The sequence below is a fragment of the Lutra lutra genome, chromosome 3 (genome assembly GCF_902655055.1).
Source record: "Lutra lutra chromosome 3, mLutLut1.2, whole genome shotgun sequence".
NCBI classification, from domain to species: domain Eukaryota; kingdom Metazoa; phylum Chordata; class Mammalia; order Carnivora; family Mustelidae; genus Lutra; species Lutra lutra.
The window spans coordinates 169542438-169614526 of NC_062280.1; the positions used below are offsets into that span (position 1 = coordinate 169542438).

General features: G+C 37.2%; 1 long non-coding RNA gene and 1 other non-coding gene across 2 annotated transcripts; both read right to left on the reverse strand.

The window, feature by feature from the left end:
- Positions 1-5666: 5666 nt before the first annotated feature.
- Positions 5667-5773, reverse strand: LOC125096569 (U6 spliceosomal RNA). The gene has a single exon (XR_007126251.1). It is a non-coding gene; the product is annotated as a U6 spliceosomal RNA (small nuclear RNA).
- A 1055-nt stretch (positions 5774-6828) lies between these two features.
- On the reverse strand, positions 6829-35564 carry LOC125095288 (uncharacterized). Its single transcript, XR_007125838.1, has 3 exons — positions 35506-35564; positions 20439-20514; positions 6829-6883 (listed from the first exon to the last, which is right to left on the reverse strand). It is a non-coding gene; the product is annotated as an uncharacterized LOC125095288 (long non-coding RNA).
- Positions 35565-72089: the final 36525 nt, after the last annotated feature.

Genomic DNA, 72089 nt, shown 5'->3' on the forward strand with positions numbered 1-72089 from the left:
TAAAGGTCAGTGATTCTTTTTTTTTTTTTTTTTTAAGTTTTATTTATTTGACAGAGATCACAAGTAGGCAGAGAGGCTGGCAGAGAGAGAGGAGGAAGCAGGCTCCCCACTGAGCAGAGAGCCTGATGTGGGGCTCTATCCCAGGACCCTGGAATCATGATCTGAGCTGAAGGCAGAGGCTTTAACCCACTGAGCCACCCAGGCGCCCCAAGATCAGTGATTCTTAACACTGACTGTAGAATAGAATTGCCTGGAAACTTAACTGATGGTCTGGTTGGAAGTGCAGAATCATTCAATCAGAACCAATGGCAGAGGAAGCATGGACCGAGGAAGCATGGACCAAAATGTTTTCAAAACTTCCCAGGGAGGCTTCCTATTGTGTAGACAGGATTAAGAAACTGGGGAGTGGCTCCTTTCCAGGTAGCAAGAGGAGAATTGAGCCATTGATTTTACCTGCTCTATGGGAAAGGTTAGGTTACAGAGGCTTCAACGTGATACTACTGTTTCTTTCATTAGCTACAAGGTTTTCAAAATGGTCAGGGGACTGGTAGCCTCAGCATCTGGGAACTAGTTAGAGTTGCAAATTTTCAGCCCCAACACTAGACCTGCTAAAACAAAAACCCTGAAGAAAGGAGCACAGAACCCAGTGTTTAAAAAGTCTTTCAGTTGGGGGCCCCTGGGTGGCTCAGTGAGTTAAAGCCTCTGCTTTCGGCTCAGGTCATGATCCCAGAGTCCTGGGATCGAGCTCCACATCGGGCTCTCTGCTCAGCAGGGAGCCTGCTTCCTCCTCTCTCTCTGCCTGCCTCTTTGCCTGCTTGTGCTGTCTGTCAAATAAATAAATAAAAATCTTTAAAAAAAAGTCTTTCAGTTGATTCTAATGTATCTTAAAGTTTGAGAACCATCATTTTCAGTGAAGTCTTGGCTAACAGATATTTGGAGGTCAACATTTAAAGATCTCTTTATTCATCACCCAGTTAGAGTTCAGTTAACTTGATCAATCCATCATATACACATCTTATCTGGATGAAGAAACAACTTTATCACCAGAATAAAGTAGTTGAAGTAGATGACATTTTATTTTTTTGAAAGACTTATTTATTTATTTATTTATTTTAGAGGGAGAGAGAGAACACGAGCCTGAGTAGGGGGAGAGGCAGAGAGAGAGCAAATCTCAAGCAGACTCCTTGTTAAGTGAGACGCAGGTCTAAATCCCAGACCCTGATCTCATGACCTGAGCCCAAATCAGGAGTCAGATGCTTAACTGACTGAGCCACCCAGGTACTCCTGGCATTTTATTATTATAAGAGCCTTCCAAGAGTAATGAGTGACATGGCATAAAGGTTCACATTCAAAACATACATTCAAAACTCACTTTCAAAACTGCTCTTCCAAAGAATATGATCTGAATATTTCTATACCTTTGTTAGTACAGTTCCTGAAGCAAAATGGCTTCTCCCAAATTTTGAATATATTTACATAACAAATCACTTCTTTGGTGGTTGAAATTAGATTCAGAGTAATAGATTCCCAAGTTGTTTCTTTTCCCATATGAAGAACAAAATTGATGTTAAGGCAAGAAAATCTATTTTCTACTCTGCTGATGAGTTAAGTCCTCTAAGAGTTGTAAGGATAATTGGAGCTTCACTCTCTCCCAACTATTTTATTTATTTAAGGACAGTATCATCTATATTTTCTATCTGGCCTATCATCTATATTTTCTATCTGGTCTATCATCTATCATCTATGATCTATATTTTCTCTCTGGTCTAGAAGTTTCTAATAGTCTAGTATTCTTTCACTGTCACTCTCACATATGTTTTACTTTTTGACACACACAGTTTTTCTACTTTTGGCTTTGAATCTCCACACAGTGCATGGCGCCCTCCCTTTTCTATTACATGTTTCTTTTTGATAAGCTATGCCTCTTTCACGGTTGCACATGAGTCTTATCTCATCAAGTTTCAGTAATATCTCTCTGTTCATGTGTACCTCTTTGAATTAAAGTTGAGATAGAAATTTTAGCCCTGGATTTTGAATATTCAGATATAATCTTCTGGGTCTAAATATTAAAGAGTTAACTACTAGTTAAAATTCTCTTTCTGCATAGGGAATAAAGTCAGTGATATTGTAATAGCATTGTATGGTGGCAGATGGTAGCTACACTTGTGGCAAGTATAGCATAACAGAGATGTTGAATCACAATGTTGTACACCTGAAAGTAATGTAACATTGTGTGTCAGCTGTACTCGAAAAAATTTTTTTTGAATTCTCTTTCTGTTCATGGAATCACAAAAATGCAGGACAATAAGGAATTTTGGGTTTGCATAGTTCTGGAAACTGTTTTATGGTTTTTCTTTTCATGTAACAATCGTTCTTTTACGTAGTAATTACTGAGAAATTTTAAACTTGTTATTTTTATCTTTGCTGTAGTTTTTTTGTTTGTTTTTGTTTTTTATCTTAAACTGTAGTTTAAATTTGTTTCCATCTGGGCGCCTGGGTGGCTCAGTGGTTTAAAGCCTCTGCTTTCGGCTCAGATCATGATCCCAGGGTCCTGGGATTGAGCCCCACATCAGGCTCTCTGCTCAGCAGGGAGCCTGCTTTCCTTCCTCTCTCTCTGCCAGCCTCTCTGCCTACTTGTGATCTCTGTCTGTCAAATAAATTAAAAAAAATTTTTTTTTAAATTTGTTTCCATCTAGCTGCTAATTATCCTACCATGATTATATTTTGGTGATGTAGTATGGAATCTAAAAACCATGAGCCATGTTTGTCAATACAAACCATGCAGGCCTCTGTTCTCTATGTCTACTCTTATTTTCCAGAATCTTGACTGTGAAGTGGAATAATACTGTTATTATATTTCCATGTCTTTTTAGGTCTTGCTTTGGAAGCAGTTTTGTTTTTTTAAAACAGTAGTTCTCAAACTTTAGCGGTGCATCAGAATAACCTGAAGAGCATGTTGAAACACAGACTGCTGCTTATCCCAGAGTTCGTGATTCAGTAGGTCCATACAGTGGCTCAAGAAACTACATTTCTGACAAATTCCCAGCTGATGCTGTGGGTGCTGTAACCACATTTTGAATACCACTATTATGGTGCTCTGCCTTCATGAGATGAAAAACCAAGAGTCTTAGCATATCAAAATCTCCCTCGAATCCACCTACTACTCACCATATCCATTTTCTACCTCTTCTCCCTATAGTAAGTAGTCAGAGTAATTATCTTAAAATAAGAAGTAGCCTATATAGGATTTTTGAACTTGCTTCCTCTTCTGCCCAAAGCTCTTCAGATTCTTTCTATTGCCATCTAGGTAAAATCCACTTCTCTTCCATCCTCCAGCATCATTACAAGATTCAGCATGATCTACCAGCTTTTCTGGACTCATCTCAAGGCTCATTTTCCTTTCTAGTCCTCTTTCACTGCATTCTTCCCCATCTCAAGCCTAATACATTTGCTCAATCACCAGGAATGCTCTTGCATTGATTCTAACATCACCAACTCCTGTACTTTACTTATACCCCAGTATAAAAGTCAAGTTCTCAGAGAGGCTTTCTCTGACTCTACTCTATCAGGACTCCCCATTCTACTTCTGGGGTGAGTGAATCTCCTGGTTTGCCCAGAACCAAGTTGTTTTTTAGGAAGTGAGACTTCCAATGCTAAAACAAGGATAGCCCCAAACAAACTGGAAAGACTGGTCATGCTTCCTGCCTTCCCCAGTTACAAATTTTACTATTTCTTTATAGCTCCTACATAATTTATAATTTTAGTTATTATAATTATAATATATTTAATTAAATAAAATTATAATTTAATAAAATTTTATTATATTTATTATATATAATTATATATTATTATATTTAATTAAATAAAATTATAATTATAATTATAAATTATAAATTATAAATTATAATTATATAAATTTGTAATTATATAAATATATAATTTATCTGATTTATATATAATTTATATAATTATTTATATAATTATATAAATTTATAATTATATAATTTATAATTTATAGTTGTATATTTAGTTGGGTGATCTTATTTTAATCGTCTACCATCCTTATTAGATTATAACCCCATACGCAAACAGGTGATATGTTTCTTAATCTTTTTGTCTCCAGTGTCTAGCACTACAGTTAGCTACACTTACAAAATACCTGCTCAATAATTACTGCTTTTGAAAGAGACACATCTTATTGGTTACTCTGTTACAAAGGGAAATAGAGAATGCCAACATGTGTTATATACAACAACCTATATCCTTTGTCTCACTTACAAAACATTTCACCTGAACATTTTGAAAATAACCTACTTTCTTCCCATTGGTCCCTAGACATTGCTAATGTGTTTTAGTTGACTAGAGCCTATCAATCCCACTTAGGATATGGATTATGGATCTCCTCAGCTAAGAGAGCTGCAGCTAAAGAAACACCTATGTCACCAACCTAATAAATCGGTACACACAGAAATTTTTAAACTAGTAACAGTTAATAATAGTACTTAACATTGAGTTTTAGATAAATGCCAAGCTCTGGGTTAAGCACTGTGTATATTATCTCTTTAAAAATGTGTATGTTATGAGATAAATACTTTTTTATTTTCCTCATTTTCCCTATGGACACAGGGAGAATAAGCATTATACCCAAAGTCATATATATATATTAAGTGGTTGAGTCAGGGTTCTAACTTAGTTCTGTCTGACTCAAAGAAGCCCAGGATTTTATCTATTCCTTTGACAAAAAATAATAGGATAGATTTTTTTTTAATTTTTTTAAAAATTTTATTTATTTCTTTGACAGAGACAGATCACAAGTAGGCAGAGAGGCAGGCAGAGAGAGGAGGAAGCAGGCTCCCCGCTGAGCAGAGAGTCCGATCCCAGGACCCTGAGATCATGACCTGAGCCGAAGGCAAAGGCTTTAACCCACTGAGCCACCCAGGCGCCCCATAGGATAGATTTTTTTTCTTTTCTTTCTTTTTCCTAGAGAGGGAGGGGAGACAAAGGGAGCGGGAAAGAGGGAATCTTAAGTGTTCTCCATGCCCAGCACAGAACCTGATGTGGGGCTTGATCTCACAACCCTGAGATCATAACCTGAACCAAAATAAAGAGTTGGACACTTAAATGATTGAACCACTCAGGCACCCCAGATTGATTTTTTTTTAATTGAAGGGCAATTCATGTATTATATTAGTTTCAGGTATATATTTGTTTTAGGTGAATCACATAGTGATTCAACATTTATGTACATTACAAAATGCTCCACAAAAAGTGTAGTTACCACGTGTTACCTTACAAAGTCATACTATTACTAACTATATTCCTGATGGATTGACTCTTCTCAACAGGGATTTATTTGCCTGCATTAAAGAATCATCTTGTCTAGGCAATCTGCCTTTTGTTAATTCACTGAATGGTACCTATTCAATTATAGAATTATGTATACATATATATTTAAATCATATGTACTATGTGCACATTATATATATTATCATGTGCACAATAATATATATCATATATATTTACTAATGTTTTGCTAGTATATGAAAGCTAACATTTATGTAATGGTTACTGTGAGCCAAATTCTTAATTAAGTATTGTTAAAAGCAATGTTATCTCATTTAAACATCATACCTTATGAAGTAGATAGTGATATTTTCCACTTTTTAAAAAATGTAGAATGCTTCATGAATTTATATGTCATCCTTGTGCAGGGACCTTGCTAATCTTCTCTGGGTTGTTCCAATTTTAGTACATCTGCTTCTGAAGTGAGCACAATATTTTCCACTTATTATAGGTGACAAAACTGAGGTGCGAACAGAAGATAGGGACACTTTTCCTGAGCTCATATAGTTTATAAATGATGGAGCCAGGATTGGAAAACAAGACCATTTGATTCTTAAGATACATTTGTCATCTATGTCTTTTCAAATCTCTAAGCTGACCAGGGATTAAAAGCTTTTAGCAATATTTTTCAGGTGTCTTTTAATTATTTCTCTATTATTCACCACAGTTGGCTACTGGTATTTATGAAATGTTCTTTCTCATGAGAATGTAGGCACTTGAAAATGTACTTCATAACTACAGACCACCTCAGGGTATTAATTTTTATAAAGTAAAGTAATTCTGAACAATAACAAATAACAATAACAAAGCTAGAGGTATCATAATTCCAGATTTCAAGGTTTAATACAAGGCTGTGGTAATCAAACAGTATGGTACTTGCACAAAAAAAGACAAATCAATGGAATAAGAGAGAGAGTCCAGAAATAAACTCAAATTTATATGGAAAATTAATCTATGACAAAGGAGGCAAGAATATACAATGGGGAAGGTACTCTTTTCAATAAAAGGTGTTGGGAAAACTGAACAGCTACATACAAAAGAATGAAGCTGGACTACTTTATAACACCACACATAAAAACAAATTCAAAATGGAGGAAACACCTAAATGGGAGACCTGAAACCATAAAAATCCTAGAAGAGAACATAGGCAGTAATTTGACATCAGCTGTAAAAAAGTCTTTCTAGATTTTTCTCCTAAGGCAAGGGAAACAAAAGCAAAAATTAACTATTGGGAGTACATCAAAATAAAAACCTTCTGCACAGAAAAGGAAAACAATCAACAAAACTAAAAGACAACTTATTGAATAGGAGAAGATATTTGCAAATGGCAAGTCTAATAAAGTGTTAGTATCCAAAATACAACTGAACACCAAAAAATAAATGATCCACTTAAAAAATGGGCAGAAGACATGAACAGATTTCTCCAAAGGAGACATTCAGATGGGCAACGGACACATGAAAAGATATTCAACATCACTTACCATCAGGGAAATGCAAATCAGAACCACAGTGAGATATCCCCTCATACCTGTCAGAATGGCTAAAATGAAAAACAAAAGAAACAAGTGTTGGTGAGGAAGTGGAAAAAGTGGAAATCTTGCTCCCTTTTGGTAGTAATGCAGACTGGTGCAGCCACTGTGGAAGACAGTAGGCAGGTTTCTCAACACATTAAAAATAGACTTACCATATGATCTCATAATTATACTACTGGGTATTTATCCAAAGAATATGAAAACAGTAATTGGAAAGATATATACCCCTCTATGTTTATAGCCAAGATATGGAAGCAGCCCAAGTGTCCATCAATAGATGAATGAATAAGGAAGATACACACACACACACACACACACATATATGTGTATATATATATATAAGATATTCAGCCATTAAAAGAATGACATCTTGCCATTTGCAACAACATGGATGGACCTAGAGGGCATAATGCTGAGTGAAGTAAGTCAGAGAAAGACAAATATTCTATGACTTCACTCATATGTGGAATTTAAGAAAAAAACCCACAAAGGAACAAAGGGAAAAAGAGACAAACCAGAAAAACAAAACAAAGCCAAAGAAAACAAAAAACAGACTCTTAACTATAGAGAGCAAATTGACAATTACCAGATGGGAGGTGGGTGGTGAGATGAGTGAAAAATGTGAGGGGGATTAAGAGTATACTATTGTGATGAGCACTGAGTAATGTATAGAATTGTTGAATCACTATATTTTACAGCTGAAACTAATAAAGCACCATATGTTAACTATACTGGGATTAAAATAAAATAAAATAAAATAATAGCAGAGCATAAGAAATGCAGTCAGTGGTATTATAATAATGATGTAACAGGACAGTTGGTAGCTATACTTGTAGTGAACATAGGCAAAATGATAAGCTTGTCAAATCACTAGGGTGTACACCTGAAAGTAAGGTAAACTTGTGTGTCAACTATACTAAAAAAGTTATTTGGCAGTGTTTGCCAAAAAGAAATAGAAATTCTATTTCTAAAAAAAAAAAAAAAGAAACTCTTTTTTAACAGATGGAAGGAGTGATCGAATATGCATGAAAGGTAGAGACACAGAGACAACATCCACAGAAAATGAAAAGAAAATATGGGCTCAGATGCACTTTCACTGAAGCCAAGATTTCTTGCAAAGAGAGTGCTCTGAGATCTCAAATTTGTGGAAAAACTCTCCCTGGCAATTAGGTACTCTTAGTGGTTGGCAAGAGACTGAATAAACTTCTTCACAATGTGTCAAATGTCTTCAGTTTCATTCAACTGCCACACACACTACCCACACAACAGTAACTGGCTCTGGTTGGTTCAACAAAGATGCTCTTGTGATGGAATTAAGACTGAAATAAATTTCTTCCTCTTCTTAGTCCTGAAGAAGAGAAACAATAGTAAGACTTATAATCAAAATTAAGCCATTCAGAAAGAAGAATTTGCTTTCTCATCTTCTGATCTGGAACTTTCAGACAATACTTTTGGTAATACTCTTATTACTCTCAAGGGAAAATAAAGAGTAAACTCTTTAAGAGTGGAAACTGCACATTTTGCCGAGCATACACTACATGTTTGAGCAACAAACAAAAACATTTCTTTCAGTAGGAATGCCTTTTTGTTACTAGTTGGCAAAACTGCTTCCAGTTTTGATAGAAGTCATAATTAGCGACTTTCCATCAGAGTCTAACTAGAAATACCTAAAGTTGAAAAGGAAGACTCACAGATTAAAATGAGGCAAATTTGGGGCACCTGGGTGGCTCAGTGGCTCAGTGGGTTAGGCCACAGTCCCAGGGTCCTGAGATCGAGCCCCGCATCGGGCTCTCTGCTCGGAGGGGAGCCTGCTTCCCCCTCTCTCTCTCTGCCTGCCTCTCTGCCTATTTGTGATATCTCTCTGTCAAATAAATAAATTTTTAAAAAATGAGGCAGATTTACTTGGGTTTGTCCTTCATCTCCACAGAAAATTTAAAAATAAAGATATCAAACACAATAATCTGAGTTAGCTATTGATATGCTTGCTGCATTGGGATCTGTTGCAAGCAGGATTATTCATCCATATAGGCTATGAACTCAAGGAGTTAATGTATGATGGTGTAAGCTCAGATGGACGTTCGAGAGAAATTGTAACTTCTAGATAATCTTGGTGATGAGTCATATTAAGAAAATTGCCTATGGAAGCTTAAAGGTATTTGCTCAAACATAAAGCTATGTTCTCTGAGAGACCAAAAGCAATTGCTTCTGTTTGGAATAAAGATAGTATTGGGGATACTCCACGTCTAGTTCTTTTCTATTGTATATTAGAAATTAGTAATAAAAATGATATATTGGGGCACCTGGCAGGCTCAGTCCTTAGAGTATATGACTCTTGATCTTAGGGTTGTGAGTTCAAGCCCCATGTAGAGATTACTTAAAAATAAAATCTTTAAAAAATAAAAGGATATATTAATGAGTACATTTGTTTCCTTTGCCTGCATAATAAAGTAACAAGAACTGGGTGGCTTAAAATTACAGAAATTTATTGTCTCACAGTTCTGGATGTTAGAGGTTGAAAATGGGTAGCCTTGATTCCCTCTGAGAACTGTAAAGGGAAGTTTGTTCTGTGCTTCTCTCCCACCTTCTGGAGGATCACTGGCAATCTTTGGCTTATCGATGGGATATAGATTTATCTATAGAATATAGATATCATTCCTATCTCCTCCTATATGTCACATAGTCTCTTCTTCCCTCTCTTCATATTGTCTTTCCTTATGCATGTTTGTCTCTTTTATAAAGACATCAGTCATATTGGGTTAGACTGCATTTTGACTTGATGACTACATTTTATCTTAGTTATCTCTGCAGTGACCCTATTTTTAAATAAGGTTATATTCTGGGGCTCTGAGGGTTAGGATTTCGACATATCTTTTTTAGGAAATGCAATTCAGCTCAGAGCAATGTGTTACTAATAAAGCTCTTTTTTAAGGAAATGTGATTCCTACTGTTTTATGCAGATGCCGAAGTTGGTTCACAAATCTTATGCATGGAAACAGTGAAAATTCTGTAACTGGTGGAGGCTTTTTGAAATTATAGGTCCTGACACCTGAAACCTGCTGGAGTTATTGGAGGTATTGGAGGTATTGGAGATGCCCATCACTTTGTAGAGAGTGGAACAATAACATTTCATCAGAAGTGGCTTTTCTTAAAAAGAGGGAAGCCACAGAAGCTCCATTAATAGTGAAGAGAAAGTGGGCTTTCTCTTCTTTTAATTTGTCTAAATTCAAATGCAGCAGGAAAGGGACTCTTTGCTCCCCAGTGCTGTTCCCTGGATAGCATTGTTTTAGCACCATGAACAAACAACTACAACTACCTACCACAAGACTTCTCCTTTTGAAATTTATAGTCAAACTGTCTCTCCAATAGTTGGCTAGCCTCTATGGTCCATGCCCATGGACTCTAGTAATGGCCACCATTAGCTCACAGTTGTTCTTTCCACTCCTTTATTATTTCTGCTATTGTAACTAGTTTTACTAGAACCATCTGACTGAGGCAGAGGCCACTGAGTCCTTCTATTCACTCTGTTCTGTGAACACATAACACACACACACACACACACACACACACACACCAGGCCACCTCTCTACACCTGTAGAGATATAACTGCTCATACACATAGGACAACAGTCAGTGTTTAGCAAGAGTTTACTCCTTCACCCCAGATGATACTGTGGTGGTAGACTGGAGATATCTTTGAAAAGTTCTTGTACATTAACTAATGTTCTTCCTTTAATTCACTTAGTGCTATGAAGCCAAAAAGAGAGGTTTGGACCAAGTTATTAATTGAAATTTATAAATATTAATCTGGAAACAAGAAACTGAAAGAATGAGTAGAGGGGAAAAATGCTAAGTAGGCACCTTCCTGTTGTATCCATCCCTAAGTCCCCACTCTTCTCTCAGTGACTTGATTTTGATTTCAAGGTAACTTGCTCATGGACTCTCACCTTAACTTGTTTAAGAGATACTGTGACATTCTTACCTGGCTGACGACTTACAAAAATTCTAACTCCCGCTTTCCTAACAGCCAAGCTGTAACAATATTCCCAGCCATAAATATGACTCCAAGTGGATTTAAAAAAGAAAAAAAACTACCCACATTTGATAAAAAAAATTGCTTTAGAAGATTTTATACTATATTCAATTCAGTTTCACCAATGCCTATATTCAGAAAATATGGTCTTCTAGATCATTTCTAGATAATTTTACTTTTTTTTTTTTTTTTAAGGAGAATGATAGGAATTTCATCAGCCCTTATATAGGTAGACTTTGGAAAGAAAACAGGTAGATGATTTGACTTGGAGTATGAGGGAAGACAAACATGAAAGATATAAAACCCTGAACTTAGTATTGAATTCTGTAGCCAATTACTAGGTGTCGGAAAATTTCTTACAGTATGAGAAGTGACATGTAATTGTAAAGCCAAAGGGAGGAAAAAACTCGATTGGGCATGTGTTTGCATCATCTCAGGCACCTGGAGAAGCATGAGGTCTATTGTGCATATTTGAAAGCCCACATGTTCCCTACCCTGATTTAAATATACTCGGCAATCAGCAGCTGGGTTTTATCTTATTATTTATAATTTATGAGTATTCTTATGCCCTTGAAATACCCACAATTTTCATTACCCAATTTTTTTCTGGTTTGTCACAGATTCCACTGTGTTCTTGGCCATTCAGTTCCCTTTGTCATTCCTTGGTTTCCTCATTTGTAAGAATGGGGACATTACACTTGTCACTTCCTTCTCTCAGACTGCTGGGAAGATTAATGACATAATATGCTTAAAGACCTGTTGGACTCTTTGGAAACAAGGTGCTACATATGCACAGTATTTCATCCTTATTGATCTTCACTTTGAGGGAAAATTAAGTAAAATGAACACAGCTGGGGCTTAGGTTAGAGTAGGATGCAGGGGCTGAAACTATCATTTGGGAAAACAATTCCCGTTACTTTGGAACAGGTTTTCTTTTCAAGGACCTTGCAAATGAGATCCTGTGCATTTTTTTTCGTAATTGATTTTCTGTGTGATGATTCTCTCTGAAGCTCATTGTCATCTCATAATTTCCTTGTAGCATGTAAAGTTTGTGCTTTTCATGATAATTTATAGAAACCATGTTACAGAAAATAGAAGATTCTTAAAAATAAAAAGTGGCAAGTGAAAGTATGCAAGAAAGCATTTCTTTTTTTTTAAGATTTTATTTATTTGACAGAGATAGAAATCACAACTAGGCAGAGAGTCAGGCAGAGAGAGAGAGAGGGAAGCAGGCTCCCTGCTGAGCAGAGAGCCTGTTGCGGGGCTCAATCCCAGGACCCTGAGATCATGACCTGAGCCGAAGGCAGAGGCTTCAACCCACTGAGCCACCCAGGCGCCCCACAAGATAGCATTTCTATGAAAAAAATGGGAGAACAGTAGCTTCTACCATTATGTTCTTTCAAGAAATAAAGTTCAGATGTTAGAGTCTGGACTTTTGAAATTGTAGACATACCTAACAATATCAAAACAATTCCATTGCACAGAACAGAGACTAGGAAGCATTCTCACATGGATCATTGGTGTGAGGGGACACTTAGGATCCATAAGAGACCCCCTCAAACCTGTCATCTTTGATCCCATGTTCAGGGGTTACCTACAGCCAACTACAAAGTGCTAACGTTGCATTGAATTCCTGTAGTGTTCTTCACATTTTACACATCTTGTTTAGTCTTCACAACAGTTCCATTATTTTCCTCATTTGCAAAGTTAGGTGAAATAACTTGCCTTCGTTCACACAGCTAGAAAGTAGAAGAGCCTGGATTGAAAGTTATTTGGTGCAAGTCTGTGCCTACCATTGTTATAGTCTACTGTTTCTGAGAAGGAATTCAAAAGCTGATCCTGTATTCAGTGAGTGCTTTTGTTAAAACAAAAGCTGTTTTAACAGTTCCAAGTTCTGTGGAGGGCATTAAATGTGTCTTGTCCATCTTTGTGGGAAACCCGATCATAAGCCCAGCATCTATGCATAGGAAGGATTTCTGCAAAGGAGATGTTGTTATCTCCTTGATCTAGATAAGAAACTGAAGGCTTCCAGGCATTAAGCACTGTGCCCGTAATCCTGTAGCTGATAAGGAGCAAAGCCAGGACTGTGCTGCAGCACTTTGGACCCTGATCTGTGGTTCCTTCCATGATACTGCAGCTTCCTCCACTCTTTTTTTCTCTGTGTTCCCAGGTTTCTTAATTTAATAAAGTTCTTGATCACATCTTAAGCTCTGTAGGAAACTTAGGGAACATGCTATGTACACTGAAACAGTAGGTACTTTTAGTCTTCAAAAGACAGAGAGGGGAATAGGCATATATGGAGTTCCTGCAAGGTACCACGAATATGGCTAAATATATTAATAATCTCATTCAATTTCATTTTCTTAACTATTCCATGATGTAGTATTGACTATGGTCCCATTTTACAGATGAGGAAATTCAGGCCAATAGCAGTTAAATTACCTGTCCAAGGTCACATAGCCATTTCAACCCAGGTCAGCCTGACTCCAAACCCCAAAATCATTCATTCAGCTACACGAAAATGGTAACATAGTACAGTGTCTCTCAAAGTTTTATTTTAATCTAATTGTATAATGAATGACCAAGATTATTTCTATTTTCTTTACTGGAGAGGCAGATTTTATTGAATCTTTGTAGTTCATTGTCAAAATAATATTTTCACTGAATGTGAAGTTAATTTAATTTGAATTTCACATTAATTTGAATGTGATTACTACTCATTAATGAAGTGAACTGAAAAAACGATGGAAGTTTGTTTATTACAGGAACAGTTCCTTCTGAGAGAGCTAGAATTCTTTGCATGCTTTTGTCTACTGCCAGGCTGCTAGTCCGCCAGAAGTGCTGGCCTTCTCATCAACATCAGGTAATCACTGGTTTCCCCTTTCCACCCACCTCGCCTTCCTATCGCAAAACACTAACATTCTTGCTTTCAGTGAGAGCCAGTAACTCCAATCCCTTTATTCCCTCTGCTTCAGCTCCCTCTTCTTTTTATCTGTAGAGGTTTAATACCCACACTTAAAGAGAAACCTGCTGTCAGGATGCAGCAGATGCCACCTCTGCCTTTGCCACTGCTGGCCAAAAGCCTAGGCCAGTGACAGTTGGGCAGGAATGAGGAAAGGAGCATGTGGGGGACCAAAGAGTGATGATGATAAGATACTGGCGAAGCAAAGTGGAATAGCAGCTGGTATGTGGAAAGTGTCATTAATGTTCTAAAGAGGATCTAAAGTCATTCTTGGAAATGTAGGCTGTAAGATGAAACTTACAACCCAAGAATTTATTTTTATGGTTGTCTTGCTTCACAATAAAGAGATGAGATGCCATCTATCAGCCAGGTTGTGAACAATGTCAGAGATTTGAAACATTTGCTTCCTTGATTTGGATGTGGACAGTGGTATATCACATCCCATGCATGCGTCTGGGGTGTCTTAAAGAATCAGTCTTGTCTTCCGAAATGAATGCTCAAAGCTTCATGTCTCAGAGTCTAGGATCCCTACATGTTCAGCATGTTGAGCTGTGTGGTAGAGATGAGGTAATACTTCTAGCTTCTGCACCCCTTACTGACATAGCACTTCGAGTATAATTACTGAACCTGGAGAAGGGCATACCATCTCCCAGAGTTTAGCCAGGAATAGTGCCTACTTGCCAGATCTTCTGGCTGGGGAACTAGATTTGGGACTTTCCACAGGAAGTTTGATGGGACTTTTCTATTTGCTTGAGCTCATGGCCTCTGGGGTCGGGGTACAGCAGTAATCTATGCCCAAATTAAACTGGGGTCTTTTGTGTGGTTAGAGATCTTTCAGATCCTTCTTTCTAGTTAGGATGAAGATGTTTCTACTGAAACCAAGCATCATTATCTTGCCAAATCCGTATAACTGGGGCTTGACTCATCTCTTCTTATTTCCAGCTTGCATATGAAGGAGGTATTCTTTGTCCTAGCTATTCTTTTGCAAAGGGTAATTCTATTCACTAGTGCTTCACTCAGTCAAAAAATTGTATTCTAAGATGGCCAGGCTTGCACATATCCAGAGCTATTCTAACTTCCTAGCACCAGCAGCCCTCTCCAGAGAGCCAGTTTGCTAGAAGACTGGCTCCCAGCAGGAGTTGGTATCCAGTTGCCTTGTAAATGCAGAACATTTAGTGTAAAGTTGGGCCGGCTTTGGAGTCACAGTGGCTGGTTTCAAACCCTTCCTTTGTACCAGCTGTGTGACAGGCCAAGTTACTTAAACTCTGAACCTCATTTGAAAACAGAGACACTAATTTCTATCTGATAGACCATGGTAATGTAGAGTCTAAGGCTCTCAAGGTTACTGTAGATATGTAGCCCTCTCAATACAGCCCAGAAGTCTTGGCTGCCCCCTGCCAGGAGGGCACTGTCCACATAGCTGTGAACGTTGCCATCAACAGTGTTACTGCAATGAGCTGAGCAGACAGGAGCACATGGGTTCAGCATACATATTAACCAGAAGGATTTATAAAACCTTAGCTCTCTCTGTTCAGCCAACCAAACATCCCATTCCTGGAAATATTTGGAGAAATTTTAATTGCAGGTGAGATGTAATGCAAATGAGGATGAAGCCAAATAAATACTGTGTTTTGACTATTATTAATGTTAGCTATTATGCTTTATACACCCAGGGCTATTGTGGTCTATGCAACACCTGTTACATATTTATGTATCTGAGCCTTTCCTTAGTCATTTCATGTACAGCCACTGTCTTGGCCGTGGAGCTCATATAAGAAGGAAAGATGGGGTAATTAAGTCAAACCTTATGATTTCCTGAAATTAACAGTAGACTTTCCATTTTTTATTCCAATCTCTCCCTCTAGCATTTTCATTTTCACAGTTGAGATCGGTTCTTTCTGAAATTTAAGTAGAACGAAGAACAGGCAAACTCAAATAGAAAAATAAATCCAGGTCATCCAAACTGAAATTGTATTTTGGGTCATCTGTGAAATGTCTTTGACCTCCTTTTGTTTCCACAAATGGAAAAAGTACAGCCAATTCCATAATTTTAAGGGTTATGAACAAAGCACTAGAAAATACTTTTAAAATTAAAGTCATGCCCATCTTAATTTCCAGCTTTAAGCACAAAGTTGGCACAAAACAGGCAGTTAAATAGTCTGTTTCATGAGTAAAATAGTACTGTATGTGGTACATAGTTCTTTGTTTACCCAGGAAACTCTACTGTGGAGCAGAAAAAATACTTAATTAGGAGTCTGGAAACCTTGATTCTAGTCCCAGAATGACCTTGAATTAATAAGGTGACTTCCCTTCTTAGAACTTTATGTTCCTTATTTGCCACTTGAAGGAGCTGGTGCTCTCTGGTTTCTCCTTTCATTGCCAACACATTAATGATTTCATTTAATCAATAATGTAGAAGGATTATAGTATTAACAGTTCTCTTCTGAGATCTAGTAGAGGTCAAATGGTTTAGGAAGGTGGGGGAAGGGAGAAGAGGAGGAGGGAGAGGAAGATGTGGGAGAAGAGGAAGAAAAGGATAGGAAGAGGGAGAAAGAAAAGGACGATTGCTTTAGATGCCTTGGAACAGTACCAGCCCCACATGCTATTATGAAATAACTATGGTTTATCTTTGTAGTTCTCACCATTCTATATTCATTCAGTTCCCAGCTCCCATGCTCTCTCCAGATGTCCAGATGACAGTGTTCACTTGGTGATCTAATCTTCCCATTCTCCCTAGGTGTGTCCTACCAATAGTCCCTATACCTGAAAATCTCATCTTTCTTCTCCCAGTCTAACCAACCACACATCTAAATCCAGCTACAAGTTGGAAGATGCTTAATTAATGCCTAAATGAGAGTAATTTAATCTTTAACCCTCCTCCAGATACTTAATCAGTTATATATATTTTTTAAAAAGATGCCTGCAACTAGCCTGTTAGCAGAGAATGAAGTGAAGGGGAAATGCAACTGGCTGGGAGCAGAGTTGCATGGGTACCACCAGAGCCATGCAGGTCTTTTGGGCTTTTGCTCTTCACACTAGTTGCCTGGAAGTGCCTCCTGGTTCCTTAGCCTCTTCCCGTTCTTTTTGTCTGAACACAGAGATGCTAACAAGTGAGCTCTTATCACAGTAGCTCCCTTGGGGCATCATAAATTCTTCAAGAAATAAATTAGGATATAAATAAACAAACATAACCAAACAAATGAATAAATAACCCACAGCTTCCTTGGTGATGACATCCAGGCCTGTGACTGTGGGAGTGGAAAGAACCTGTGACTTCTAAGTGACAAATGCTTACGTCTTAACAGCATCAAAATAATAATGAAAGGCAATCGATGTTGACCTGGGATGAAGTAACTCAAGTGATTTCTTGGACTCTCTGCTTTCCCTCAAAAACCCATTTATTCCCACCCAGGTATTAAATAAACAAGGAACAAGGAACCAGAGTTTTCTGCATCATCCTTCCTTACTCTTTCCAAACCCAGTTCAGTAGATGTAGCTCAAGCCAGAGGTTCTGTTGCAGCTGCAACAAGAAGTAAGGACCCCAGCTACCAGATTAGATTAGAAGGATCAGTTGTCTCCCAACAAATGAAGAATGCCACAGTAGAGGAGGGCTGGAGTCTAAGGACTTACCAGCACACTAAGCTATGACCATAAGGCTTAACCTGAACCCCTGATCACAATGGCGAGTACTGGTACTTCCCTAATCATGTAGCTAAAAGCCAGCAACACGTGGACTGCATCTCACCTCGAGAGCCTGGACACACCTGCCTGCTGCTCCAGAATGCAGGGGCCAGTGGGAGACACCTACATTTTCTTGTCTGTATGATTGTCCCCAGGGATATTGTTCTAGAAGACTTTGTTTGTGTGCTGCCTGCTCATTGTCCCTTATTTGTACAACAGGATACCAAATAACTATTCATCATCTAGTTTTTTGCTTCCTAAGCTTTTTTACATTTCTGAGAAAAATGCCCATATACAGTCATAGAAGAATCTCACATACAATTCCTAGAGTTTTCTGGATGGGTTGAAGATCAATTGAGTGGACCCTAGGTCAAGAACCCTGATAGAAGGAGCCATCTTGCTCAGGAAAAGCAGTGCTAGAGATACTAGATATCTCTGATAGAGGTGTGTGTGGTATTGGAGCAGGCACAATCTAGAGGCATTATAAATACCATAAACTTTCTACATTTACTTTCTCTTCCCAGACACCCTATCTAAAATAGAACCTTTCCTTATGTTTCTCTATCTTTTCACTACTTCCTTCTTCTGCAGAAACACTTATTACCACCAGATAAAAAGGGTCTCCAAAAAGTTGGGAAGCATAGACTATGCTTATTTTTAAAATATATTAGTTATATTTTCAAATAATATACTCACTATGTTTTCCTTCAAATTTTAAATACCTTTTCAGGTGATGCAGTTCTGAATTTAAAGCGATGGTCTATTTCCTTATCTAAAAAAGTACAACGAAGGGTAGCTCAGTCCATTAAGCATCCAACTCTTGATTTTGGCTCAGGTCTTGATCTCAGGGTCCTGAGATTGAACTCTATACTGGGCTTCACACTGAGCATGGAGCCTGCTTGGGATTCTCCCTCTCCTCTGCCCCTCCCACCCCAGTCTCTCTCTCAAATAAATAAATAAATAAGTAAATAAGTACAATGACATATTTTCCTTAAATTTCTAGACTTTATGGGCAGTCTTAAGTATGTGTATTATACTGGTAGGTAGTCCTAAGAACATCTCAGTCAGAGGAAGGGGATTAAAAAGCACATTAGTATGGATGCATGTTTATTTGATTTCATCATTAACATTAGTTATTACCTCCACAATTATGATTGGAATATATAATCTCAAGTCCCATTAAGTCTTATTCTTCTAGTCTCAGCAGGCTCTTGTATCAACTAATTAACACAAAGGTCATTGTTCTCATTTTTAGAATACCAACAGATTGTAAAAACACAACACTGATTTGCTGCCAGGTTGGGAAACACACAGCATGAACAGAATCTTCTTCTGCAGCATGAGAAGGAATGGGCTTTTTCTCATCATGCCTCTGCATGGATAGAACTGATCCAAGATCAAGAGGAAAGTTGTGATCAAAATCTCTCTGGATTGGGAATATTGTTAGGAGTGTACATCCAGCTGTGGAATCCTAATGATTTTCTTGAACATGGTGGCCCTGGGTCTCTCCTCAGCTGAGAGATGATTCAGTCAGCAAATATTGATCATGTCCCTACTGCCAGTGGTGTGCTGGTGGCATAACACAATTGCTGGGAAGGGACTCCCACTCTTACAGTGGTTAACTGAAAGTGAACACAGCAAGCTACTTAATTGTTATATAAGGCAGAGGGTTACACATGCCAGAAAAAGGTGCAGATTGATTTCTCTTGCCCATAGAAAAGGGTCAGAGGAATGAAATATAACTTCTAGTTCGAAAGGAAACAGGATGAGCTTGACATAAGTGAAGCCAGTGAGGTAAACCTGGAGAATGAGAAGGATTTGGATATGCAATGATGAAGGAAAGTATATTCTAGCACCTTTGCAAAGGCATAATACAGAGGACCCCCAGAACTCTAGCATAGCATTCGTGTATTTTCTGTAAGTTGCAGGTCTTTTCTGGTGTCCTACCTCTGCTTCGCTCATCTGTCTTACTGATTAGCCTCAGTTTGGCAATGTCAGTAGGGACCAAGGGGGAATTCTTTAATGCAGGCTGATACTTCTATTTTGCTGATAAGTGCTGGAAAAAAACAAATTAATGAAGGCTCTATACTATCTTAGAAGCATAGCTAAGAATACAAATCAGTATAGCATCCATTTTGGAGGAAATCTTTAAAAATCTGAAGTTAAGTAGGGAAGTTTACCACAACTAAAGTTTTTCTGGCAGAGAACAAATAATAACTAGTCAGATAGAGAAAATAGCTCTTCTGAAAGACTCCTGTGATAGTTGAAAAAAATATAACAAACCAAAAACAGTTTTCTTCTATCAGAACTGAGATATAAAAGAGATGTCACAGGAATAGCTCATACATGAAACAAAACTGACATGTTCAGGGAGCTCAGTTTCCCAGGACTTGACTTTTGAACACCAGAAGAAACAGAAATAGTCTCTGGTGGGGTAATACATTGAAAGTTGAGTCCAGATTTTTCCTTCCCCTTCATTTTGTTTGAAATTCAGTACATACTCTTGCTAAATTTGCTTCTGCTTTTACCCAAATATGAAATGTAATTTCTTTATAAATATATCCCATGTGCATTACATTTACTTAATGTAAAACATTACGTGTATCCATAAGTGTAATTTTTGCACATGTGCTTTTTCAAGTGCGGTCCTTTGTCTCTCTTGTTCCCTTTATGTTGGCTCCAGGACGGCCCAGTCTTCCTTTCACCTACATAACCCTCTGCTCAATCTTTGTGAGCACCTAGGATGTGTAGAGCCTATTTGCTGCAAGCTCATACAATCATAATTTTCATATATACAAATATACCTGCATAGGGAGATTTTCAGTGGTTTTCTGTACACAAAAAACAGCATCACGCTCATCATATTTCTTGATCTTGTTTTTCCACTCACCATTTCTTCGTGGAAATCAGTCCAAGTCAAGTGCTTTACCTCTCATCCATTCTTGTTAATGATTGCATTGGGTTTCCTGGTGTGGATACCAAATTCAAGGTTATCATGACTTGCTTTGTTCTTGGGGTGAATAATTTTAAAAGCCACCAAAATAATTATTTCAAATGGCAACAAGCTAGACATATATAAGCATGTTTTTACATCAGCCGTCAATATTAAGAAGCTAATTAGATCTGTGCATATTACGGGGAGACACTGGAGACTTCCATTGTTCATACTCTTCCTCCTTTCATCTCACCCACCACCCTAGTAGTATTGGAAGCTTCACCAGCAGGCAGGAGAACAGACAGGTAAAGACTGTGTTTAAAGTATCATTTCAGGGGCGCCTGGGTGGCTCAGTGGGTTGAATCCTCTGCCTTCGGCTCGGGTCATGATCCCAGGGTCCTGGGATCGAGCCCCGCATCGGGCTCTCTGTTTGGCAGGGAGCCTGCTTCCTCTCCTCTCTCTCTCTGCCTGCCTCTCTGCCTACTTGTGATCTCTCTGTCAAATAAATAAATAAAATCTTTAAAAAAAAAATAAAGTATCATTTCAAGTGAAACTGGTATTAGGCTGGTTTCTATTGTATACTCATTCAGTAACAATGTCCTGCCTTCTTGGCATTATTCTCCTATATGGCAGTTTTTGGCTCCAGCCTAGTTCTGTCCACATCCTGTGTCACTTAGTCCATCTGCCATATTATCCAAGTGCAAACCTCTCCCTTGCCTTCTCTTCCTGTACTGTTCATATCTGTCCGGTTTCGTCATTCCTCCTTGCTGAGCTAACCTCTTTTTTGTTGTGCTCCGCTTCCTGAATGTTCATTGTTTCTCCACCTCAGTATCTCTGGCTCTACTCCTCATCACATGTCCACAAGAACCACCAAGGATTGTTTTTAAGTTTGAACTGCAGGAATAGCTCTTTACTTGCTTTCATCCTTCATGAGCTTACTGACCCCTCGAGTGCGCTGTCTGTATTGTCTTACCTATCTCATGGGCCCAGAACTCAGCACAGTTAAGAAGCAAATGCTCCAAGAAGCAAATGCTCAGGAGCCATTTGTTGTGCTGACTTTATAGCATTTGTACTTGTTACACAATCATTTAGGCTCCCAGAATCTGTTACTTCTCACCGTTGGCTCCATACCTCCTTTAGTCACCAGCTACCCGTGAAACATCTCCTGTTTGCTCCTTTCCCTCTACCCCTTCCTCTCCCAACACTTCAGTTTAGCTCCTTTTTCTTCCTCTGGGCTACTGTACAAAGGTCCTCTGAGGAGCCATCCTGTTTCCTGTATCTCTTCAGTCCAAATTATTAAATGGAAACTTCTCAAATCTTAGCTCTCATTTTGTCATTTACTTAGTCAACAAGCTCCAGTGCTTCAGCCAGTTGGATACAACCAGACCTCTCATCCTGGCTTTCAAATGTCTCCCATGCCTTGGTACCAAGCTCTGTGTCCAGGCTTATCCAGACCACACTACACGGTCTTGTCATATTCATCCTTGACTATTATGTATTTTCATTTCCTATATTTGCAAATTTTAGCTGTTTAATATGTGCCTTATTTATTTCCTTTTTTGCACACCTTAAATATGGACTCATCTCTATTGTGGATAACTTATCCATTCTGAAAGGTCTTAAAAATCACTGTCAGATTTCACAGCCTTTGTGAGACCTGCTTTAATTTCTTTCAACCAGATGTCATTCTCTCTGCACAAACTTCATTGTGTTTTGTTTATGCCACTCTCTGGTTCTTTTATGTATATATACACACACATATATATTATTGTGTATATTTTAATTATGTTTATTATATTAAATATTACATTATTTGTTAAGATATATATTATTTACTATATGATTATATATACTATATTTTAATATATAATCATTATATATATACACACAGATATATGTGTGTATATATATATATATATATTTGTAGTTCCTTTAATTATATATTTTGATTACTAGACTATAAACCTTTTAGACTAGAGATCATGCTTTATCGATTTTTGTTTTTTGCATCATGTGTTTCAAATGGGATTCATGAACTTAAATATAAATTTTAAAGAACAATTTAACTGTTCCTTACAAAATCCCCAGTAACTTTGGACCAGCTTTATAACCTTCAATAGGAAAAAATTAAAGCCAGATCTTCTTGACTAAAAGTATAGTATCATAATATGTTTGTTGTAAGAGTGGTCTAAATTTAAATAAAAAGTAATTTTTACTATATATTTTAAGTAATATTCATGGATATAGAATACTCTTTCAAGGAGTTATACCCTTTTTTTTGGAGTTATCCCCTCTTAACTAATACTTTAGAACAATAATGAGTTTTGAAATATTTTTGACACATTCAAAATCTTCTAAGATTGTTAATCCATATGGTTGTTGAAAGATAAGATTTTTATTTACAGACCGCATAAATGCTGGTCCAAGGCATTTCTTTCCAACATAAAAAAATGTAATTTTTTTCTCAAGTGTTAGTAAAAAACTAGCAACATTGTAACCCAAGTAAAACATGTGCTGTATAAGTCTTTGTTATGTACAGTTATTGCTTTTTAAAGATAATTTTTTAGAGAAACAATTCACTCAAAAATATGAAATTTTCATTCCCCCTAGACCCATTTGTTATAAGCAAGAATTTTCCTGGCCAAAATGAATCAAAGGAATTTAATGTTAGTGTGCTTGGCATTATGGTTTTTCCTGGATCTGAAAGGAAGGACCTTTCCTTTCTTCTCTCTCTCTCTTTTTTTTCTTATTGCTTAGCAAATATGCATTTTTTTTCTTTCATGGCCTTTTGCCTTATTTTGACCACAAAACAAGCAAGCAAGCAAGCAAGCAAATGAACACAAAAACTCTAGGACATGTTGTGTATGGAAAAATCAGCATAATTCATAAGAACAATCTTCTATAGCCTTTACTGAACTTTAAAAAAGGACTCTCATGTAAATGTGCCAGTTATCCCATTATCAGACCGTGTATTAATAGACTGAATTAAAATTCAACTATAGAAAAAGTTTAAAATCAATAGCAAACATACACCATCATTATAAATTTAAGTCACATTTAATCTCGTTTCTGCAGAATGATTATTAATTGCTTTTTGTTTAGATAGCTTTCTTGAAAATGAATGCAGTGATGATTTATTTAGATGTCTCAAATTCTGTGATATTTGTGATTGATGTGTATTTTAGTTAGTGATAGATTTCAGGACCTCACCATGCGTATCCTACTGGATGTGTTTCTGTTGATTCTGAGTTAGGAAATGAATGTGGAGGTAAGTGTTCAGGCTTGGCTCTGCCCTTAGCTTTGTGACCATGGATCTTATTTTCTTCCTTTGCATATATGAATATCTATTAATCTAGTCTGTTCTTCCTAGGAATGTATATGGAAAAGAGCTCCACCCAGGAATTGGTCCTCTGATAATTTCTGTTGTCCTTCTCCCTTTTAACTTTATCAATGAACATATTATACTTTTTATGTGCTACTTAGCAGGGACTTTCCAGACCCCACTGGGGGTTCAGCTCCATTCTTATGATCTTGGAAAGGCCAAGACCATGATATTGATTTGATAATCTCTCCTGAGTATGGAATCACAGCAATTGACAGATACCTGTCCTCAGACAGGCACAGTTCTACATGGAAAAGTTTGACAGAGGTGTAAATGGACTTGGTACCAACTCAGAGTAGTTTTACATTGCATGCACCCCAGAAGGTTGGAGCAAATAAGTGACCAGACAACACCACTAGTCAAAATTAAGACCAACATTTGATAGGTCATAGCATGAAACATTTCCCAAACATTCCACAAACAAAGTCTGTGACATTGGGAAATGTTTATGAAATGACTTTGAATCACTGTGATACACTGCCCCCCCCATTAATTATTTACATGGGATTTGATTTATTTAACTTTGATTTTTGCTACATTTTGGCTACCAATACTTCTAAGTAATGTGAGGTTATATTTAACTACCACCGCAGAAATATATGGTAACTCAAATTCATAGAAGTGTGACTCCTGAAACACTAGGCTGAATCTCATGCAATCTTTGCTATTTTGATTCTTTAAAATTTCTGGTCTGTAAGGGGCAGCTTTGAAAAAGTTTATAGAAATCTAATTTTCTTGAGAAAATTCACAAATTAGCTTCTGTTCCAAATGTTACATCATAAAGATGTACTAATAAAACAAACAACACTTTGTTAGGGTACGGAGTCGACCACCCCTCAATTAGAGAACACTCTTGATGATGTAAGTCACACAGCGAGGTTTATTTCCAGCCAGTTGGGGTCCCAAGTATCTGCCCGGCGTAGTGGGTTTCAACAAGGACCCTGAGCACTCAAAGCCAAGGGCTTATATAGCATTTTCAAGGCACTTTTTCATAGCTACATACATCTCTTGCGCCCCACTTTAACAGTTTAACTTTGGTTAACTTTTTGCCACCCGGGTGTCACCCTGGTGGTTAAGTGAGATTTAGGTTTAGAAGAATTTTCACCTTAATTACATTTCCTTCTGCCTCAGCCTCCTACAGTTTTATGGTGGGGAGGGTGACCTTTGGCCTCGAGGTACTGAGCCATTGAAAAGATGGCCTTTTTGTTGTAAATCACCAGGACATTTGCAAACCAAGGGAGACTCTGGTCTAGCAGGATTGTGATCTCTACAAGTTAACATTTGTTTTTCTTCAACATTTGGTTCCTGTGGCGCCATCACCTAACCGCCCTGGTGGTATACACAGTGTCGGCCTGTTAGGGACACTCAGTAAAATGGCTTCCGGGCCTTCAGGATGGCCATTCTTACGCTAACCCACTCTTACAGTGCAAGGTGCGGCTTTTGCTTTGCCAAGATGGCTGTACTTATGTCAGGGCCAGACCCCAGGTGGGTACAGCCTTGTTTTTCTTGGCCTCCACACCTGGAGCTGGTTTCTGGGACTTGTTTTTAAGTCCCCTGGGGGAGGGGGAGCAGGGACAGTTTAAGGGTTAAACAACAAAGTTTAACATCAATGTTTAACATCACTGGAAGCCTCTGGCTAAAATAAAAATATAAAATAGGTCCTTACAACCTAAATACAAATTGTGCTTCCTGTAACAAACAATAATCACCTGCTTCCATAAACATGGTTCTTTATTTTCCCTCTGACCTTGGGCTGCCTCTCAGGCCATTTTATTGTTTTCAGCTTTCTCTCTCAATTTCAGCTTATCCTTAGGTGCTAATTAAAATGGCAGGTGTTAAATTGATCATTAGCATGTTTCAGCTACTGCTCTGAGCACAGAAGTCCCTCAAGTGATTCTTTGTTTCTCCCAATATAATCCCTCTTTCTCCAGACATCTCTGCTGCTTTTCTCTAGCAGCTCTAACTGCTTCTTAAAGAGAAAGCAGATAACATAGCATGTCTGCCCCAGCTGTTCCTCATTTATTTCTCAGGATTGTTCCCTCTGAGTAAATGATATAATCAATTTTTTTTCCTTTTAGTTGTGGGCCAGCATCTTATTTAAGTATTTTGGAAAAATAAAACAAAGCAAACCTCTGTTAGATTTTCTACACTCCTCATTCAATTCATGTACCTGAGTAGACAGCATACATATGGACGCACTACTTTCTTTAAAAAAGTAGTTTTTTGTGGTAAGAGCAATTAGCTTGAGCTCTACCTGCTCAAAGTCTTTTAAGTGCATAATATGGTATCGTTAATGCACACACCATGTTGTGTAGCAGATCTCTAGATCTCATTCATCATGCATAGCTAAAACTTTATTTTTTTTCATTTTTTAAAATATTTCATTTATTTATTTGATAGAGAGAGAGAGATCACAAGTAGGCAGAGAGGCGGGCAGAAGCAAGCTCTCTGCTGAGCAGAGAGCCCAACACAGGACTTGATTCCAGGACCCTGAGATCACGATCTGCACCTAAGGCAGAGGCTTAACACACTGAACCATCCAGGTTTCCCCCTTTATAGCTAAAACTTTAAACTGGTTGACGAGCAACCCCTATTTCTTTCTCCCTCCTGCCAGCCCCTGGCATCCACCATTCTACTCTGTCTCTGTGAGTCTATTTTAGATACCTCATATAAGTAGAATCATGCAGTATTTGACTTTCTGGGTCTGGTTTATCTCACTTAGCATAATGTCCTCTGGGTTCATCCATACTGTTGCAAATGGCAGGGTTTCTTTCTTTTTAAAGTTGAATAATAGTCCATTGTGTGTATATACTACACTGCTTTGTCCATTCATCTGTTGATGGACACTTAGATTGTTTCCACATCCTGGCTGTTTTGCATAGTGCTGCAAAGAGCATGGGGGTGCACCTAGATCCCAATTTCAGTTCTTTTGGATATCTACCAGAAGTGGAGTGGATCACATGGTAGATCTATTTTTAGTTTTTGAGGAACCTCCATACTCTTTTCCTCTCTGCTCCCTGACCCCATGTTACCACATCATTTTCCTCCTACACTGTGTTAGGAAAAATTGGAGGGAGGACGTCCCTGTTTCCAGTCTAGGCAGAGCTGGTGTTATTAAGGCTTGCCTGGCCTCTGGAAGAACCAGGTAAAGGGAGAGGATGATGTAGATGCTCTTCCTACACTTGAGTCCTCTTAGCCTATGGTTAAGGCACCCAAAGATTAGCAATTCCTGAACTTTGAATGACAAAGCAATTTTACCACACATGAATGTTTGCTTGAATCGTATCTCTTAAATTTCTCATATGGCAGTGTTTCTGAAACTTGTGTGCAGATCAGAATCATCGGGAGGCCTTTAAAAACCACTGATGTCCACCTGGAGAGACTTACTTAGTTACTAAATAGAAACGAGTTACTTAGACTGTGGAGGGGGCCAGACTTTGGAATTATAAAGTTCTCCAGGAGAGTCTAATATAAAGCAAATGTTGAGAATCATAATGTTACTTCAATGTATTCTTGCACTGACACGAAGCAGGAACCAGAGTAGGAATAAGACTTTGGCAGCTCCTGCCGGACTGAGTTTCACCTTGCACCTGCGTGCTGGAGATCAGAGACACCTCAACCTTAGACTCTGCCATTAAGGTAGTGATTCTGGCTTTCAGGTAAATGGATCCAGTTATTGTCTGGGTCTAACCGGTCAGTTTAGGGACCCCTCCTCCTGAGGGGAGGAGCTAGTAAGGGCCCGAAAGTGCTCTTCCAACACCTACCTTGAATCCCGCCCAGTGCAGGATCCCCTAGGAGCCAAGACAGAAACTTGGGGAAAATAGAGACAACACCTGCCTCAACTAGCCCCACTTCACTCATCAATCTATTCATGAATCAAGCATAAGTATAAAGCCCTATGTATTTAAGTCTTGTGCATTAAATAATGCCATAGGCTATTTGCAGAGTGAAAGCATGCTACATTTGTTCCTATAAGCTTTAGGTTTTATTTCTGGACAGAAAAGGTAATTGGGATTACCTGGAAAAACCAGAAGTTTTGGCAATCCTTTTGGTGTTGGGAGCCAGTTAGATTTAGTTGCTAAAGTATCCACTGTTTTAAAAATGTTTATTGAGCATATCTTCATAATGAGATACAAAGAGAGGAGTCCTGTCCTTGAGGCATTTGCTATCTTGCAGGTTGATGTGGGGAGAAGCTGCAGATGCAGAAGCTGCAGGAAAGAAAAAGTGGAAGGGATACAGAGGAGGAAGTGGTCACATTCACACTAAGAACTGGCATGTCTCAAATGTATGCTATTAGCACATGAAGCCATTGTTCTAGTTAGTTATATTTTACAGAAGGGGAAATTGAGGTACAGAAAGCTTATGAATCTTAATGAGTATCACAGAGCTTATTACAACAGCGAATAAACCAAGGCTGTTGGGCCTCAGGGCTGGGTTTACGCTGTTGGGCTCCAGGCCTGATAGTGTTTATATGTGCAAGTCTTCATGAGGAGATGGGCCTTTTTCCCAGGTAACATAGATGACAAGTGCAATTCAGGAGGAAAAAGTTGCATGAAAAAGAAAAAGACAAGGCACTTTGAGGAGCTTCAGTCTGTTAGTACTTATATATAAATTATGTGGAGAGTTTCAGGTTGGTGGGAAAGCACAGCAAGAAAACATAGCCATGATGGGAAATTGTGTATAATGGTACTAACATTGAATGTTGACCTGTAAGAAATGCAGATACTATGAGTGAATCTAAGTAGGGTAAAACTTAGTCTATTTTGTGTCTTAGAAACTTACAGGGATGAACTGCAGGGAGTTGAAATGGCATCAGAGAAATCAGTTAGCAGATTCCTGGATCAAGGCATTTTGGAGAAAATTAAGACCAGAGTAGGTGGAGAGGAAGAAGGGGAGATGGATAGAATAGGCTGAAGAATTAGAATTTATGGCTCAGACTCTCAGTGGCAGGTCAGGTGTAGGGGTAGAGAAAAGATAGCAGCCTAGGATTATTGAGTGAATGGTGGTGATATTTACCCATTCATACATTCAGATATGAGACAGATATTTATCAAGTGCTCTTATGTGACAGACCCTGTGCAAAGTGTTGGGATATGACACTGGACATCCCAGGCAGAGTCTCTGTCTTTAGAGGCTCACATCCTAGAGAAGGGAAACAGCATATCATGAAGTAAACACAAATTCAGCAGTAGTATAACCACAAGTGCCATTAAAGAAATAAACAGACTGGTAAGAAAGTAAGGGGAATATTATTTTAGTTGGGAGGGTGGGAATGAAGAAGACCTATTTGAGGAGGGAATATTTGAGCCTAAAACTGAGTGATGACTCAGACCTGTGAAGAGCCAGTAAGAGAGGGATTAAGACAAAGCGAATAGTAAGGACAAAAGCTGAGGGTAGGATAGATGCCTAGGTTCAGAAATAGAGATTCTTTGAGAATGTTTAATGTGTAGAAGAAGAGAAGATGGGACGTGATGAATCTAGGAATATATATACAGGGTCCAGATTACAGCCCAAAGTAAGGAGTTTGGATTTCATTTCAATAACAATGAAAAAACATTGTAGGGTTTTAAGCCGGTTGATCCAATGTAAGGAAACAGAGGGAAAGAAGTCAGTTTGAAGGGGGGAAAGATGAGGTGCTAATGCTGGTCATGTTAAGTTTGATTAGCCCATTATACATTCAGGAAGATATATTTAATAGATAATGGAAATTGTGGGCCTGGAGAGAATAGCACGGGCCATGAAATCAGATTTGGGAGTGACCAATACATATGACATAGGACTGTGGGTAAAAGGAGAACAGAGCCAATAATGAGTCCTGGAGGACAAGTAAGTGGAATCAATTATGGTATCTTCATATAATAAAAATTACTCAGCAATAAGAACACATGTATATTAATATATACAATGATGTACATGGATCTCATAAATGATTATGATGAATTTAAGAAGCCTGACTCAAAAAGGGGGTATCATGTGATTCCAATAAAAGGAAATTCAAGCTAATCTTTTTAGAAAGAGCTCAGTGATTGAACACAAAGAAGAGAGGAAAAGGGGAAGAAAGGGAAAGGACAGGATTACCATGGGACAAACTTTGACAGTAATGGACATGTCAAGTGATGTTGAAGGAAATGTTAATTGTAATACACAAAAGGGTGAATATAATAGGATGTATTTATAATTGAATTTGCAGAATCTGGTTAACATGGATTTTTTTCCCTAATTTTATAGATATATATGGTTTTTAAAATTATATATATAGTTAACATAATTTATACAATTATATTTTATATCTATTATTTAAATTCATATTTTTGTGTTTATTTCTATCTACATAAGTAGGAAATAAGCAAAAAAAAATGTGTGGAGGTCATGCATCTGAGAAAATGAACATAAACAAACAAAAACTACACATCTAGTAGGTAGCAGAACTGGCACTGAAAATTTGTTCCATTTGTTCTCCTATGTCTCTCATAGAATGCACCAAAGGCCAGTTGTTTGTAATACAAAGTCTTCTGGAAAGTATGGTTATTGCTTTATATTAGCATCTGTCTCTTTAATAAGAGTAGAACTTTTTAAAAAGATTTTTAAAAGATTTTTATTTATTTATTTCACACATAGAGAGTGGGTGAGAGAGAGAACATGAGGAGTGGGGGCAGAAGGAGAAGGAGATCCCCTGCTGAACAGGGAGCCCTACTTGGGACTCGATCCCAGGACCCTGGGATCATGAACTGAGCCAAAGGCAGATGCTTAACCAACTGAGCCACTCAGGCATCCCAAGAGTAGGACTTATTTATTGGGGTAAAGAAAACCTATTGATAATTAGGAATGGAAAGGTAGGAATGGTCAAACAGGAGAACATTCCATAACTAGAAGGAATGTTAATACACAGAGGTCAACAGAAAGAAGAAATTTTAAAAAATTCAAAAAGGTTAATGGTCAGACAACAAAGATGAATTTTGCATACTTGGCTGTTTTTCTAGAATTTGTGGAAATAAATTTCTGGGTTGATGATATTCATCCTGAAGATATCAGGACAGTTTGGAAGACGGAAGCCTCAACTTTCTCCAAATCAGCTTAGTCCCCTAGTCTAGCCAAATTTCTTTAGTCCAACAGAATCTTGTCACAATCAGTTCTGCCCCATCTTTGGCGAATAAGCTATGAAGAAGAAATTTAGAAAATAAGAAGCTGGATGTATCTTTATCTTACTTCATTCATCCTTCCTTTCTGATGTTAATGGTCATAAAATGTATGCCCTTTTTGAAAGTTGGTGTTTTGCTATACTGAGTAAGAACTTCTTATAGTAAGTTATAATAAAGACTTATTATGATATCATTATATATTATACCTAATTATTATTATAAATACATACATATTGAGCTGCATATCATGGAAATTTAAAGGCTCTGCCTTTAAAACAATTACAAACTATGTTGAGGAGATGCAGGATGTGTGCATGAAACACCAAGGAAAAATTCGTAGACAAATAGAGCAATGCATAGCCTAGCTGGTGGCAATCTCCTGACCAACTTTTCCAATTATAAAATCTATTTCCTTGTACTGAATAGCACTTTTTGTGAATCTATCCTTTAAGGATGCAAAAAAATCTGATCTTTCAAAATCTCAAACTAAGCTTACAATTTTTGCACTTAAATAGTAATCTCATATTGCAACTATACCAACAATAATGCTTTCCAGCATTTCAAAATAAATCTCTTTCTGGATCCAATCTGTCTTCTCAGTCTGGCCTTCATTCTTCTGCAGAAACCAAACCTGGTCTACTTTTTGCAACTGAAATTTCCAACCTTTTGGGACACATCTCATAATACTCTCTAGCCTCATCTCAAAATTCTACCCTCTGTTGCCCAAATGACACACTCTCTTTTAACTCTTCTCTGCTCATACCATATGGAAATGATTACTTCTCCAAACATCACTCATTTATTTGTTCAAGCAGCATTTATTAAATATGTCACACACATGGTAGAGATAAGCATAAAATTGTAAGGGGACTCAGAATTGTTACCCTTATGGTTTGATAAAGGATAAAACAGAAAATGGATGCTGATAAGGCTAGGAAGGTAGAAACATACAATATCATAAAAGATCTTGTATTCTTTGCTAAGGAATTTAGATTTTATCCTGTATGATATGGCTGTAAAATACTATGTTTTCCAGGGGATTATACTGTTTTATATTGAAATCACTAGTGTATATACCCTATTTTCCTTAACATCATTAGATGCCCTATATTACTTTATAAGAAGAACTGGGTCATGCATTTTGAAGAATGGAGCACTGCATCATGTGTTGAAATCTATAGAGACAACAAAACTCTCCCTTGAGAATCTCACTAAAGTTTAAGGGAGCCAAAAGATTCAACTGGTGAAGCAAACAATTTAAGCTAATATATCCAAATGAATTCATGTGATTTTTTTTTAAAAAATTTTGGTTAATGTCAAACCAAGGAAGTCCAGAAAATAGGATTGTTAAAGTTCCCTTAGCAATGTGAACTCGCCCACTCTGCACGTGTATAGGGTTTGCAACACTAGTTAGCATCCTAAAAAGAGCCTTTGATATCATCGTGTGTATTCACTCTAATGTTGCTATGAAAAATGTTGCCTTTCTTACTTTCATAGATGTAACTTTTTCACTGAAGGATTTACAGAAGTTTCAAGTATTATTTTTCACAATACCCCTTGCCTATGGGGGAAGTATTTCTGAATTGTCATATAAGATAGAATGTCAGTTTCATAGCAGCATTATTTACAAGAGGAATGGAAGGAGTGCCAATTCTTTGTGTTTGGAAAGTGAGAGGTTAAAGAGAGGTTAATATGAGAAAGTGAAAGATCACTGTCCCTATCTGTTCCTGGGACACATGTTCTAAGCCTGAAAGAGTGGGAGCGTGGGTGGGTGATCTCCAGTTCTGATGGCAAGAACAATGGAGAAGAGAATGGCAACCACCTGTGCTCCTCTCTATGCAGGGGAAGGCATTTAGGCCGAGTCAACCATTCTCCAAGCACTTTGAATATCAGTCTATTTAACTGGCTTATAATTATAGAGGAGTCTTTTATCTAAAAACACTTCTGTTTGGGATGGGATGAAAGATGAATTCTGATGGTAACTTGAGGATCTAATCCTACGATTAAACGTGTGCTAGTCTGTGATTTCCTTGAGAGAGAGGAGTTTGGCTTCAGACTACTTCCGCTGGGTGTATCTGCATTATTAAGACGAACTATTCTTTAAAAGGATGTAAAAATAAAAGATGCCACCATGATAATCATTCCACACTTTTTTATAAACGATTACTGTGTTCAGTACAAGGAAGTTCAAGTTTAAAATAAATACTGCACCTGAAGCCAATTAGAAGAGAGACATTATTATTTTCTTGCTGTTTGAATCCAATTTTTAAAGACCACAAAGGGGTTATTTAGATAGCAATAAATGCATTGTAAAGTCTTTTTTCCCTGACTACAAAGCAATCTGTTGTGTTGGAAGTTAGACTAGCAAAACAACTCAGATGCTGACAAAGTAGCAGGGAAAATAAGGGTTGTTAGCAGCAGAATATCTAAATCAATATTATGCTTTAGTCTAATTAATATGTACTTTGCTATTGCCAGGTAGGATTTATTGGTACAAAAGCATAATAATTCTATCACTCAAACTTGTTAATAAAGTTAAATTAAGGACAGATGAGCCTTGATAGTTACATACATTTTTCTGTGCATTTGCCAAATTCTTGAAGAGTCAAGAGTCTGATAACATTAAATATTTTAATAGTGCCAGTGCAATGAGATACTAAAAGAATGTGTGGCCCTTGAAAGCTGAGTGGCAAAAGTGGAATTAATTTTCTAGTATGAGTGTGAATTAAGGTGAGGGCATTCCTAGAACCAAACTGGGAATCACCTGGCCAGACCTTGGAAATGGAGTATGATTGCCTGCCAGGAAGCTAAGAGCAGACCCAAGTCTGGCCAGTGAGTGTGGACAGGCCCAGGCTCAGGCCTTGGAGAGCCATAACTAAACAGGGAGAGTGTGAGGGTCTCAGGCAAAGGAGGAAAACCCATGGCAATTCATGAGATGCCAACCAGGTGAGCTTGGGCTGGTATAGGTCAGGTTATTGATTTAGAGATTAGATCTTTTTGGCGGGCCAATGGATCACATCCAATAGTAACCGTGACCCACTTTCTTAAAGTGTAGTTGTAAATTTAGACAATTATCACTCCCGTTAGTTTTTCTTATTGTTGTCTTTTTAATAGACATCAAACAGTACTGTGTCACTTAAAGTGGGAAGTGTCCTAGTTTGGGTGCTATTTTTAAAAACTTTGCTTACTTAGGGCACCAAGATAATGACTCAATGTCCAGGTTAGACTCACCCAGTTAATATGACTCTGTTTATCTGAAACCTATAAAAAGTTCTTTTCACCTTGGATTTCATAAACACATGTATTAAAATAATTTAGCTAAAGGAACACAATCCATATCATGTAATATTTCTTTATTTTTTTCATATTTACATATCCTAACCCCCAATAACTTTGAGCTTTTTCCAGCTCATTTAAAATAGTATCCTGAGGTAATCACAATGTAATTAGGTGCCCCTGATTGGGTAGTTAGACCCTTTGAGGTCAGAGATAGCCTAGGATCTTTCATATTTCTGATTTCCTATTCTTCCCTTCAGGAGTTCTGTGCTGATGAAATAGAAATGAGTGATTCCATTTTCAGGACCAGTGTTCTTTCTACTTCTAATGATACTTACAAAATTCATCACAATACTAAAAACAGGGTGAGTTCCTGTTGCACAACTCCTCTGAGAATAGTTTGTCCTTTTAAAGTAGTAAGATTCATTTTTAAAGTCTGATGTTTATAAATTTATCAACAATAGTATTCATTAAGAAGAATAAAAACCTACATGATTCCAGTCAGATCCAGATATAGCTGACTCTTCCTACTATAAAAGCCCTTTCCTATGAAGTCATAATAGCTGCTTTATTGGAGATGTTGATTACTTTTTCTATCTGGGCAAGGTTTTAATGTTTAGTCATTTAATGCCCACTCTATGCCCTTCCCCAACTCTGCTCCCTAAGAGAGTACCTGTTTGTTGTGCTTGGAACTGCTAATGAGATATTGATCAATATAATTAATCAGCAAACATAGAAACTTAATTGCACTTTAACTAGTTAATCAATGACAGTCTCACTCTTACTCTGGATGTGAATACATATGCATATGGCATAGCTCTACACCCATAATTAAATATTTCCATCCCTAAAAATGCATCATAGTGTACTCGAGATATAAATAATGACATTTACTTTATTAAAATTACTGTTAAATAGTAGTACCTAATGGGTAATAAGATTCTTATAAAGAATTCTACTATCAAATCTTGCTAGAGGTATAAGCACTGAATTATAAGTTGATGTCTGCAAATAATATGGATTAAGTTAGAGGCTCTAGAAAACAGTCACAGTATTTTCATGAAAGTCTTATTTTTATACCTTCTCCATTGTCATATTCAACTTTCCCGTTCTAGTTTTTGCTCAACTTGTCTTGTTTTTCAGTATTTTCTTTGCTCCCAGTTGGCCCTAGGCATTAATGTAAATTGAACTCTTTTCTTCGGCCTCTTTTTCCCTCTTTTCTTACCTTATATGAGCTCATCTGGGTGACCCTGGTTTTCAGTCTGCCTTCGATCTGGGGATCCACCCAAGCTTTGTATCCTTGGGCACAGGCCAATGTCCTAGTCATTCTCAGACTTTTAAAAGTTATTCATGTTCAATCTTATTCCCTTGGGGATCTCAGTTCCTAACAATCTGTGCTCCTGTGGCCTTGGTAATCTCTTTAACAGAAGCCTAAAAGAGCATGCTCAATAAAAGTGAACCAAATGGTGAGAAATATAAATGTAGGCAGAAATTTATGTATCTCATAAATGCATATAACTGCTTGCATTTTCCAAATGATACCTCTCAGATGCCCTTTATCTCATCCTTACAAAAATTGCTATTCCTGGGCACCTGGGTGGCTCAGTGGGTTAACGCCTCTGCCTTCGGGTCAGGTCATGATCCCAGGGTCATGGGATCGAGCCCCGCATCGGGCTCTCTGCTCAACGGGGAGCCTGCTTCCCCCTCTCTCTCTGCCTGCCTCTCTGCCTACTTGTGATCGCTCTCTGTGTCAAATAAATAAAATCTTAAAAAAAAATTGCTATTCCTGTTTTTAAAAAATTAAGAAAAATAAATATGAGGTGTTTTTTTTTTTAACAAATAATAAACCCAAATTTTTCATTACTGGCTATAGAGTCCATGTCTAATTCTGTATTTTACAACAACCCTTGGACCCCATGTGCTAAATGAAAGAGAAATGAAGGAGCTAGTTACCAACTGGCTACAGTTAGTTACCAGTACTAGCTACAGCTAAGTACTAGGTAGTTACAACTATTTTTGTGGTTGATGAGAAACAATTCCACACAACTTTGTACCTTCTGAATTTCCAGGCTGTTGTGCAGAGCACATCAGCACAATTCCTGTTGAGGTACCATATGTTCATGAGTTTTTATGTGATTTTTAGCCAGGCAGAGAAAAACTGGTGATGTGAAATGACATCATGACCTCTGTGAGCTCCAAACCAAGTAATGTCAGAAAGCACCTGGCCAATAGTATTGTTATTGGAGTACATAATTAGCACTTACAGTGTTAACAGAAACGTCCAGTATCTAGCAGAGGTACTTGAAATTAATTATTATGGTACATTCATATTTTATCCTAGGCAGTGCATTAACTGAAATTTACACACCAATAAAATATAACAGTGGAGTTTTCATGGAAAATTATTATAGTATTAAAACAATGATATTTCCTTACACTAAAAAATTAATTGACTACTTATATTTTAGAATCGTCATTGTTTTTTGGTGGCAGGATATTTTAATCACAGTTCCAGAAATTTTATTACCTTTTATTTAGAAACTAGAACACAGCTTTTTTCCCTTCAATCCACGGACTTTATCAGTTGCTAATGTCTTAAGAGCATAATTGCTGACTTAAGAAAACCAATTAAAATATGAACACATTAGGAATGTTGCAGAACCAATCAACGGAGTCCTTCAAGTTACTGATGCACATGAAGAAATCATATAAGAAATAAGAATCAGGCTGTCCTTGGAAAGTTAAATTGCTAAGATCCATTCTTAGGAATATGATTCGCCATCTTTAGAATAGCCCAAGGCTCTGTATATCACATGACTGAAAAGATTGGGAACCCAAAAATCAAGATGATGAAGGGAAACAATGTTAGGGAAGCAAAACTGGATGGTGACTTCAGTATGTTAAGGGAAGAACAAGTCAATATCCCTACAGAGTTCAGAGAAAGACTATAATCCATATAGATGGTAAAACTGGAACCTAACTATAGACACAGCCAGTCCCAGCTCATAGTGGTTGGAATCCTTTCATGAAGTCAGTCATTGGGGCTCCATTAGCTGCCAGTTGCCAAACATTCAGATCACACAATAAAATCCTCCTCTTGTTCTACTTTACAGTCTTATTTTCCACATAGCTTGGGAACACTCTGAATTGCCAGGAAAAGAATTCTTTTATTCATTTACTCATGCACTTGTATATTCATACAACAAATACTTATTTCAAAATCTTCCTATGTCCTTTTCTGGATTGCAAGGAAAGAAGCTGTAACTCCATTTGCCAGAATCTCTTCCCTAACTCTTGGTTTAGAGTCTGCCAATGAGACAGATTCTCATGAAATTTGGAAGGTGATAGAGAAAAAGTCATTATTCTTCAGTGATAGTTACTAAGGGCCTCAAAGATACACAGCAGAGAGGTCAAGTTCCCAAAAACTCCAAGTCAACTGCTAAGAATCGTCCACCGTGGTGTTGCAGGCATCCAGCATTGGTGGAAGTAGCTTTGCTGACTTTTGCTCCCTTAGTTCTTCCAACAGTGTGTAAGCCTCAAAGTTCTGCATTAATATACTTTCTTATTGGAACCCTGATACAAGTCTCCAGATTTCCTTTTTGTCATGTAAGTGTATTATTTTTATTATCATTACAGAAAAATGATGTAGATCTAGCTGAAAATTGCATATGAAAGTATTTCATTTCCCTGAAATACTCTCACTTTAGCAATGACCATAAAAACTAAACTACATATCAAAGAGAAGCTGATAAAAGGTTTTTTCTCTTCCTTTTCTTTTTTGTTCCTTTTCTTCTCTTCTTCTTGTAAAATCTCTTCTGTTTGTGACTTTTACAAACTCTAGTTGATTCAAAATTTGTCCATGATGCTTAAGGGTAAGGGCATGTAAGGATATAATGAATTTAGAATAATGTTTATTTTACCTTGACCTGTGTACTTTCTGTTCCAAAATGAGAGGACTCCCCTGAGTACGTTATTTGTGTAATTCTCTGCCACAAGTTGCAGAGAAGTTCCTAGTACTCCAGGAAACAGTTTCACATTCTCTGATAAGAGTCCAAGAGTCCAGAATTCACTACCAAGAATAAACTTGTCTTTGTAATTTCAGGCTGCCGGTAGACTTTTTTCCCCATCAGGTTCCAGTGTTTGTCTACCCAGGGGAAGTTTGAAACTTTAATCCTTTCTCCCCTCAAGAGAAGATGGTAGCATAATCAGGCATGCTATTACTCCAGACTCATTTCCCATATTTAGAGAGACCATGGATAGGATTAATGATGGTCATTTAGGAAAAGAGGTTGAAATAGACAAGCTCTGAAGAGGATGTGATAATCAGAGTGTGCAGATGGATGGAAATTCAACAGGAGAAAACGCCCCATTAGCAGCTCAGCAATTAAAGTCAATTCTTTTAAGAGCAGATGTGCAATGTTCTTTATGGAATATGCTACATGTTTGAAAGGACATGTAGAGAAGAGCAGTTGAGGATAGCTATCATTCTATAAGTCTATGGGACACTGAAATGATTAATTGTGAAAATAGATTTTGGAGTTTTCATTTTGTTCAAAGACAGACTTAACCTCTAGTCTCCTCCCACAGCAAGTATTCCTTGGCTTTCTCACTGAGATTAAAATAAGCTCTGCTATCAAAGCCCTTTTCTCACCTGAGCATAAAAAGAATGTTGGGAGCATGACCTTGTTGAAGTGCTTGACCAAATTATAATGAAGGAGCTCACAGGCCAGGAAAAGTCTTGCTCATAATCAAGAACACTCTTCAAGTTTTTAGTTCCAACTCTGAAAATGCTAGCTCAAATATTAGGTTTACAGCCCCTCCAAAATGTGTTGTCCTGGGGTGAACCAAGAAAATTCCCCGCTCTCTGTGGGATCTTTTTAACCTGTCACTTGTCATGTATGTTGCCATTCAATATGAATCTTCATTATTGTTTCTCTTCTGATGACTCAACATAGCTCCACGGTGCATGGGCTCTATATCCGGTTGGCCTCTGTTCCAATTTAATGCTACTGCTGGGCTGGATTTTAAACAGCCTTGTCTGTAATTTCCAAACTCGAGCAATCTGAGGAGGAAAACTCTTACTGATGTGCAAATGGTGTATTGCATTTCACTTTGCATTATTCATCTTCATTATTCACATCATGGTGCATTCTTGGCAGAGAGCAGAGAATTTTGAAAAAGTACATTCCCAGCGCCATGGGTATCATTTAAAACATAAAGTGATTTTCCTGCAATTTGATTTCATTAGGGCTCATCTAATTTCTGTCAGGTTTGGGGCCTGTTGACCTATGTGGATTTGCATAGCTAATAGTAAACCTAAAGTGAAAAAGCTCTTCCTTGTGAATCTCAAAAGATAAGGAGCTAATCCGGAAACCAGAGTGTGTTGAGGCCAAAATCTCAAATGTGGTATTAGTTGTTTTCATTGAAGAAAAATGATTACTATCTGGAGCCCGCAATTGCCCTATCTTTGATTGAGACTCACTAGGTGAGGGTCTGAAGTATGAGAATATTCCATTGGGGGAATAGTTTCTGGTAGGCACGGGCCAATTCTTTACTCAACAAGTTTCCAAAGCTCAAAGGGTCAAGTTTTGCATTTCATAGAACCGATCTTCAACTTTTCATTTTCATGAAAATGTCTTTGTTATAGATGTACTTCTGCTGCAGAAATGCTATAGATATCTTACCTGAATCAACCCCACTGGCTCTAATTAAGGTTCAGAAGAATCAAAGCTGCACCTTTTTTTTTCCTATAGTAGAATTTCTATCTTGATTAGTTTAGGATTGCTGTAGTTTTGAATCCTCTAACTTTCTGTAGTTCCCTTTGATTTTTTAGCTTGAGTGCAAAAAAGATCAATTTTCCCTCTTTGAGGGCCATGTTTCCCTTGAGGTCACCTTAACACACCTTTGGCTTTCACTTTAATCACGGATATTTACCTCTGTTAACTGCATTGCTTTTTCTCTTTTTCTGTGAATACTTATCATCTCTTAAATTATTACAGGAATTCTGCCTAGTTTGTCATTTTACCTGTTTGACAGTAGGAATGTATCTATATTCTCTGTGGAACGTACTGCATAGTAGCAATTCCAGTTTAAGATAATAAGAAAATATAAATAGTTCACTGAAAACAATCAGCTTATACATGAAATGTATACACCTATGGGAGGTGATTTCATCCATTTAGCAAAAACATTTTTTGTATGTATTTTGAATTTGGCATTGCGTTAGATGCTGAGAAGCAAAGATGAATAAGGTTCTAGTTCTGTCAAGAGCTACAATGAAGGGAGAAAGGTCCTGGAACAGAATACCACACAGCAATGTGGTTCAGCAGTAACAGTGTGTATATCAGTACCCTAAGAATAGAGAGGAGGCTGCTCTTTCCTCACATTCCTTTAATGGGATGGATGGTGACAGTTAGAGATTTTAACTATAACCATAATTAAATAAGGCTGAAAATACAAATGTCCAAAATCACATGTATATAACTTTACTTGATCTAAGGGATAAATGACCTATATAAATACCCATTTGACCTAAATTCTATATACCTATTTTCCTTTAATGACTGTGAGGCATGTGGACAACTGGTTTTAAAATAACATTCTATTTATAAAGATCATCTACATTGTATTCTTATAACGCGAGAAGGAATATTAATTGTGTGTGGCATTGAAGACAAAAAACGGTAGGCTAGAAGAGAAGTGTGGAATGCCCAAGAAAATGAAGGAGAGGCAATTTATTATTCATCACATAAGGGTATGACATCACTTCCTTTTTTTAAACAATAGCAACAACAAAATGATCTATATTTAGATCCCTTTTGACAGTAAGTTTAGATGGAGCAGTTGAGAAATAAAGAAAGGAGAGAAGCTAAAAATTCTAAATAGAACTTTATAATTTTGCCTAGGTCCAGTCCTGCTTTAGAAGTATAAAAGACTTGGATATCATCCATTGTTGAATGAAGAAATGGCTTGTATGTGTAATGCGATCCCATTTAAATGAAACTGTAGAAATAGTATAAATGTGTATACACTTTATATAATTTAATTCTTAAATGTAAAATAAAATATACATATCATTAAAACACATGAAGAGATTACTATATTCTCCAAAATATAATAGTGATTACTTTGTGTGTTGGGATTTGAGAGCTTATATTACACTGTTTTCTTTATTATACTGTCTTGTTTTCCTGTAATTTAAAAAAAATTCATTCAAAAACTACACTATAACCATTGTGTTATGCCCTAAATATATAAAAGAAAGCAAGAGCAGATTTAATTCTTCCCTCATTAACATGTATCTTTTTTTTTTTTTTTTTTTTTTTTTAAAGATTTTATTTATTTATTTGACAGAGAGAGATCACAAGTAGACAGAGAGGCAGGCAGAGAGAGAGAGAGAGAGGGAAGCAGGCTCCCCGCTGAGCAGAGAGCCCGATGCGGGACTCGATCCCAGGACCCTGAGATCATGACCTGAGCCAAAGGCAGCGGCTTAACCCACTGAGCCACCCAGGCGCCCACATGTATCATTTTTAATAACCGAGAATAACAGCATATATATATGTATATATATATAATTTTTTCATGTAATTTTTATTGAAATTTTAGTTAACAGACAGTGCAATACTGGTTTCAGGAGTAGAGTTTAGTGATTCATCACTTACAAATAATACCCAGTGCCCATCAAAATAAGTGCCCTCTTGGGACACCTGAGTGGCTCAGTTAGTTGTGTCGGACTCTTAGTCTCTGCTCAGGTCATGATGTCATGGGTTGTGAGATCGAGCCCTGCTTCGGGATTTGTGGTCAGCAGCGACTCTGCTTGAAGATTCTCTCCCTCTGCCCCTCGCTCACAGTCTTTCTCTCTCTTTCTGTCTTAAATAAATAAATCTTAAAAAAAAAAGAAAGAACAAGTGCCCTCTTTAATACCCACACCTGTCTAGCCCATCCCTCACCCACCTCCCTCCATCAACCCTCAGCTTGTTCTCTATCATTAAGAGTCTCTGATTGTTAATTTCCCTCTCTCCTTTTCCCCCACTTCCCATACGTTCATCTGTTTTGTTTCTTAAATTCCATATAAGTGAAATCATATGGTATTTGTCTTTCTCTGACTGACTTATTTTGCTTGGTGTAATGCTCTCTGGCTCCATCCATGTCATTTCAAATGGCAAGATTTCATTCCTTTTGATAGTTGAGTAATATTCCACTGTGTGTGTGTATCACCCCTTCTTTATCCATTCATTAGTGAATGAACATTTGAGCTCACTCGATAGTTTGGCTATTGTTGATAATGCTGCTATAAACATCAGGATGCTTGTACCCCTTTGAATGAGATATTTTTGTATCCTTTGGGTAATACCTAATAGTGCAATTGCTAGGTTATAGGGTAGCTTAATTTTTAACTTTCTGAGGAAACTCCGTACTGTTTTCCAGAGTGGCTGCACTAGTTTCCATTCCCACCAACAATGCAGTAGTTTCCCTTTCCCCACATCCTCACCAATACCTGTTGTTTCTTGTGCTGTTAATTTCAGCCATTCTGACAAGTGTGAGGTAGTATCTTATCATGATTTTGATTTTGATTTCCCTGATGATGAGTGATGTTGAACATCATTTCACGTGTCTGTTAGCCATCTGGATGCCTTCTTTGGAAAATGTCTATTCACGTCTTCTGCACGTTTCTTAACTGGATTATTTGGTTTTTGGGTGTTGAGTTTGATAAGTTCTTTATAGACTTTTGATACTAATCATGTATCAAATATGTTGTTTTTAAATGTCTGCTCCCATTTCATGGGTTGCCTTTTAGTTTTGTTGATTATTTTCTTTCCTGTGCAGGAGCTTTTTATCTTGATGAAGTTCCAATAGTTCATTTTTGCTTTTGTTTTCCTTCCCTTTGGAAACATGTTTAGTAAGAAGCTTCTGTGCCTGAGGTCAATGATGTTGCTGCCTGTTTTCTCTTATAGGATTTTGATGGTTTCCTGTCTCACATTTAGGTCTTTCATCCATTTTGAATATATTTTTTTTTTGTATGATGAAAGAAAGTGGCCCAGTTTCATTCTTCTGTATGTTGCTGTCTAGTTTTCCTAACACCATTTGTTGAAGAGACTATTTTTTTTCTATTGGATATTCTTTCCTTTTTTGTCAAAGATTAATTGAACATATAGTTGTGGGTGCATTTCTGGTTTTTCTCTTCTATTCCATTGATCTATGTATCTGTTTTTGTGCCAGCACTGTTCTGTTGTGATGAGCTTTGTAATTCAGCTTCAAATCCAGAATTGTGATGCCACCAGTTTTTTTTTTTCTTTTTAGGATTGCTTTTGCTATTCAGGGTCTTTTGTAGATCCACACAAATTTTAGGGTTGTTTGTCCTAACTCTGTGAAAAATGCTGGTGGTATTTTGATAGAGATTTCATTGTGTAGATTACTTTGGGTAGTATAGACATTTTTAACAATGTTTGTTTTTCCAATCCATAACCATGGAATTTTTTTCCATTTTTTTGTGTCCTCTTCAATTTCTTTCATGAGTGTTTAATAGTTTTCAGAGTATAGATCTTTTCAGTTAGGTTTATTCCTAGGTATTTTATTGTGTTAAGGTGCAATTGCAAATAGGATTGATTCCTTGATTTCTTTTTCTGCTGTTTCATTATTGATGTATAGAAATACAACAGATTTCTGCACATTGATTTTATATCCTGCAACTTTGTCAACTTTGTATATCAGTTCTAGCAATTTTCTGGTGGAGTCTTTCAGGTTTTCTACATATCTTGACTTCTTCAAATAGTGAAAGCTTAACTCCTTCCTTGCCAATTTGGATGCCTTTTATTTCTTTTTGTTTTCTGATTCCTGAGGCTAAGACTTCCAGTACTATATTAAATAGCAATGGTTAGAGTGGACATTCCTGTCTTGTTCCTCCTGATGGCAGGGGAAAGTCTCAGTTTTTCCCCTTTAAGGATGATGGGTCTTTCATATATGGGTCTTTCATATATGGCCTTCATGATGTTGAGATATATTCTGTCTATCCCTACCTTGTTGAGGTTTTTTTTTTTTTTTAACAAGAATGGATGCTGTATTTTGTTAAATGCTTTTTCTTTATCTATTGAGAGATGATATTGTTCTTGTCTTTTCTTTTATTAATGTGGCATATCACACTAATTTGCAAATATTGAACCACTCCTGCAGCCCAGGAATAAATCCCACTTGATCATGGTGAATGATTCTTTTAATGTACTGTTGAATTTTATTTGCTGGTATTTTATTGAGCATTTTTGCATTTATGTTCATCAGGGATACTGGTCTGTAATTCTCTGTTCTAGTGGGGTCTTCGGTTTGGGAATCAAGGTAATGCTGGCTTCATAGAATGAGTTTGGAAGTTTTCCTTCCATTTCTATTTTTTCGGAGGAGTTTGAGAAGAGTAAATTTTTTTTTAAATTTTTTTTAATTAATTTTTTATTTTTTCAGCATAACAGTATTCATTATTTTTGCACCACACCCAGTGCTCCATGCAATCCATGCCCTCTACAATACCCACCACCTGGTGCCCCCAACCTCCCACCCCCCACCCCTTCAAAAGAGAAGAGTAAATTTTAACTCTTCTTTAAGTGTCTGATAAAATTCCCCTGGGAAGCCATCTGGCCTATGACTTTTGTTTGCTGGGAAATTTTTGATTGCTGATTCAGTTTTTTGCTGGTTATGGGTCTATTCAAAGATTTTTATTTATTTATTTGACAGAGAGAGATCACAAGTAGATGGAGAGGCAGGCAGAGAGAGAGAGAGAGGGAAGCAGGCTCCCTGCTGAGCAGAGAGCCCGATGTGGGCCTCGATCCCAGGACCCTGAGATCATGACCTGAGCCGAAGGCAGCGGCTTAACCCACTGAGCCACCCAGGCGCCCGGGTCTATTCAAATCTTCTATTTCTTCCCATTTCAGTTTTGGTAGTTTGTAAGTTTCTAGAAATTTGTTCATTTCTTCCAGATTACCCAGTTTGTTGGTATATAATTTTTCATAGAATTCTCTTATAATTGTTTGTATTTCTGTGGTATTGGTTGTGATCTCTCCACTTTCATTATGATTTTATGATTTTGTCTATTTGGGTCCTTCCACCTTTCTTTTTGGTAAGTCTGGGTAGGGATTTATCAATTTTATTAATTTTTTTGAAGAACCACCTCTTGGTTTCATTGATCTATTCTACTGGATTTTGTTGTTGTTGTATTGTTTATTTCTGCTCTAATTTTATTATTTCCCTTCTTCTGCTGGATGCAGGCTTTATTTGCTGTTCCTTTTGTAGCCCCTTGAGGTGTAGGGTTAGGTTGTGTATTTAACACTTTTCTTCCTACTTGACATAGGCCTGTATTACAATGTACTTCCCTCTTATGATTGCCTTTGCTACATCCTAAAGGTTTGAACTGTTGTATTTTCATTTTCTTTTGCTTCCCTGTATTTTTAATTTCTCCTTTAATTTCCTAGTTAACTCATTCATTCTTTAGTAGCATGTTGTTTCACCTCCATGTATTTGTGATTTTTCCAGTTTTTTTCTGGTGGTTGGCTTCAGGTTTCATAGTGTTGTGGTCTGAAAATATGCATGGTCTGATCTCAGTCTTTTCGTACTTCTTGAGGGCTGATTTGTGACCCAATATGTGATCTCTTCTGGAGAATATTCCGTGTGCACTGAAAAAGAATGTGTATTCTGCTGCTTTAGGATGAAATGTTCTGAATATGTCTGTTAAGTCCATCTGGTCCAGTGTGTCATTCAAAGCCATTGTTTCCTTGTTGATTTTCTGCTTAGATGATCTATCTAATTTCTGTAAGTGGGGTGTTAAATTCCCCTGCTATTATCATATTATTATCAATGAGTTTCTTTATGTTTATTATTAAATGATTTATATATTTTGGTGCTCCCAGGTTGGGGGGCATAAATACTTATAATTTTTAGATCTTCTTGATGGATAGACCCCTTAATTATGATATAAAGCCCTTCTTCATCTCTTATTACAGTCTTTGTTTTAAAAATCTAGTTTGTCTGGGATGCCTGGGTGGCTCAATTGGTTAAGCATATGCCTGTGGCTCAGGTCATAATTCCAGGGTCCTGGGATCCAATCCCACACTGGGCTCCTTGCTCAGCAGAAAGTCTTCTGCTCCCCCTGCTTGTGTGCTCTCTCTCTCTCTCTGTGTGTCAAAAAAATAAAATCTTAAAAGAAATAAAATAAAACCTAGTTTGTCTGATATAAGTACAGTTACACTGGCTTTCTTTTGACATCCATTAGCATGAAAAATCATTCTCCATCCCCTCACTTTCAATCTGCAGTTTCTTTAGGTCTAAAATGAGTCTCTTGTAGGCAGCATATAGATGGGTCTTGTTTTTTATCCATTCTGATATCCTGTGTTTTTTGATTTGAGCAATTAGCCCATTTACATTCAGAATGATTTATTGAAAGATATGAATTTAGTACCATTGTGTTACGTTGGTGTTTCTGGTGATGTTCTCTGGTTCTTTCTAGTCTTTGTTGCTTTTTGGCCTTTTTCCCCCATTCAAAGAAGAGCTCCCCTTAATATTTCTTGCAAAGCTGGTTTAGTGGTCACAAAATCCCTTAGTTTTTGTTTGTCTGGGAAACTCTTTATCTCTCCTATTTTGAATGAAAACCTTGCTGGATAAAGTATTCTTTGCATTTCCCACAGTTTTCCCATTCAGCAGTTGAATATATCCTGCCACTGTCTTCTGGTCTTTGAAGTTTCTGTGGACAGATCTGTCTTCCCTTATAGGTCAAGGACTTTTTTTCCCTTGCTACTTTCAGGATTCTTTCCTTGTAGGTGTATTGTGTGAATTTGACTATGATATGCCTTGGTGATGGTCACCTTTTGTTGAATTTAATGGGAGTTCTCTGTACTTCTTGGATTTTAATGTCTATGTCCTTCTTCAGATTAGGGAAGTTTTCAGCTATAATTTGCTCCACTAAACCTTCTGCCTCTTTTTCTCTCTCTTCATCTTCTGGGATTCCTATGGTATGAATATTATTATATTTTAATAAGTCACTGAGTTCCCTAATTCTACCTTCATGGCCCATTACCTTTCTTTCCCTCTTCTTTTCAACTTCATTATTTTCCATAATCTTATCTTCTACATCATTGATTCATTCGTCTACTTTATTCATCCTCATTTTTCTGGCATCCATTTTAGTTTGCATCTCAGTGACATTTTAAATTTTAGCCTGGTTAGATTTTAGTTCTTTTATTTCTGCCGTAAGAGTTATTCTGTGTCTTCTGTGCCTTTTTCAAGCCCAGCTAGTATCCTTATAATTGTTGTTTTAAATTCTAGTTCAGACATCTTGCTTATATCTGTATTGATTAAATCCCTAGCTTGAGTTCTACTTCCTGTTCTTTCTTTTGCAGTGAATTTTTCCATCTAGTCATTTTGACCAGAAAAGAAAAGAGAGGAAAAGAAAAATGAGAAAAGAGAAAAGAATAGAAAAAAAATAATCTAGTTCCTGGGTGTGTTTTATTCACTTGTTAAAAGAAGCTGGATCCAAAAAATAAATAAATAAATAAATAAATAAATAAATAAACAAACAAACAAACAAATTAAATAAAATGAAAAGTAAAAAACAAAATAAAATCTATAAATATTATACATTAAATTTTAAAAATAGTAAAAATTTAAAAAGGAATTTTAAAAATTAAGAAAAAAGAAAATAAATAAAAATAAAATAAAACAAAAGCTAGATCCCATTTGCCTAGAGCTGGAGCTTTGCAGCACATGCTGATCAGTAAGTAGACTTGGTGCTGGCTAGGTGTTTGTGCTGATCTTCTGGGGGAGTGGCCTACTGTACTGATTTTTAGGCTGATTTGTTTTAGTGGAGATGAGCCTATGGGGAGGGGGGGAAGGACATGGGGTTGAGGGGGGCTTGGTGTAAACTGCTCTGGTCTCCACTAGGTGGCACTGTTTTGCTCCCTGGTCAGTGGGATGAAAATGGCTATGCTTTCCTCTCTAGTTAGTGCCCGTGCTGAGAGTTCACAGCCCTCACTCTCTTCAGGAAACTGTCAAAGAGCAGTCAGTCACTTCTCTTGTGTCCCTGGCTTCTGCCAGGCCCCTGCCTTCACCCTGCCTGTGTCTGAACTATTTTACCTCATGAGCACAACTGGGTTTCAAAAGCAAATTTTAGGGACTCTCCCAAAACAGACTATGCTCATTCTCTGGGGGATGGTCTCACCAGGCTTTGGCCTTTGCCAGCCAGTGACAAGAGAGTGGTTGCATGTTTCTCAGTGGTTCAGAGTTTATGGCAAGGTGGAAGAGAGAGCTGGCCGCCAGGCTTGCTATAAGCTTGCTGTCCTCAGCCTGAGATCCTACTCCTATGCCTGGGAACAGTGTAGCACATTAGTGCCACCCATTCTTCCTGTGACCCAGGGGATCCTCAGATCCTTTCCACTCCTGGGTCCATTCCACTTCCCCATGTGAGCACCTTTAATTCAGGCATGACCCTAGTAGTTGTAGACTTGTAAAGTTTTAGATTTTGCTCCACTATTTATAATACTTTGCAGTAGTGTCTGTAATCAGGGCTCTCGCCCCATCCCTGTACCCACAGTTGTATCTCCCCCAAGTCAACTCTCTACACCTCCTACTTTCCAGAGGTGGTTGCTTTTCTACTTATAGGCTTGCAGTTTTGTTCTCTCAGACCTCAGGTTGGTTCTTGGGTATTCATAATGATTTGATAATTATTTAGCTGTGTTCAAGGATCTAGGCAAGCTTAGGATCACCCTACTTTTCTGCCATCTTAACTTCTCTCCAGCGATAATCATTTTTTAACCAACTGAGCCACCCAGGCGTCCCGATAATCATTTTTTAAACTCAGAGAGATTCAGTGTAATCTAGAGACATTTGACAGAGAAATACTTGAAAGGTGTATATCTGGTGGATGTATTAGTACAGTCTCATGTTGCACAGAGCCTGAACCCCTAAGAAATTAGAGTGGCCTTTGAGCATAGTGATGTTTCTTCCCCAACAATATTTAGCCTATTTGTTTATGTTGAAGATTTTTTTCTGTGACTACACTACATTTCTGTTTACTTGCAGATAAATGTTTATTTATTTTTAGTTTTGCATTTTTTAAAAGATTTTATTTATTTATTTGACAGAGATCACAAGTAGGCAGAGAGACAGGCAGAGAGAGAGAGAGGGAAGCAGGCTCCCTGCCGAGCAAAGAGCCTGATGTGGGGCTCAATCCCAGAACTCTGGGATCATGACCTGAGCTGACGGCAGCGGCTTTAACCCACTGAGCCACCCAGGTGCCCCTAGTTTTGCATTTTAATTGGAAATAGTAGGTGAGCTGGAGAAAGTTTGTAGAGATGACAAATTTTATGAAGCAATTATAAAGTTAACTTAAGTGATCTAAAAACCAGAGGAAGCTTGATTTGCATTGTTTGAACAGGGCAGAAAACAGAAAGCTTGAATTAAAAGATGATACACAAGAAATATGTCTAGAGGTGAATTGTGTATTAGAATTATTTCCCCAGGGAAGACATGTAGCTTCAGTGCTAAGACTGTATGCAAAGTAGAAGCTTTTTCTATGAGACAAATCCTTTGAGAAATACTTTAAAACAAAATGTTTATAGTTACATTCTCTGGCAAAATGTGTATGTGTGTGTTATGTGTATATTTTGAAAGAATCAAAATTCATATCCAAAATCATGTTAAAATTCAAGGTTTTTTTTTTTTTTTAGTTCTGGAATTACCAGCTTTGTTTATCTCAAATGTTTTGGGGTAATAGGTTTGTTTCATTAAATGATAACAATATTGAATGAGGAAGAAAAAAAAACACAGGATGATAAGCAGTGATAAGGAAATAGGAGCTCAGAGTCTAGGAAAGGAATTATGTAGCAAGTGCTTCAGTCTGAATATTTTTTTCTGCAAAGCATTTCCTATACTGAACACATGGGATTATCAGAAGCCACTTATTAAGGATCAAGGGGACCAAGGTTTTGGTTAGAGAATGTCCTGGTCCTATAACTTAATATTTAATTAAATTTTTATTTTAAAATAAATTACATCATTTGTTTTATGAATAAAATGAACACATTTAGAGTCTACAGATGATAGTAATGCTCTAAAAACTTAAAAACACATGTAAACAAACAAGAGTATTTTGTCTGTAGAGGGCTAGTGGATAGGTTAAATATAATTATGAATAGCCTCTTGGGGGAGTAATATTTTAAGTAAATTTCCAAAGTTCTAGTACTCCACAGGTATGTACTCCCCAACAATGATGAGAATCAAATGGGTAGAATTTACACTGAACAATCAGGAATCATAGGAACAATCAGAATACAAATTTATTTTTCCTCTCTTGACTGTTAAAACCTACCTTGGGATTGTTGTTTCTGTTTTTGTTTTTTTCTTCCCTTTCTTTAGCATTTTGAAGTGGTTTCATGACTTTTGGGACTTCTTGGAAAATCAGAATCTTCTGGTCATGTCAGTTGCCAAAAAAAGGTCTCAATTCAGTAATTAAAAAATGCAGTTCAGAGTGATAAATGAATCTCTCAGCCTTATTCCAATTTAAAGGTTCTTACCCTCTTGAGCTAGGGCTTGCTTCCAGTTGAACTACTACTACAAGGGAGAAAGAAGGCCTCGGTAAGCTTCATTTCTAAGTTCTTGCATCCCTACCTGTTACTTCTAACTTTGCTTACTCAGCTTTTGCCTGCCCTCTGCTCTTTCTTGGTTGAAGCCTGACAAAATAGATTTCACATCACTGAAACTCCTGTATCTGGCATTGTATGTCTTTGGCCATGACTTATATTGTCCTTGGTGGTGAGTGCTTTCAGATTTCTCTTTTCACATCTCTTACAATGGTACTCTTGATATCAGGGCACTGTGCCATGGCTGGCATCACAAGATGCTCCTTCTTAATATTATGCCTCTTTTTGTTGAGGTCTACTTGCCCTGTACAAGAAGTCCTCCTAGAGAGTATTATTTTAAACAACCCTGAGCTAATATCCCTTTTGCAGTTTATACACCTGTTAACACACACCTTAGGCCTGCCCCTATGCAGATGCACTTATTCCCCAAATGGTTTCCTCTGCTGTAGTGTAGATATCTTCAATCAGCACCTCACCCATGAGTCAAACATCCCTCCACTGCATCCTCAAAATCCAGGCACCATATATTCCCTTCTCCAAGTGATTTCTTTGAAGTTCTTCTCACAATGTATGGGATGAGATAAAAGTCCCCATCATCCTTCCTCTGGCATGTGATGCAAACCCTTACAACTCTCTCCAAAGTGATCCAGTCCTTAATTTCCTCTTCTTCTACTCTTCTGCTTTAGTGCTTAAATAGACTTAAAGTGTTTATAAGGGGCTATGTCTCAGAAAATTTGAGTTTTTGAATTTTTGAATGTCCTATTAAGGTGATTTAGCTTAGGAGGTTGTTGTCATCTGTTGTCTTAAGGCTTTAACTAAAACTAAGTCAGAAAGTTCTGTATTTTAGTATCCTGTTATAAATATATTTATATATCTTGTTATATTATGCATGTACTTGTGTATGCATGCATATAAGTGTGTGCACATACTGTTTCATTCTCACATACACATACAGACACACAGACACAATTTGTGTTTGTGTCAGTGCATTCTCTTATTATACAAGCATTATGGAGGTTTTCCCGATGTAAACCCTATTAGGCACTGGGGATACAAAATGATTAAGACTGTCTTTTCTCAGTAGGGGATCTAAGTCTGGTCAGGATGATAGACATAAAAACAGATAAATACATTATAAAATGAGAAATGCTACTCTCAAGCTCTGTCAGCTACTTGAAGGACAAAGAGCATTAGCTATAATGGAGTGGAGGATATGACCAAACATGCACCATGAAACCACTGATAGGTCAGGGTAAGGATCTTCAAGTTAATGGGCAATAATTAGAACTCCATCCTATGAACAGCAGAACATTCCTGGAATGTTGTAGAAAATGTGTGTGTAAGATCACTTTTGTGTCATTATATTGATCCAACATTTAGGATTTTCTGCTTCTTGTCTATCCTTCTTCTACCTACTTTTAATTGTGCAGTATACTCTGAAAACATCTCACTTACCATATCTCATCATAGAGGAGCCTGACTTTCTGAAACCAGCCTAATCAGACAGCTGTATATGTTAATCAAGAATAATATTGTTCTGTAGGATACAGACCATTTTTAGTAAAACTGGATTGTAGAGACAGTTTAGTTCAAGTCTCTACATAAAAACGTTTTGTTTTTCATCAAAATTCAGTAAAAAGGGAATCTGAATTGTGTGTCTTATGACTCTGCAGATGAAAATGTGCAGACTCCAAGAAATTTCATCTTGAAAAATCAGTGCAATTGTAAGGAAAATGCTTATATGTTGAGAATCTACTTAGAAACTGAGCAAAATTCAGGGTCAGATAATTCTCTTGGGTAAATAAAACAGTGATTTCTTAAAAAAGGAAAGAAGTGTTATTCAGTTTCTACATGTCAAAAAAAGTGAGTCAGATTGTTTTCTCCAATACTTAAAAATATTGTTTTCCATGAGTTTAAAATAGAAATATTTTCCATGGGCTGTACTACTAAAACATATTATAGTTATTAATTAGAAACACCACTAACTCCTTAAGTAGTTTTACACATATATCAGATGTAAATATTGTAATGTTTCATATTAATCTTTCATTAAGGATTTTATCCTGTGGTACACCTTTATTTAGGGGAAGGCAATCATTGATGGCTCATATGGTATATGGTAATGACATAACAAATTTGCAAGCTTTGTTTTCTTATTTATTTTAGGTTTATAAGTAAATTTAGTATGATTATTGTCCTAACTTGAACTAGTTTGGTTGTCTGGGGACTTCTGGAGAATTCACGGGATTTTTCCAGATATTTTAGCGTTGACTTCAAATTAAAACCATGTTTGTTTATATATCCTTAAAGTACATTTTAAAAGGAGTTCCAAGAGAATAAATAGTTTTAATAAACTTGAAATATGTAAAGGTTTAAAACAAAGTATGATACCCAAGTAATATGGAGCCTAATATTGGGGTCTCTAACCCCAAACAAACTAATTTTGTCTATCAACCATTAGCTTCTTTAGAGTGTCAGACCTTCCTTAGAATGTCACACATCCATATTTAAACAATAGTATATACAAATACCTGAAAGTGAAGTTGATCAGGTTTTAATTCATAACTCAAAATAGGTGATAGCATATGAAATTTCTTTGTAAACTAAGAAATATGACAGAGATTGGATTTCTATGGCCCTCTGTCATGTGTTCATGCTGATGTCTCAGAGCACCTCAGTGGGATTCTTAAGGGAACACATACAGAATGCAATGCTCTGGCACTGATGATGTCATCACTGTTTGCTAAGGTGACATGGTCTGCTGAAATTTAGCACAGCATTTCTAGACAGCAGTATTATGGCAATCTACCTGGTCCCTAAATACAACAAAGTCATGGCTACAACAACATGGCAAAGCCAGCCTCACCACTTGTCCTTCTAATATAGGCTGATAATGTAGCTTTTACAGAGGAATGTCAGAAAAAAAATAAAGACAGTAAGACTCAAATTATCCATCTACTTATTAAACAGTCACTCCTAAGAATTTAAAATCAGTTTCATCTCACTTAATTTTTTTTAGGCTTCCTTATTACTGCCTCAAACTCACTTTGGCCTTTCGGTTTTATATCATCTAGTGAAAAACCAAACATTAGTTTTTAAGAAGCCATTGTCTTCTGAGAATTCTCTCATCTCTGATCATTTTTCCTAGTTTTTCTCCCTGTTCCTTTGCATAGTGTCTCAATGTTCTTGTCCTTCAACATTCTTTCCTTGGTTCTTTTCTCTCCCAGCTCTGTGTGTTTTCCCACGTTGGCCTCATTTATTCTCATAACTGCCGTTGCCTTCTTGGTGCTGTGCATATTCAAGTATATGACTCCCATTGTGATGATCTCTTTTGAACACCAGTCCTGTTTATCCAGCTGCCTCCTAGATATCTCCATTTGGGTATCTCACAGGTGTTTCATCAGACCATATTTTAGGATGAATAGGACACTGTTCCCTCTATACCCACTCCCATTGTGTATTGTCAACCCTCCATCAGTTTGGACCCCCCCCCCATCTGTGTTACTATGGCTATGGAGACCCACTGAACTTTTCCTAATGAAATGAGAGCAGGAGGTATTTTAGGGTCATTGATATGTGAAGCCTTAAAGAGTCAGAGCATAGTCACCATATTCCCTTTGCTGTCCTGGTATCTAACAGAAAAGTATGTGTCTAGAAACAGACTCCATCAGAGTGGTTCTTGGAGTGACCTAAATGGGCAGAGCCTGCTGTTGGCACTGTTGGACTTGAAATAAGAGTTAGAAATAGACCTATTTATAAGTCAATAATATTGTGGGATTATTGGTTCTGCATCTACATCTAGCCTATCCTCACTGATATTATTTCTGTTATATACCTCAAGTTTAACATATTCTAAGCAAACTCTTGTTCTTCCTCTCTGAAACTAATCTGCCCATAGTTTTTCCCATATCAGGAAGTGGTACACCAAGTGTCCAGTCTTTATGTCAAAGTGTCCTCTTTTTCTCTCATAATTCACATCCGATCCGTCATCAAATACTGTTGGTTCTACCTTTAAAATGTAACCGGATTTATACTATCAACACAAACACTTACGCCACTACCGCTCTGGCCCAAGCCTGATTTTTGCAATTGTCTCTTGTCTCTTTCCACATTTATACCATTATATAGTCTATTTTGCACATGGCATTGAAAATGGTCTTTTTAAAAACACACCAGATAAGTTTCTACCCCAGACTTTCCAGTGGCTAGTTTAAGGCATGCAAATCAAAATTCTTACCTAGCTGACAAGACCTGTATCATCTGACTGATTCCCTTCTAACTTTCCAATTTCATTTCTACTCATCAGTACTCTTTCTCTCAACTCACTGCTTCAGCCATTCATCTCCTCCCATCACTTGGAGACACCATACAAGCTATTCATTAACCTTTGGAAAATTTACGTGAAATCAATACTATTAGGAATCTTGTCATAATAGTTAAGTTTCTGGCTTCGACTGATTACCAAGAAAAACAGAGTGTTCTATATTATTCATAGATGTGTGTTTTAGTCTTTCTGCCATCTGTTGACTTGTGACCTTGAGACTATAAATACTTATTATGGGAAATTAAAATTTGTTAGAATGTCTCTTTTCAAAAGAAGTGTTTGTTCAGTTACAGTTGTAAACTAATTGCTGTGGACCTAAGATATGTCCACACATTCTTAGATACTCCTCTTTTCAATATGTGGAACCTAATTATCTTACTGTGATAATGTATATGTAGTGACTTACATCTAGCAAATAAAATGTGGCAGAAGTTGTGGTTTTGGGTCTGTGTGTGCTCTGTCTCTATCTCTCTCTTGGATTACTTACTCTGGGGAAGTGAATAAAATAGCTGTCTAGCAAATCAATTATAAAATACCTTGCACAATCTCTTCAGTAGGGGTAAAAATATGAGGGACAGTTAGGAAGTGAAAAAGAGCACCATGTTTGCTGACTAGGGTAAATGTCAGCCTGTCTAAAGTACAGGGTACTAAATAGGGACAAAGTCAAATAATCTGCCTCCAGATAATCAATTACTTTTGGAATTTATAAGGGAAAACTATCTCTAGTTTTAATTAAGTTCAAATATTTATTGGCAGTTTAATATTTGCTAGGAATTGGGCTAAATATTCAAAGATAAACAAGACTAAGTCCATTTCTTGGAAGATTCTAGTGGAGGAGTGAGAGAATTTGGGGAAAACCTCATCATATGTGGGGTCAAATGGAGGTACCTTTAGAGTACCTACTGTTTTTTTCTGGACCATTGTAATAGGCCACGGAAGTGTTAGGATAGAAGACGTACTGAAAAAAGCAACTTAAAATGTTCTTACCGCAGTTAAAAAAAAGTAAACATTCTTCCAGTAAACTGTAGTAGATGATCTTTATGGTTTTGTGGTTTCAGGTTTGTGATGAGTTTCCCCACTGCTATTGATGCAGTGGGAAGCTGATGCTATGTCCCCTGTGCAAGGCACTCCCTTTCTGTGGCCTCTATCCCTGAGGCTGGGGCACTAGATCTGAGGCTGTACCACTAAGGAGAGAGGGCTGGGCAGGTGCTCTGTGCCAGTTCCTTCCTTACACTGCACACTTGCTGGCTGTGTGGAGACTGATACAGGCTCTGGGGTCATCACTTCCTCTTTGGCATTGTTCTGGTATGGTAGTGGGACCCATCAACTGCAGCCTAAGCTGACTGTTCTCAAACTGAATCATGCATCAGGGTTGCCTTCAAGGTATGTTAAAACAGACTGCTGATCCCCACCTTCAGAGATTCTCATTCAGTAGATCTGGGGTAGGTTTGGGAATTTGCATTTGTAATCAGTGCCTACAAGATGCTGATACTCCAGGTCCAGACTTTTAAATATAGCATTTCTCACTTTGAGAATCTCTCACCTAATCCACAGCAGTGAGATTGTCTTTCTCTTTGCTTCGGCTTAATAATCTTATAGCTTGCTTCTGTTTTCTTCTGTTGGGGAGCAGGGAGAACAGTTGTGTGACTGTCACAGAAGTCCAAGCCAACAAAAGTTGACAACAGAAAAAAATGGAAATTGGTCATAATTAGGGGCATATTAGAGATAGTGCCCATAGGACTTACTAGGGAATTGAATGAAGAGCAGAGGGGAAAACATATTATGGATATAGGTCTGAGCAATAGTGAATAATGTTTGCTGAATTGAGGGAGTAAGTTAGGACAGCAGAGAGTGGAGATTGGGTATCTGTTCTGTTCTGATATTTAATCTGAGATGTCCCTTCAACTTGAATGGAGATACCAGGTAGGAAGTGGATATGTGAATCTTGAACTCAGAGAGAAGACATGAATTCAAGGATCGACAGAAATCAAATGATATTAATGCCGTAGGTCTGGAAGAGACATGTAGACTTGTAAAATAAGGGGTGAGGCAATAGTTCTGGAGCACTCCCCACACTGGCCCTTTGGCTTCATTATCTCAAACAAAACCTTCAACATGCTCCTATTTAAGATGAAAATAGAGATCTGGGAAAGAGGAAGCTTGACCTACAGTTTGTAACTGGGCAGGGTAAGGATCAGATCTCTATGGTTGAAGAGTAGAAAAGACTACAGTCTTAGCGACTATGCAACCATGGGGAGTGTCATGAATGTGATGGTTAAGTACTAATTAAAATCTTTTTTAGACCATTACATAAAAATATATATAAAAAAGTTAACTGGAAACATAGAGTAATGACTTAAACAGTGAATACAGCGTGTTGTAATGTATTTTTACTTGATCCTTGGTAAGTCTAAGCAGTAATAAGGGTTATGTCATTTAGATCTTAAAAGATATATCTTAAGACTTTGATAAATGCCAAGTCCATGATTGCAGTTGTCTTAAAATAACTCACTCAATTAATTTTAAGTGCGTGTAGAGGGGGCAGGGTATAGAAATGGGATCACTGTATATGAATGATGGGTAGCTTTTGGCATGCTAACAAAAGCAATAAAGTGGGAATGGAGGATGTCAGCGTGCACACTTACTAACACACAGCTGCCACTTGCAAACTGGAAAGAAAAATAATATCAGCCTAGTTAGAGCAAAGCTAAACCAGAATTTAAGAATTGCCAAAAGCCTAGAAAATCCTCAAGAGAGAAGAAAGAAAGAAATGAACCAAGAACTAAATATTTGAAGGCAGCGTTCTGTGAAAAAGATAAAAATGCCTTAAAACATAAACTTAAATACCTAAAATATGGAAACAAAATATTATTATAAAATACTGAGGTTAACTATTGAGGGCTTCTGTTTGTTTCAGACAAAATCCACACTCTAGATATGTCCCATTATTGTGTAACATATTCTAACCAAAATTGTTCATTAAAAGCAGGGAAAGGTAGATTTCTACAATAATCACATTTTATTATCTAAATATTTACAACCTCTCCCTAAGGCAAGATCAGGAGAGTGGGAAATTTTTTATCATTTGTGAGTTTATTCTGGACAGACCCCCAGGTTTCCATCCCCACTCCTCCTGACCAGCTATGTAAACTTGGAGAAAATAGTTAACCAAACATAAGTTTCCACAAGTAAAAAGAGATAATAGTAATATCACCTTATCAGCCTGTTAAGAGGCTAAAGGAAATAATGCATGTGATCTCTGCAACATGACTAGGCACTCAACAAATAATGGCTGTTGCTATCAGTCATAGATACTGATCACCAAGACATATGAGCAAGTAGAAAGAAGACTAAACTCTACCTCTAATGTGAAGCAGAATAAGGTAAAAATCAAATGAGTATAAACAATGATGTAGAAATTCAGAAAAGGAAGCAATCCCATTAATAATGGCACATATGGGAAAGAAGGGCAAAGAACGACATCTCTGTCTGCCCATAGTTGTTGGCCAAGACCGCTGTTGAGTCCAGTCACTCAAAGGATTTGAAAGTCTGTCATTCCTGGCATTTGAAATCCTGCAGCTGGTCTAGATTGGAGGAGAGAACATAATTCACCCATGGTGTAATCTCAGAAAGCTTTTGGAAAGTTTACTAGTTGGTATCATAGAAGCATTTCATAAAATCATTATTGTATCTTAAGATAAGAAGCAAGATTTTGTTCCAGGGCTCTGTAAAAGTATTCTCCTTAACACTAATTTTAATGATCATTTTTGGGATTTCCTTTTTTGAAAAGCCTTCATACATTTTGGGAGTATTCTAATTGGTACAGTATCTTTAATCTTTGAGAGAAGATTAATTTTTTTTTCTTGACTAAAATCTACTTGAACTAAATATTAAATTTTATCAGCCATTAAAATAATTCTGACTAAAAACTAAGTAGTTCTCTAATGACATGTGACATTAAAAAACATTTTATACATTATCTGTCAAGTCACTATGTTCATTTGGACTGTGCATATTTTGGTATGTTAATTACCCATTTATTACCATTACTTTATAGTCTTATTTTTATATATGTCTCTGATGACAAATTGATAGATGTGATATAACTATTGGAGAATGATGCATCCTATGATTATTATATCTAGAATGATGCATCCTATGTATATATCTAGAATGATGCATCCTATGATTATAATAGGGGACTGCTTTGTGATTCAAGAACTTTCTTTTGCCAAAGTCACAAAAGATCCCATACTTCCTTCAAAGAGATCATGGCCAAATTTATCGCCCCCAGTGTGATTACCATCCACCTTTTTCAGGAACCTCATTTTCCCTGTTTTAGCCATTCCAGCTAGCTCCTTGAAGACTATACTCCCACAATTCACTGATACATCTGTCTCTAAGAGAGTCTTGACATATTGATGCAGTACTGCACATAACCCATTTGATTTAAAATTTAAGATTTCAGAGCGCCTGGGTGGCTCAGTGGGTTAAGCCTCTGCCTTCGGCTCAGGTCATGATCTCAGGGTCCTGGGACTGTGTCCCGCATCAGGCTCCCTGCTTGGCAGGGAGCCTGCTTCCTCCTCTCTCTCTCTGCCTGCCTCTCTGCCTACTTGTGATTTCTCTCTGTCAAATAAATAAATAAATAAATAAAATCTTAAAAAACAATAAAATTTAAGATTTCAATATGAGGAAATCTATAACACCATAATTACATTTAATTCCTTCAGCAACCAACAAATCTATTAACGTATTTTAAAATCACAGGAGGTTAAAATTAAAACAAATTGAATAAATTGTAAAGACAAGCAATACTTTGGTTCAAATTGTTGAATTTTTTTTCACTTCTTCCATTCTAGTTTAGTGAGTCTAAAACTTGTAGTGTGTGAGTATCACTATGTATTATAGGTGATTTAAAGGATTTCCTAGGAGTAGATTTGAAGTAGATTTTATTTTGGTCTTAGCTCTGATTTTAGAGCCAGTACCTCTCTCCCTAACCCCCACCCCCCATAAGATTTACCTCCATCTTGACTCCAGGTCTTCATTCTGATGTGCCTTGGAAGTAGGTCACATTCCTGGATCATTCCATAAAAGCTTACTTCCCATGGTGCCATTGTGGAGCTGATACTTTCTTGGTCTGGTAATATTTTTTCTCCTGTTTTATACCTCTGCCTAGTCCTGAGACCTGGTCTAAACCTCCATTAAGTGGACAGAGCCCTGTAGCATGGACTTAACCTTTGTCACTCTCCTTCTCTGAAACTAGAGCGTTGACTTCACCACCCTGAGGGCCTCTCACTTGACCCTTGACAAGGGAACCCTACCTCAGCTCTTTTCTGGGGTCCACCTCTGTAGTAATCTTCTGAACCAGCACTGACTTGCCTACTTCTTCAGTTATTATTGCCAACAGAATACCACTAGAGCCAATTTTGCTTTCTGAGCTATTATAACCCCAGTGTTTATGTGTTACCCAAGAATCTAATTTCCTCCTTCTTCTCAGTTTTGTGGGCTTTCAGAAAGAAAAGAAAAACTGTATTGCTGAATCCGTGGATAAAATATAACTAAGTTCTGTATAATGGAAGGCTTTTTGAGTGGTGTAGTAAAGAAGACAGCGGTTTGAGTTCTCCTCTTGACTAGATTCTAACTTTACCATTAATTGATTTATAATTGTGACAGGTAACTTATCTTCTCTCCCCTCAGTGTCCTCATCTGTCAGAATTTTTGTGATAATTAAATATGATCATGTATGGAAGGTGCCTCGCAGGAATTAGGATTATGTGGTTTATTTACCAGTGTCAAAAAAAGTTATCTCCCCTTCCTTCATTTCAGGATATGAAATAGGGGAGGAGGTGGTGTCATTTTCTTCTGCCTATCAGAATCCTCTTCATAAGTATGGATTTCCAACTTGAAATAGATATGAAAAATTTTAAAGCCCAGTTTGATTCCAACTTGGTTAATTTAAATTTCTGTTTCAACCTCTACAAAATTAGCCATTTACTATTCTCCAGAAGTATTTTCTCCAATTTTATATTCCTCTGATTTTCTTGGTTGAAAGAGGGGAACAGAATTGTAGTAACTGTGTACAAGAGGAGGGCTTAGGCAGATGTAACTGATGGGAGGTAAAAACTCTTGAGTTGAGCTAAAAAACAAGTCATGTGGAGTTTGTTTGCTGATTAGTTATTATCTTAATACAAAAGAAGTGATATGTATAATCCATAGCTAAAAAATAAGTTCAGGCTTTTAGGACAAAGTGGCAGCTTAACTTTTATTGATTTTTTAACTTTTCTGTCTTTTAGGAGATTCTTATATTTTCTTTGTGTTCCAGCACACAGTGACTTATGTCCTGAATTATAAATTAAACATACAATAGATGGTATAGGTTTATATGTTAAATATCTTTCTATATGTAGGGAGAAAGGTCTAAAAAGCCCATTGTGCACTAAGACTTCTTTTTTAAATTGCAAATTAAATTACTAGCAATAGATGTTACAATGTAGGTACATAAATAGACATACAACAATTTGCCATTAGTCACAGAGAGAAGCACAGCAGAGCTGGAATCAAAACATACATTTCTCAACCAAGACAATGTAGGTAGCTGCCTACATGGTATAATTTGATGGTGAGATTTTCCTTCCCCAAAATACCTCTACTGAAATTTTATAACTTTTGGTTAACAAGCTAATCTTAGACAATGTAAATATTCTAGAAGGGTTATGACAGTAAGGAAGCTAATAGACCTTAAAAAAAGCACAACCACAGAGATATAACAACTTGCAGTTAGAAGGGATCTTTCATGGCATTTAGTTCAGTTCCTCACCTGATTCATAAAGTTCCTCTTTGTTTCGTCTGACTGGTGGCCATCCACGCAAAATGCTCCAAGTAAGTTCCTCTCCTTAGAAAGCAGACCATTCCATAGGTCTCTTTTCCTTTTTCAACTTTGTGGAGTTGAAATAATTCACATATGACATAAAATAATTCACATATGACATTGGTTCAGTTTGAGGTACACAACGTTTTGATTTGATATATGTATGTATTCAAAATGATACAAGATAATGGTGGCATCTCTCTTTTTTTGTAAAAGATGCCTAGATTTGTCATCAAGTCAAAACTTGGAAGTCATTTTGATCCCTCCCTCTCGTCCACTTCATATCAAACAAGTTACAAAATCCTGTTGATTCTGGTGGCCTCTCTTAATGGCAAGAAGACTTTTTATTGCTTTGAAGCACAGTGACGAAAAGCAAAGTGCCAGGACTGTGGAATTGAAAAGACATGGTTATTAATCCTGGCTCTGTCCCTTTCTGCTCGTGTAAACTTGGCCCTCATGGCAAATTTTTAGGACTTTAAATCATTCATCTAGAAAAAAGACATAAAATGCCTAGCTCATAAAGTTGTTGGGGCTGATTGAAATAAGTTATATAATTGCCCCATGTAACACTTGATAATGACTCAAACCTTAAATGTTGTTTTTTTTCTCTTTACTCATCCAAAGTGTCCCTCTTAGTAGCTCCTACTAATCAGTTTGAATTTTATCTTCTGGATCCTTTAGTAATAGATTTTATTTCTCCCTTCATGTCTCTGTCATTTCCTTCTTCTCTTTACCCTTTTCTCCCCATTTTCCCTTACTTCCTATATTTAGCAAGGAGAATGCTGATCTCTTTGTCTGATTGACCAGTGTCATAACTACATGAAAAAAATAATATGGTTATTTTAACATAACTTCTTTCACATAAGTTGGTATTGAGACCCCTAATTACCAATATATTTTTTCCTTAGTACCCAAAATCTATATGCTTGATCACTGATAACTAATTCAGACTTTTACCTTCTGTTGAACAAGCTATTTTCCCTTAAATTTCCTTTCTTCCTTTTCAAAATAAGGATAACATTTGCTCATATTCTTGTACTTGACACATTTACTTTAATGTCATCCATAAAGTTTGAAATGTAATTGACCTATTAATAAAAATTCATCCAAAATATCTGGAAGTCTTATCATTTACCGTTTGGTTTTCTGCTCTATTTTATTTGGTTTATTGTTTCCAGTTTGAAGATTTTTCTCTAGGTAGAGAAAAGTCGAATTGTTTTGTCTTCTTTTTATCCTCTCTTAGCATTAGACCATCTGTTCCAAACACTGAGGCTATTCCTTTTTTATTCTTCTTCCCAAAACATAGTTAAAACAAAGCCTCTTTAGTTCTGTGCCATTCTTTTTAAGTCTTAGTTCATTCTGGGTTTTAAGATTCCTGATGCTGAGCTTGGAGTATCATATACTTCTGTTTATTTGTTCTTGGATGTGGACTTTTCATGTTTTGTACATGTGCTTTTTTTTTTTTTTTCCTTAATAGAGGGAGACTGGGGAGGGGCAGAGGGAGAAGGAGACACATTCTTAAGCAGGTTCCATGCTCAGGGTAGAGCCCAACACGGGGATCAGTCTCACAACCCTGAGATCATGACCTGAGCCAAAAATCAAGAGTTGGACCCTTAGATGCCTGAGCCACCAAGGCACTCCTGTACATGTGCTTTAAAAACCAATACACTGAGTAGAAGGCCCTTTATGCTAGCTGCTCCTGCTTGCTTGCTTTCTTTATTTGTATTTGTATACTCAGAATTTAATATTTAAAAATTAAAATTAAATTCTCTCTTGAAAATTGTAGAGCCTTCTTAGGATCTGAACATGAGCTCATACCTTGCTCTGATAGGCCCCAAATTATATGAATTAACTCCTATGTAAGTGATACATCTGTATGGTCCTTTTATACATGTCGGTTTCTCACACTGGACTTAAGCCCCTGAGAGCAAGAACTGTGGCTCTTTTCTCAACAGTAGTAAAAACAGTAGTTTTCTCAACAACTCACATAGGGTCTAGAACACAAAATGCATTCATTGAGAACTCACTGAATTAGTTTTGAGGGTCTGCTGGTCCTCTGCTTTGCCCAGAACTCAGACACTTGAGTCCTCTGAACAGACAAAAGTCTGAGAACACAACACAATAGATGTTTTTCCTTGTTAGAAATCAGAAGAAAGTCCAGCAAGCTGACACAGAACTTTTTTCTTTCTTTCACTCTTCCCCTGCTAAAAACTCTGCTACGATTTTCACACATCTGCTGTCAGACCAAGGGCACACAATACTTCCATTTCGCTTACATATTCACTTCTGCAACCCATGAATCATTTATTGCCAATCCAGCCCAAAGCAGCAACACAAAAAACACATTCCAAGCTCAGAATTATTGTCTGACCCTTTGGTGTTGACCAGGTAGATGCAGTCAAGGTTCAGTAAGACAGTGCTCCAAACCTTACTGGACAGACAGCTTACTGGACAGACGTGTGGAAAAGGTCCAGATGTCACTGATAGATAATGATGAATTTGCAGCAGGTTGAGCAGGAGAAAAGAGCTGAAGTCATTATGACTGGTGAACATGGAGAGACCAGTTAAGTTTCTCTTCTTATGTTTTTTTTCTGATTATCTTAAATCAAGTGTTTCCAAAACTAAGGGGGGGAAAAAAAGGCTGAGTATAATTTTAAAGTATTTCAATAGATTTTGAATAACTTTATCCATGTGGAAGGAATTGACATTTAATGCAGTAGAATTTGAGGTGAAATAAATATAAAGATCCTAACCTCTGAACTACAGTAAACAATTTTGGGAGTCCATGGGGTTGAACTTAACAAGTATATTCAGGGATTGTCAAAACATGCCAAGGTGAGCAAAGCTTCCTTCCAAAAACATTATATGGAGTAAAATAATTAAAAATTGCACATCTGAGCTCCAAAGGAAAGACATCCTCAGGAACCAGGGTAGGAAAACCGATGGCTCCAGGGTATAAGCTGGGGGTTTCTGACCTGGACTGAAAGTCCAGGGACTTATTCAGTGATGGAATTTGGGGTCTGTTATCCAATGGATGCTACTCTATATGTTATACTCTCCTTATCTCTAAACCTTCAGTGAAGGGTCTTTAAAAAAGCCACAGACTGGTTTTTGCCCTGCTTGGGAAGAGGGAGAGCAGGGCTTCCTCCCTGAGGAAGGAGCAGAGCTTTGAGGCTGTCTTCAACAGAGGACAGTGTAGCACTGGGGTCATCTGAGCTGTGACCACCTGAGGGACTGAAGACTGAGGCATGCCACAGAGCCGGAAAATCACAGAAAGCCATGGGGCAGGTGTGCCGACTTTAGAGGAAGGGCAGATTCTTGTTATTTGACCACTTAGAGATTGTGCCATAATAGTGTAAGTATGGAAAAAAAATAATCTCTTTATTTGGACGAAAACACGTGAGACTTTTGGTATAGGGCTCACATAAACTACAACAGAAAGAACGTTAGCATCTTTCTACTTCAGTATTAGTTGCTCTGCTATTCTGAATAGTGACAGCGTTATTTGTATTTACTCTCATTATTATTATCCAGCTCCCATCATTCTAAATGGTGAAAGAGAGCAGACCCTTTTCTGTGTTTTATTAAATTCTGCTCTATGCAAGCACAATTGATATATTTTGTTTGTAAACACAGTTAAGCCATTACATTTTTGCATATGGAGTTCTCTTTTGCAAGTGAATAATTTGGAAAAATACCAGACTAGGAACCAAAGACCCAGATTTTACCAGCTTTGAGACCAGGGCGAGCTCCTTTATCTATCTTTAAAATAGGTGGTTTGGAAAATCAAGGGAAGTTGTATGTTGACTCCACTCTCCTTTTCCAAAGACAGCGCTGCTGTTCCTATTGAGACTGGTTAGGGCCCCAAAGTCATTGCCACATGATCTTTCAGAGCAGCAAGTTTCTCCCACTCAGAGTTAGCATGCAAGGTACGAACTGCCAGCCATCCTCAGTGACCCGCAATTCCCTCCTTTTTCATCATTCATTATTGGACAAGTGAGGAACACAGAAGAATTGTGTCCTCTCCCCACTGTATCCACAGGCTCCTACTCACAACTTTTCATCGGATTCTCCTAAAATTTTTTTTTTAGCGCAATCCACTCTCTAAAACTGCCTGTCCAGCATTTTCTAGTCAGTGTACTACAGGACTAAGGGTAAAGGCCACATCTGTCTCCACCTCAAGGATATAACTCCCTAGAGGAAATCATGAAATTCTCTGTTCTTGTTTTTATAGATCGAGAGGCATACCAGGTCCCTCTGGGGCATAGTGTGGTCAAGACTGTTTTCCTTGCAAAAAAGAAATGCTTGCACTCCATCTTCCTTTAGAAAGTTGGGGAAGATAACTAGCTTCTTTCATCAAACCTGTGTCATGGAGGCGATGTGAGATTAATGATCTAATGTTTATGAAGTGCCTTGAGGAAAAAAGGAGATTAAAAAGAACAACTCACCAAAACCCCTTCATTTCGAGTAAACCTTTTCTGACCTGCTCATTAGAGCTCATTTCCAGCATTGAGATTCTTGAAAGCCTGTATGAACCACTTGCAATTTACCAGAGATTTTATTTTCATAATCGAGAACAGGGAAGAGTGAGTTTCTCTCTCTAGTTTTTAATCTTGAATTTCTGCTTCCTTACAAGATTTCTTACTATTTAGTGCAAATGGAAGATGGTAAAAGAAAATATATGTTTTGAGAGTGATAGCATGGCCAGCCTACAGGCCAAGAATCAGTCACTAACTGCCACTACCAACAATACAATAATAAGTGAACAATTTAATCAATTTCTTTTTCAACATGGAAGAATGATAGTTACCCATAAGTTTAGAAAAATACCGTGAGGGAAGCTTCTCTTGAAGAAACTTTGGTAGCTTTGCAGAAACCTCTCATTCAGTCATAAGCTATTCTACCGAATTCAATGAATCCTCACTCTTCCCTCAAATTAAATTTCCTGGGCACATCTGTTACATAATGTATTGTGATTACACATGACTGCTAAAATTGTTTACAGAGAGCTTTTTACATCTGTTGGAATGGCTGCCTCACAGAAAAACTATGTAGAGAATTAGTTACAGTTTATAAATGCTACAGCTACTCTAACTCCTTAGTGTGATCATCATGGGTCTGGGGTTGCCACTTGATTCTCTGATGGGAAACTTCCAGAGGAAGTTCTGGCCCAAGAGGGAACCCGACCTAAGAATGTCTCTTTCCTTTACTACTTAATTCAACTGAGTCAGAGGTAGCTCTTGGGTCTCTCTTCAACTGTATTTTCTGCCCCCCCCATAATCATTGAATTTTCAAAAGGCATTGTGATAGAATGTGATAGAAGATTCAAACATCCCTGAAGGAAAAACTATCCTTAAGCCATAATTATCCTTAACCATAATAGTATTACATATATACAATATAAACACACATATATATATATATTATATATAATAATTTCATCATATTCATATGTATGTGCATGTATCTGTGACTTGATCAATAGAAAGATAAGTTGATTTACCCACTTTTTAGTGGACTCTAAAAATGCCTTTAAAATAATCATCTGATAATTGTTGATAAATTATACTAACTCATTATGAAAAGGAAAAGTAACATGGTACATTCAACTCATACATGAATGTTTCCTTTTCTTATTGTATGTCTGTTATGATGTGAATACTTTAAAAGTTAGAATAATTAGAATAAGTTCACATATCTAATAGTCTCCCAAAAAAGGAATGGAAGGAACATATGTGTGTAACTAAAAATGCAGAGGATAACATAACTGCAAACAGAGAACAAGGCCTTCTGAGTGTGGAGGAGGACAGAGGTTGGTTTAGTTTGAAATGGAAAAGGGAAAATTTCATGGAAAGAGATATCATTGCACTGGATCTTGGATAAAGATTGAAATTTGATGGTGGAAATGCGAGGAATGGGAATTCTAGCCAGAATGAACAACATGGTTAAAGGTGTGGGAACATGAAACTTTCCATATATATTTAGAACAGGTTTAAGTGGAATATAAGGAGCAAGCAAAGAGGCAGTGGGAGATAACATAGAAACTTTTTTGTAACCTAAACCATAGCGTTTTTTTAAACCTATAAAATGGGCATAAAAATAGTTGTATCTAGGGCACCTGGGTGGCTCAGACGGTTAATTGACGGCCTTCGGCTCAGGTCATGGTCCCAGGGTCCTGGGATCGAGCCCTGCGTCGGTCTCTCTGCTCAGTGGGGAGCCTGCTCCTCCCTCTCCCTCTGCTGCTCTGCCTGCTTGTGTCTCTCACTCTCTCTGTCAAATAAATAAAATTAAAAAAAAATAGTTGTATCTATTTCATGAAATTGCATGAGTTGATGCATGTGAATTTCTTAGCATCAAACCCATACAAAATACTTGGTATTTTGTATGGGTTTGATGCTAAGAAATTCACAATACAAAATACAAAATTCACAATACAAAATACAAAATGGTAGCAACTGCTTTCATATTGCACAATTTTGTAAATGAATTTGAAAGAAAGTGTATTCTCTGTTTACACAGAACTATGATCTATGCTATTAATTAGATCAATGTTACTATATTTTTCAGATCTTCCATATGCTCACTTAGTTGACCAGTTGTGGTCTAGAGAAGGTGTTAAAAATTTCAGACAGTGGGCACACCCACCAGCAATCAGTTTTGTAAATAAAGATTTATTGGAATAAAGTCTGCTTATTTATGTAATGTGTCTGACAGAATTGCATATTTGTGACAATCTGTGGCCTTCAAAGCCTGAAATATTTGCTGTCTGACCCTTTACAGAATAAGTTTGCTGACCCTTGGTCCGAAAAGAGGCAAAATTTAAGTTTCTTGTTACTATTTTGTTTCTGAATTTCTTCTTGTACTTACAGCAATTCTTAGTATTTGTATTTGGTTCTATGTTATCTGATGCTTAAAGATTCATCATGGCTTTTAATTTTTATCTTCTTCTGATGTCACTCTTTGTCAGATTTATTTATGTTTTGCAATTAAATTTATCTAATTCTGTATTACCAACTTCTGACATCTCCTTGTTTGGATCTAATGTCTCTGTTTGCATGGCTTTATCCTTTTATTTTTTAAAAGATTTCATTTGCTTATTTATTTATGTATTTATTTGGAAGAGAGCGAGAGTGAGCATAAGCATGGGGAAGAGCAGAGGGAGAGGGACAAGCAGACTCCATGCTGAGTGCAGTGCCTGGCATGGGGCTCGATCCCACAACCCTGAGATCATGATCTGAGCCAAAATCAAGAGTCGGATACACTACCGACCGAGTCACCCAGGTGCCCTGGCCTTATCCTTTTAGAGTCACCTTGTTATGATTGCATATATTTTTAAAAAATCTAATATGATACAAGGTGAAATTATCCCACTTGCCCATATTGTTATAATTATTCTTCTTGATCTTAATACTACTATTTTATTTTAATATTTTTCTTTGTACTCATCTTTTCTCCATGGCATGCATACATGTATGTGTGTCTGTATATGAGAGAGAGATATGAAAGGGGAGGAGGAGGAAAAGGAGAGAAGGAGAGCGAGAGAGAGAGAGGGAGAGAGGAAAAGAGAGGGAGAGAGAGGATCAGCATTTCAGGTAGAAAAGGATTTGCTACCACATACTTGCAATGGTTTGTGAAATTTTTGAAAGGCCAGAAGAGCAGGCTCTGAGCAGAGTTGCTTTCTCCTAGGACTGCACTGCTCAGCTGTGGTTGTGGTTGAGAAGCCTGAGGTAATGTTTATGGAAACTATTGAAACAGAAATATGTGACCATGGCACTCAGTTTGTCACATTTGGGAAAACTGTCATTCCACTTGTGGCTGGTGCTTTTTCCTGGGCTGCATTGGTTCCATTGTGATCTCTCTCAGAAAATGGATGCTTTATACTCCACTTCTCTCTTTCTCACGTCCGTGTTCAAACCTCAGTGAATGGGTATGTCTGGTGGAGGCTCACACACATCTGGAACCCAAGCGTGTGGAACTCTGGGAAATATATATTTCAGCTATCTGTTCTCTGTAATATAGAGAGGCATTTAAAAATACAGAAATGTTGAGCAAGCCAATCCACCATATTCATCACCTGGCATTCTTTGCCACTTTAAATGATATGGATAGCTTTGAATAATATAGATGAGTCTAAATAAAACATACACATTTGTATTTCTTGATTTATCCATATTAATGGGGACATGTTGCCTCTCAAATATGAAACATAAAGTATCCAACTCACTCTATTTCTCTGAAATATGAAAGATGAAGCAATAAGCTAACTTCCACTCCTGTGTTTTTCTCGATCTTTTTCATACTTTATATTAATCACATTATTATTGTTAAGTGATCAAGGTTTATAGCATTTACATTCTGCCCTGTAACTGTAGTTCATCCAGTGATTGGCATTAATTCTATACTTTCATAGACTTAATTATACTGACAATCTTTTCATACTACGGTATTGCCCCTTCTGACTTATTTAGCTTGGTATATCTTATGTTTGGCAGTATTTCATCAACAAGTTTATCTACTTTATAACATATTAGTAAAATATGAAATAATTGTATATAGAATAACTGGTACCTAATAGGTTCTCAATAGAGGGCTATTCCTATTGTTATTTTTTATTAATAAAGGAAAATAAATTGAAAGGGCAAACCTGAGAGTATAAACAAGATAATGATAGAATACAATTCATGGCACAAGGTGAATAATGAATAAATTTTGAGCCTTGTTTATTTCTGAGCATCAAGAATGCTAGATATGAGTCTTGCCTGTGACACTAAACTATATCATGATGTATATTAAAGTAGAGAACTTGTCCAAGGTCACAGAGTCATTGATTTTCTAAAATATACCCCAAGAAATTTTCAAGAGTCGTCTGTGACCATAGGCAAGTTATCTAGTTTAATGGGCCTCGGTTCAGCCACATATAAATTGAAACAGCAGTGTTCATAATCCCTTCAACCTCTTACTACACTGTATTGTATTTTCCTGACTCTTGGTGGATTACCTGTAACTATTTTTAGAATCTTAAGTTTGCCTTCTTCCAGGTGCTCTGAACGCTCCTTGACATATTTTCTGTGCTGTCAGTTGATGCATGTGACAAGGAATGCCAGCTAATTCTAATATTAATTTAAGAAACCTATCATTAAAGCAGAAATTCTTGTCATGTTTATCAAAATCAGAGAGTAGAGATCATTTGCTTATCTGTTGTACGCTGGCCGTATTATTTCAGGTCCTTTGTAATATATAAGATAAAAATATAATTTTATTTGTATTCAAGTCCCAAATAATATTTTTGGAAACTCTGAAGCCATTTTGGATATTTATTTTTTAAATGTCATTGGAATATATATATATATATATATATATATATATATATACATACACACACACACATACATACACACACACACACACACATACATATATGTATATATCCATTGGAATATATATATATATTTCTTAAAGATTTTATTTATTTATTTAACAGACAGAGATCACAAGTAGGCAGAGAGGCAGGCAGAGAGAGAGAGGAGGAAGCAGGCTCCATGCTGAGCAGAGAGCCCGATGTGGGGCTCGATCCCAGGACCCTGGGATCATGACCTGAGCTGAAGGCAGAGGCTTTAACCCACTGAGCCACCCAGGTGCCCCTGGAATATATTTTTTTTCCTTATGGCTTCCAGCAGACTGAAAGCCTCATTAAAATGAGGGATATTGTTGAAAATAAAAACAAAATAAGACAAATAAGGAAAAACCTCATGACCTCATAAATGACTTTGATTATTTTATAACAATTGTGTAGTGGGTTACAGGCGTCTAAAGCTGTGGTCTGGAACATTCTATCTCAAACCCACAACTGGATACCATGATATTGGTTTCCTGAAATATGATCCAAGAAAATTTAAAAACACTTAAGAACTAACACAGCAATGATTTTTCAAAAACACTCATATCATTGAAATTGGAGATGATAGGGAGCATATTAGTACAAGCAAAGTATTAAATTTGATAGGAAG